Raw genomic sequence first — 72089 nt, 5'->3', positions numbered from 1 at the left:
TATCTTTAAGCACAGTCCTAAACACAGTCTAACAATAGAGGCTCAGATGGACCAAATGAACAAAATCACTTTAGGGCCATTAGTGACAAGGAATAACATGATTTTTTTTCAAAGATATTATGAACAAGTTATAAAAATAATGCATGTTCCCTGTAGAAAATATATAAGGTTTAGAAAATTACAAGAAAGCAGAGAAAAGTAATTACAACCCCACCACTTGAAAAATGAAACAAAATTAACAGTTTCTTCCAATATTGGTTCAGTATGTGTTTTTCATGATGTAGAAACTGTGCAGGATATACACTTTTGCTTTTTATGGGAAACTCTTTGTTAATCATAAGTTTAAATAGAGCCAGAACACTCCAATATGCATTAGCTTTTCTGTCACTGGCACAAAATACCAGACACCCCCAATTCAAGGCGAGAGGTTTAATTTGGTTTAAAGATTTGGGAGATTCAGTCCATAGTTACCTGGCCCCAAGGCAGAACTAGCATGGTGGAAGAGCTCGGGGGAGGACCAGCAGGAAGCAGAGAAAGAAGGGAGGAGCTAGGGAGGGAGATGTGCCCTCCAAAGGCACACCCCCCACTAGACTCCTTTTCCAACATGGCTCCCACCTCCGAAGAGCACATTTGCCATGAAATCATCAATGGATCAGTCCACTGATGAATATTGTGCCACCATGGTCCAATCACTTTCCCCAAAGCCCCACTGCTGAACACATGGGACTTTGGAAGGGATATCTAGGTCTAAAACATAACACCCTGTATGGCTATTACCTAATTATTCCGCTACTATGGAACATGAAGTTTAATACGTATAAGTTTTGACCTGTATGGTTTCCAAGATTTTCTAAAATCTAAAGAAAATGTTGACATATAGAAGATAGGCTGCAGGGTCCTCCTGCTGTCTCTATGGGACACCTCAATTCATTGACAGCCCATGTTCCCAGGTGTCAGACCTACCCAGATGGGTGCCCCTCAGGTCCTGCCCCATAACTCTTAGCCTCTTGACCCTCCACCTTCTATTTCTCCCCAAGTGACAAGCACCGTTGACACCTTGCCCTCTTGTCCTCAGTGCCCAGCATTCGTGTACCAGCCAACAGCATCTTACTGTGAGCACCTTGGCTTGTCTGCCTAAGGAGTTTCTCTGGCTGCCTGAATGTGCTCAGTTACAGGTGGGGCAGGGTGAGAGTGCACAGTGCGAATGTTCTGGGAACAACTTTCAACCAATGATAAATGGGAGTTAATGAATATATAGCCGCAGTCCCTCCTCTTGTAGGAGTAGCAATTCAGACATAGGTTCTGTACGGAGCTTTCCATAGGGCTGAGTTCCAGAGTTGGGCAGCAACTCATTAACACACCTGTGTCAGCTTCCTCCCCTCCACCATCTCCTCTCCACATTCTCCTACTGCTTTTCCTGGAATCACCTCAAAAGCCCTTTGGTCAAATCCTTGTTTTAGTATTTCTTATGGGGGACTAATCTAAGATCCTCCACCTTACCTTCTGTTCCTAATTATGAGTTCTGGGACTCTCTAGTTTAGACTTTCCCTCTTCATTTTAACTAAAGTAGAAGTGGCGAAGTCTGAATGATCCAACATACATTTTAAAGAATAGAGTAAAAATGCAAAATCATGCCAAACTGCTGACTCCTTTTTCATCAGAACTTCTGATAGGAATGCTCCCAAGAGGGAATAAATTATACAGCGACTCTGGTGTCTTTGATGGTGACTTTGAATTGTTCTCTTTCTCCTTTCTATTGTCCTCTCTCATTTTTCTCCTAATTTCCTTCCTCTGCAGCAGAAGGCATCCTCAGAGGAGCTATTTTTGTTACCAACCCTAATTAGTTTTCCATACACACCCACAGGCATGGGTGTAATGCTAGGCAGGTTATAAAGCAAGTTTATATTCATTACATTGTTACTACTGCTTGCTAAAAGCTGAATACAGGCTGAGCACTACCAGGATCTTCAGGACAATCTTCAGGGGTCATTGAGACACTGTCCTTAGAGTGAAGATGACACCCATTACACAGCTAGACTCAGAGAGAGTCAATGTCAGCTGAGGGATGCACATAGACTAAAACACAAGACTTCGGAGTTCAAAGGGAGTAGTGGCTCTTCTGGATGAATTCTGAGAACATTTCATGGCAGAGGGTTAGAATGGTAGATGGATTGGATTTTAGTAAGTTAAACAGGAGGGTTTAGTCAAACTTCTTCCATTTCAGTTCCTAGGAAACTTCTACTTGATGTTAAAGAATAACACTGCTACTTTTATTGCCTCCCCTACCCCTAGAATCCCTAGAGTTTCTTTCTGTTTCAACTTCCCCAGTATCTAATAAGAAAACTATCATCTTTCTGATGAAAAGGACATGGCTGGGTTAGACCTAAGTTCAACTGTAAAATAGGCATATCAGAGAGGAATTCATTTAAATTCTGGTATCAGAATATCCACCTTGCAGGAACTTAAACACAACATACACTAATTCTATTTCAAATTTGAAAAAAAGACCAGAGACAGGCATTTGTAGTTGTTGATTCAGCTACTCAGCAATGTCATTAAAGACCCAGGTTTTCCTATCTTCCTTCTCTGACTTCCTTAAGCTGCTGGGTTTTCAGCCACTTACTGATTGCCTCCTGGGTACAGGTAGCTGCCTCAGGTACAGACAACAGGCAGTTCCTATAAGGCACCAGGGGAGAAGGGCATTAATAGCTATCTCTTTTCTTCTCCTGACATCAGCAGTTTCCCAGGTGCTCCCCGTGTGAGTATACTTATATATTAGGGTCTAGAACTGAGTTATAGGGCCACCTCTTACCATAAAAACAATTCTAAGAAATTGAGCATTTCACTTTGTAGATTATATAATTTCAGAAAAGAAGGTGGACAATGGTTGTGAGGAAGTTCCCACAAAGGCTGCCTTCTCTTACAAGAAGCTTCACTTGTTGTGGACAAGACGCACAAAACCTTATTTCCTCTCAGTTAGCAGTTTGTGTATTAATAAATGGCCACTACATTAACACTGAGCAATAAATTACCTCATATCTCTGTGGATATAAGAACAAACGTTTATTATCAAACTCACATGTTTGCCACTTGGCGAAGGTAGCTCTGTCCTATATGTCTTTCAGAAACAAAATGTATGCATGTATGTATGTTTGTATGTTTGTACGCATGTATGGAGCAAAACAAAAGGGAAGCAAGCAGAAATGTGCTGGGCATTTTAAATGTGGGCTTAGAGCTGGCACCTTCCCACTCTGTCCATATACCACTGGCCAAAGCAAGCGGCATGGGCCAACCTATTCTTTCTCATGGGAAAAACTGCTAAGTTATTAGGTAAGCATGTAGGTATAAAGAAGGTGAGGGATAGGAAACAGTCCCAGAATCCAGCTGTGTAATTTAATAACATTATCTGTGTGGACCTGATGATGGGATCCTAATGTGTTTTCCTTCAAGTAGCAAAATCCCCAAGTAGAGGCAATGCCCAGTCTGAGAAGTGACTGGAGACTTGTCCTCATAGGAAAGTAGAATGTACTGTACCTTGAACTGTACCTTGTACTGTACCTTGTACTGTACCCATCTTTCATAAGGGACTGTTTCCTTTTATTGAATGTGTCCAACAAAACAGAGATTATGAGTCTCAGCTTCACACCTTATATCAACCTGGCATTTTTCAGGAGCAGACAGTTCTCATTCTGTCTCTCTGAGTGTCTGGGAGTCTTTGTACCCTAACTAGCAGATGAATTTTGCCTTTCCTGCAGAGGCACCTGGAGATGTGATCTCCATTTCTCATGCAGTCCTTCTTTAGCTATAACCTACTGGCTCTAATTACCATCTAAGGTAACTTAATTCAGCCAAATGTGGTGACAAAAAGAATAGAAAGCAGAAGTAAGTGATTCCTCATCATGGTCAGAATACCCAGTTTGTTCCTCAACATCATTCCATTAGTCAAAGCCTCCATGACAGGATGCCGTGCTGGTGTTAGTTTAGTAACATCCTGATGTATGTGCACAGAGGGAAATTGCAATGCAGGCAAACCATTTCTAAGGATGTAAGTGTCTCTCTGAAAGCAGTATGTGCATCCTTTACTTAGAAAATGAAATTTATTTATTCAATAAACATGTCAGTGGCTTGTCATATCTCTGGAGGCTACCTTGACAAGAAGCAGCATATGTGAAATCATTACTGGGAAAATATATGCTACATTTTTGCATATTTATTTAGTGAATTTTTAAACACCTATCATCTGTCAGACTCTAAGGGCTTCACAAATATTAACTTATTTTACTTTTATTGCAAATGTATGAAGTAGATCCTGTAATTATTCTTGTTTTACAGATGGAAAATCTGAAGGCCAGCAAGGTTAAACAACTTTCTCAAGGTTAAGTAGTTTTTAAAAGAATATTCGTGTGATTAGTGGAGTAAGGATCTGGGGCATTTAGCGGATGATACAATTTTCCTCATGAAGTGCATAAACTCTGAGTTAACATAATAATTTTGGGAGGATCCAACTAGCCTTTCTATTGCCAAGAGTTTCAATTTGACAGATGAGGGATTTCCCCCACCTCACATCTGTTTTTTCTCCCCTTAGCTTTAGCATCCCTGATTTCCCCTCAGGAGAACTGCTCTTCTTCATCTGGTTCTTTTTATCTGAATGGAAAGGTCCTACCATTCATCTTCAAGGTTGGGAAACCCATCTGGTCTGGGGATTAATTGAGGAATAATCATGTGACCCTCTATGGTTTGGATATGGTTTGATTCCCCAAAGGCTTGAGGTTGAAATACAACTTGTGAGGGATTAAGGGACTGGAAACTTAGTCTGGCTATGGTGTTTAGAGGTAGGGCCTTTGGGAAGTAATTAGGATTAGAGAAAGTCATGGGGGAAGGGAGTCCCATGATTGTTCTTTTTGTGTATAAGAGACATAATTTCATTTGGCTCACATTTCTTGAGGCTGAGGATTTAATTCTGGTGGCTTAAAAGAAGACAAGAGAACACATATGCAAGCATACACTTTCTCTTGCCTTGTGATCAGCTGCAGTGCCTCAGGACTCTGGCAACAAAATATATCACCACCAGATAGAGGCCCTTGACCTTGGACCTCTGAATCCCTGAACCAAAATAAATCTCTTTCCTTTATAAAGTAGATTGCCTCAGGTATTTCATTATAGTAATACAAAACAGACCAAGACATGACTCAAGCACAGACCAGTGAGCACCAGTCAGCTCTTAGACTTTGGCTAGGTCCTTTGGGAAAAAAAAACTAACATTCTTTCTGATAGAGTTGGGACAATCAGGATGAAAGACTCAGATAGCTGATGATCGCCTTTCCACTGTTACAGAAACTCTACAATTTAAAGCACACAGGAGTCACTGATACTGAGAGGTTAAGAAAGGTGAATTCCTAATGATATTATTTGAGCTCCTGATTTAGCTATGCCTGAGCTGCTCCTGTAGAATCTTGTATTGTTTGAACCAGTAGAGAAGTTTTATTGTCAAAGCCAGTTTGAACCATGTGTCTGCCACTTGTAATACAGATTCCTACCTGAAAGTGCCTGGGAAAGGATCCACTTTGCTTCCCAGGGCCTCCATCTTTCCATGCAACAGATCTTGGAGAGTTAATTCTGATTTCTTTTCTCTGAAGCTCCCACCAACATCCTCCATTCTTTCCTGGAGTGTCTCTCCTTTTCCAATCTTCATGTCCTCATACTGACACCAATGACAAGAATATGGATACTTTTTGTTTAAATGCTTGTAATTTAGCATTATGAAGAAATATCAAGCCACATAGAAGATCAGCATAGAAAAACTATGAGGATGAAAAGAATCTTGTACATTCCAATAGCATGTTCTCTACTGTGGTGCTTTCAGTATGGTAGCAATGAGCGCCAGTTGTCTCCTGAAGACCTAGAATGTGGCTATTTTGATAGTGAAATTGAATGCTTAACTTAATTTAATTTTACTTAAAGTTAAATGAAAAATTGATACTTGATTCAGTTTTTGGGAGACCTTTTTATGTGTTCTTGGAACAACATCAGCATGTGAATCTTCCTTCTGTAAATTTTATGAAATCTAAGAACAGATCAAGTACTTTTGATAAATTTAATATCTGAATTGAAACATGGTATAAGCAGAAACCTGCACATCACCTATCAAAGATTAGATTTGAAAAGGTAAAATATTTTTTACTTTTTATACTGATGACATGTTAAAATGACAACATATTTGATATGTTAAATTAAGTAAAAATATACAGGCTGAATATCCCTTATTCAAAATACCTGCAACCAGATATGCTTCATAATTCATATTTTGGAATATTTGTGTACACATAATAAGGTAGTTTAGAAATGTGTTTCAAGTCTAAACAGTTATTTATTTATTTATTTGGTGCTGGTGATGAAACCCAAGGCCTTTGCACTAAGCTACATCCCCAGCGCTTCTTTATTATTCATTATTATTTTGTGACAGGATCTCACTGCATCAGTTAAATTGTCCGGGCTGGCCTTAAATTTGCAATCCTCCTGCTTTAACCTTCTAGGGTATTGAGATTATAGATGTGCACTCCTACATCTGACTTATGTTTTATAGCTACTTTACGCTCATAGCTGAAGTTAATTTTATACAACACTTTAGTGCTCTTGTGTTTTGACTGTAACCTTTTACATGAGGTTAAGTGTGGAATTCCCACTTATGGCATCAGAATGGCATTCAAAAAGTTTTGTATTTCAGAGGATCTTGGCATTTGAGAGTAAAAATGCTCAACCTATATTCTTAGAATTAATTTCATCTCTTTCCTTTTCCTTTTTGGACATGACTTGTGATATTGAGTTGTCCTATTGAACAGCCCTATCTAATCTGTGAGCTACAGCCTTCCTGTACTCTGGTGGATGGAATTCACCACATTTAAGATCACGGTCTCTTATCCTTAGGTGTTTAGGATTGGGATTTTCATTCTGGAAACATAATAAAGGAATGTACCAGCAACCTTCTGTTAAAGTTTTCCTTGTAAAAGTCGGGAACAATCTATTTGAGCACTTTTCATTATTTTTCATATCATTATTTAGTATTTGAACAATCCTTCTGTTTAGTATTTGAACAATCCCTTGTTCTATACAGTGCTTTCTTAGCTCAAGGTTATGAAACATGGGTTTCTAAAAACATAAACAAGAAAATGTCATTTTATTTAATGCAAAAGGACAGAATGTTGCCTTAAATCTTCCTATATTGCATTTGTTTCATTGCTAGTTTGTCAAATTTTTTATTACTCATGAGTATCTGATATTTGTATGAAATAATCTGACAGTCTTGGAAATGCTCCAAAGCATTCCTTCTCACATTTTCCAAAGATCGTGGTTCTTCTTCCATTGCAATCTTTCTCCCCACTCAGAAGACTAAAGACAGTTACAGCAGTGACAAGTGACAGAATCCACCCCTATACTCAAGCCTAAATGTATTTCCTAACTGGAGGCTCTGATTCCAATGGGTCCTCCTTGCCCATGCTAGGGATAGCCTTCAGATTTTTATTTCAAGCCTTTAAGGTCCTTTGCCACAACCAAATAACACAACAAAACAGAAAGATGAAATCATCCTGGGAAGCTGAACTCCGCAAAGTTTTTTAAGTGCCTTCACTGTAAAGTCAGGATGCACTCTGAGAAGCCTGTGCCCCTCATTTGCCCATTTGCCCTCAGGTCCATTTTCCACATCCACCTCCCTCCACTCTTCTGCACTGCAGAATGATGATCCTGCAATATACTCTTCCCAGATACCCAGCCATTTGGAATGTGGCAGGATTTAGGATTCATGAAATACAAGGACAGATGAGAGAGATCAAAAAGAGAACAGGAAGAAGCCAGGGTATTTATTGTCTCCATTTCTCTCTTAGGATGAATCTTTATTGGTGTCTCTTCTATTTTCCAGCTCATGTCAAGCAACTTTTCATTCTAACATTCTATCTAAGAATTGTAGAAAGTATGCATAAAGTGACACATAAATTGATTATGCATTTGCATGTAATATTTTAAATGGATTATAAGAATACATGATAAAACATGATCACAGCAGATGGAATGTGTTAGAGGAATGCAACTGGGAGCATGTGGCTAAAGGTGTTCTTGTGCTCACACACGATGAGCATTTCACTGTTTTCCAAAACAGAATGAAAGTCATAGGGTAAAGTGGAAATAGATGTAAATTTTGGATGATTGTATAGGGAAGAAAAGAAGAAAAAAGGCAAGCATACCCTTGGAGGTTAATTGGAGAAGAAATAATCTTTGCCATGATACTTTTATTTTTTTCTTATTAATAAATCTTTTACTGGAATATTTAAATATCATAACTGTATTAGTTGTTATTGCTGCTGTAACAGATTGCTATAAACTTAGTGGCTTAAAATGAAACAGTTTTATGATCATGTGGTTCTGGAGATCAGAGTCTGACACAGATCTTGCTGGTTTAAGATCAGGATGTCAGCAGGATAGAAGTCTTGTCTGGAGGTTCTAGAGAAAAATCTGTCTTCTTTCCTTTGCCACCTTCTGGAAATCATCTATATCCCTTGGCTTTTGGGATCTTCTGGCATTTTAAAAGCCAACAACATAGCCTATCTTTGATCATTTTTCCATAGTGGCATACTCTTCTGACCACAGCTAAAAAAGTCTTCTCAATTTGAATGTTCCTTGTGATCAAATTAGGCTGAGTTTACCTAGATAACCCAGGATAATTTCTACACCTCAAGACCCTCAATGTAATCACTTCTGCAAAGATCCTTTTGCCATGAAAGGTAACATATTCACAGATTCCAGGTAAGGGATCCATACATTTTTGGGGGGACATTATTCTGCCTACTACAATAACTTACAGTAGGAAGGCACTTTACATCTATAAACTGAAGACTTGTAAAGTTCTCATTCATCTAGCATGCTATTTTTCTGAGACAACAAAGTTTTTGTTTAAATTCAAGATCATAGCAATGAGAATTCATCTTCTGATTATGCATAGCTGAGCAGGAAATTTGATGTATGTTTTTACAATAGAAGACAATGAAAAATTTACATTTTCATTAAGATAGTTTTCATCAGAATAAGAGGCAGATCTCAAATTAAAGTTGCAACAGAACTTCCTTTTGGATCTCCCCCAATGAAGAGATGAGTATCATTTGCTCTAATTGCTGCTCTGCTATAGCAAATTCTTTTGGCTATAATGACAAGTTAACACTGCTCTATGAGATATTACATCTTGCACTGGTTCCACTGCTTCTGTTGAAAACAGATCAGTTTCTTGTGAACCAGGATTTTGCTGAAACCAAGGCTCAGAACCACTTGTAAGAAGATATTAATATTCACTGACCTATGATGAGTAAGTCTTCCTTCCCAAGTAGATTAACTTTTCTTTAAGGAAAGAGCTCATGAAGTTGAGAAATTGCAAAGAGACCAAAGTGAACATTTGAGAAGCAAGTAGTTAAAGCAAAACTTTGGCATACAACCATTGTCTTAGTTATTTTTCTTATTGCTGAGACAATATACCCAATGCTCAAGGTTAAAGAGGAAAGGTTTATTTAGTTTGCAGTTTGTAGAGGTTTCAGTCATAATTGGTTGGCTCCAAGGCAGGGTGGTATGATGGGCAAGCATCAAAGAGGAAAAATAGTTGATGGTAGGGAGAAGGTAGCAAAGCAAGCAAAGGACAAGGCAAGTCTTTTTCAGTCTCTTACATTATATCTAGGCTACTGGGATTAGGGTAGTGGTAAACTAATCAGTGGATTGATTTGGTGATCACCCACCCTTAATTCTAGTGCTCTCAGTCTTAGCATTGCACCATGAATCAATCACACACTGAAGATTCAGTCACCTCTGAAAAAGACCCACCTATGATTGCCTGAGGCTTTGGGGGAACATCTAGACACATACCCTAACAACCATGGATGCAATACTTGTCAACTCTCTTCATATTTCATTGAGCAGTTACAGTTCTCCAGTAATGAAAAGAATAATGCGCTAAATGTTCAAGAACTGGAATTATGCAATCAACCAGCGAAAATCTCAAGCTTCTCTTTCAGTTGATCACTGGGCAACGGTTTTCTTCCATCATCCTCCAAGTATAGGTATGGCTTTTGTTTGTTTCACTCTTGAACCAAGTAGACTTTGCTACACAATTTAAGACATTAAAAAGTGTCACTTCTCTGGTTTCATAGCCCCATCAAATCTTTCTTTCTAAAGTTAGGTAAATTGATAGTTGTCATTATCTTTCCTGATTTCTTCCTCCAGTTTGGATTAATGAAAACCAACACAAATGGGGTTGTGACTCCTGGGCTACCATGATAGATCTGGCCCCTCTCAAAATGGACCAGGACACTGTGGGCAGCTGTGTTGTCAGCACCTGCCTTGTCTGGGCCCAGTTTGGTGCAGTGAAATTCATAGCTACTCACCAGGAGATCCTGCTTTGTGTTTTGAAATGGTCTCCATGCAAGTGGATGCTTCCATTTTGGAGGTATAGGCTGGGAGCATAAGAATTGAGCCCTATATCTTCCTTGTTTTAAGAAACCTAACCTTACCCTTGGGGGCCTTCTCTGCCAATGAGAGGAGAAGTGAAAATAACCTATTCATTCATTCATTCATTCATTCATTCATTCATTCATTCATTCATTCATTCATTCTCTAAGTGTTTCATTGAATATTGTCTTAGTTCTGAATCAAATGTAAGCAATGTATTTGGGAGGCAGTTGCAGGAAGCACTGGGAAGGAAGTACAGAATTGACACAGGAAGGAAGAAAGCCATGTGGAGTGCATTACCAGGTAAGTTAACACTGGAGAAGCTGGAGGTCAGTCTTGCTGAGAAATAGTGGGACCCTGTGCAAAAACACTCAGAGCTGACTGTGAGGAGTAAGGAAGTGCGCTTATTTCCACTAGCTCCCGAGGACAACCAGTTGAATACTTCCTGTGGTTATTTTTCCAGAGCATTCAATTTACTGTTGCTGAGGTCAGAGAGACTATCAGCTGCTTGGGAGAAAGGCCTTTGGCAAAGAGAAGCAGAACAGTTGGAAACAGAGCAAGCTCACATTGTGGTGGGAAAGCCTGAGGGGAAGTTATACAAAAGGTCTCTTATACACCTCCACGAGGGAGGCACAGAGTCAGGTGCAGCAGAAAAGCTTAATAGACTTCCATCAGTCAGCCAGGCAAAAGCTGATATATTTTGCTGTGTGCTTGGTATTGTGCTGAGTACTGTAGGGGAAGCAGTAGAAATAGCAGACATGATCTCTCCTTGATGGGGAGGGTTTGCTGTCTAAGCAAAACGACTTTGACTCTTCCATACAACAAATGGACAAAATACAATGGTGATGTATTCACTAGTATAGGATTGGAATTCTTGGAGAAGGCTTCATGAATGAGATAGCAAATGAAGGAAGGATGGTGTTTGCATTTGGTCTGGGTAGAATGAAGAGTTTAACTTATGTTGGAAGGCGGTAGGTACACCCCTGTAGGAATGGAGTTGATGAAATCACTTCAAAAGGAGTGCAAATCTACACAGGTGAGTGTTAGGGCAGGGCCAGCATTGAGAGGTTGAAAGACAAAACAAAAAAATCTAGGCTTAGCATTGTCCTAGAGATGTTAGTCACTGCCATGACTCTAAAATTGCTTTTGAAAAAGCCCACCCCTGCTCACTGTTTGGAGCAGTTGATAATGTGGCACTGTCACAGCAGATGACCCTGCTTCCCCTGCCATATCCAGGTGGGTGAGGTAAACACTAGACCTCAGATAGGCCCCTCAGGTTTGGTTTGGTTTGGTTTTCCAGCATTTGGACTTAGGGCACTAAGGGATTGAACACACTGACGCACTATAAACCAAGGGCAAGAGTTTCTTTCCCATAGCAAGCATCAGCTGTGTGTAAACATGACGTTAGAATAAAACATCACTGGGAATATTGAACCACAGCAAAAAAGATGAGTCCAAGAGACTGTGAGAAGAGAGAGAACATGATTCTGACAAGATAGAGATGGCTTTCTAATTTGTTCAAGGTCATAGTGTACACAGAATGATCAAAATATATGGTGAATATTTAAATTTAAAAAGTATTAAAAGACACATTGTCATTAATCTCTCTCAAAATATTTCTCCTTGCTTTGTCCACACTTAAGCTCATCATTCTTGCCACTTTCTGAAGCACTTCTGGATGTCCTCTTTCATGTTTTCAGGAGCTGTGATAAAAAATATGGTGAATGGTGTTACCACGTGCCCCCTGATGCAAAGGCAGGTTAAATATAGTATTACAGCCTGTCCTCATCAACCTTATTCAGCAGATCTGATACTATGTAACTTCTGGCTCTTTCCCAAAGTCAAGTGACCCTGGAAAGTAAATGATTTGGATAAATTTGGGACACGAAGGCAGGCATGACAGCTAAACTAAAGGTTTCCAGAACAGTTTCAGAGGTGGCAAGAATGCTAAGCGTGTCTGCAGTGAGGGGATGTATTTTGAGGGGAACTAGTGGAAATACGTCTTTTACTGTAATAAATTTTAGAAATGTAAACATGCAGTGTATTTTTCAATCACACTTCACATTTCTGTTCTTGTTTAAATTTCCCAGACATGTAAAGGAAATGTCCATCCCAGTTGGGTAGGGGTGATAGTTCAAAGAACAACTTAGACAAGTCCAGCTTGGTGAGTAACTGAGTTTATTAGAGGGTACTACAGAGCAGTGAACTACTTGGAGCCTCCTGCACCACTGAAGTTATCAACTCCTCTTTGGGAAGATACTGGTCTCTGGCAGCACTCATTAAAACACCCAAAGCAGGATCCAAAGCAGGAAGGATCCTCAGGAAAATCTGTGTGTCCTGGGGGGCTCCACTGGACAGCTAAACTATGGCCCACTATAAGAGGATGTTACTTTGGCTTCAGTTGGGAGGACAATTCTCATTACATCAGCAACCTTGCCAGTCAAGCTAATTTCAGTGGAAATCAAGTGTCTTTCATGAAGACAACACAGCAGCCGTTATTAATTGATGTATTTCTTACTTTGCTTCCAGTGTTCTGGTTTTCAGTCCCAGAGGTTAATGTCAAAGCTGGCAATCTCAAGTAAACTTTGAGATGAGAGTCATGTGCAGGTGATCCCAGGAAGACAGGAAAGGAACGAAGGAAGTGTTGTAGGCAACTGAGTTAGACAGAAATATTATAGGCAGTGAGACAGGCCTGGGCCCTCCAAGGAGTCAGTGTGGAAGATGAAATACCAACTGTGAGAGAGACAGACATCTCCAGCTGTGGGCCAGACCTCAAGACAAAAGATACAACAAATGCATGCACATACCTCCCTAGGGATGGACATGGGGAATTGGTATTCTAAATAGGTCTCTATCATCCTGAGGAAGCCAGGAAGAGTCACTAACTCAATCCCCTACAGGAAAAGCCTCTGTTCTGTATTCATGCCCGCTTGCTATGTGACTTGCTTCCCTTTTGATCCTGATTTAATCAATGTTATCTGAGCAATTCTGCTTGAAATCTTATTGGCTGACGATAGTGTTGTCCCACCCCACGCCCACCTTGCGATTTCCTGTTTTCCACCTTGTATCCACCCAACCTCATAGATTTGCTCTATAAAAGTCCCTAGAAAAGGCAGAGTCTTTGGCAACCCATTTGGAACCCCTTTTTTCTCTCTGTCTGTCTGTCTGTCTGTCTGTCTCTCTCTCTTTCTCTGAAGGAAGCTTTCTTTCTCTTAATAAATATATTCTGGGCCAGGGATAGAGCTCAGTGGCACTAGTACCTGCCTGTCAAGCGCAAAGTCCTAAATTCAATTCCCGGTATCAAAAAAAAATTATATATATATTCTGCTCTTAATCTCCCTTGTTCCTAAAATTTATTCTTTGATTTTAGAGAACATGAACTCATAGCAGGTATCTAGCAGGTTAGGAGTTTCTTTCCTCTATATCAAAAGCAGAACAGAAAAGGTGAAGCCAAGAAGATGGTGAATTCAGAGCAAAGCAAACATCCTGAGTTGGAGGGAGTCCTGCCTCCTTACCTTTGGGACAGGGCTTGCATGCTCACATGCTGGCTTTTTAACCTTCACTGTTCCAGGTAAGCAGAGGTAAGTTATTTGCTCTTCCACTCCTATACAGTCTAGTTGTGGAAGACAAACTTGCAATCACAGGGAACTAGGAAACAGACTTGTGGGTGGAGGACAATAAGAAAAACTCCACCCACAGTAAGTTTGCTGCCAATGGTGAATGATTTAACATCCATGTGTTAACAAGAGTGTGGCCCGTTTCCTCCCATGAACTATTTTCTTATCTGTTTCAGAATACAGAACTTTCTCAAAAATGACTGTGGAAGAAACATAAGAACCTGGCAGAAGCCCAGCTTGTACTCAGCAGATTTGACCCAAGAAAGAAAAGTAAATATCAAACCCAAGGTCAGTAAAACTATTATGTACTTTTCTTTTTCTATTTCCCCTAAAAGCATGTTTGCTCTCTTAAGAGTGGAAACTTATTGTTTAAAGTTTTTTTGGTGCAAGGGTCCAGCTGCCAAGAAAGCAGTGGGCATTTGCTTACAGTAGTTGTGCTTTTACACAATGTCTGTGATCTCTATTTAGTGCAGGAATACAGTGTGGTCCAACCTCCACAAGGCTCTCAGGAGTCTTCAGGGAACAATCTTATAAAATGCTGAGAGTTTTTCTTTGTTGGGAAATGATATGCCACTTGATTACCATTTTGTTTTTTAAATATATTACCAACTTACTTTGCAATGGTAGGAATTTAGGAATGGTAGGAATGGTAGGAATTAGGAAGTTGTAAAATTTGTGCAGTTGATATAACACAACATTGGAGTTTATGGAGAACAGTCCTTCAGAACTCTGCTGAAAGTTAGCTTCCACTAAATATTTCACAGCCTTGCAAAACGACAGCTGCTGCCCTCCTGTCTGCACACAGGCAGACCATGTGACTTCGCACTGGGGGGGTGATGGACTGTTTGATCAGTGCTGTTATCTACAGTGTTTAATTGTAGCTATTCTACTGCTTAATCATCAGTCATTGTTCATTCAAGCTCATCTTAATCTATTTTCTTTTGTGTTTGGTTAATTTCCCTTTGTGAGAAAATGCTGTTTGAGTTTGGGCTTCTCTAGATAAGGATGGTGTGCAAGCTGTTTATTTGGAAGGTGATCCCAGGAGGTATAGGAAGCGGAGTGGGGATGTAAGACAGGGAAGAGAGAAGAATCAATAAAGGAGTGTGCTAATGTGCAACAGTGACTGCTGGGGGCCACTGGCAGTCAGGCCCTTGAGAATCCTGGGGAAACTTTGTAGACTAGGCTTCAGTGTTGTTCCACTCAACAGGTGAGCAGTGGGTGTATGTTTCCAACATTTTCCATCTGACGTTTGTTGAGGGCTGCTTCTAGGGGCATCAACTGTAGACAATGCTAGGTGACCCTACAGCCTGGAGAATGTTCCAGAATGACAGAGAAAGCCTTTAGGGAGAGTCTTGGCGCTGGTGAGAGGCTGGCGGGGACAGGAATCAGAAAAGCTAATGGAAGATGGACAGCACATACCTGCCCTGATAGCAGCTGGTGCGGGAGAGTATTCCCATGCAGTGTTCAAGAGTCACAGTCTCTAATCCCTTGCTTTTGAAACAGCATGTGTTGCATTTCAATGTCCTATAAAAGCCAGAATTGCTAAGTAGTAAAAAAAACCTTCGGAAAAAAAATGTGATCTTAAAATTGAAACCTGTATGATGGGAAGAAGCCACCCACATGAAGAGCGAAGGGAGAGTGGTTTAAAGTCTCCTGCATCACGTCGCCTATTTAAATTCTGAATCTGCAGTAAGGAAATTTGAATCTTGCATTGCTTGAAGACAGACTGTTGGCAATCACATTCTCATTCAGAATAGAACTATTTTAGCCATCTTCTGCAGTATAAACTTTCCCGTATCCTCTCTGGGGCCATGTTAATGTTCACGCCTCTCTCCTGTCAGTTTGCCTCTGCTGACCCATTAGTCAAATTTCCTAACCCCACTTCCACCAAACACTGTTTGACAGTTCCCGTTTACCCCGCTAGGTGGCTCTGGTCTGCCAACAAATTACAAGGGAACTCAAAAGAGAAAATCTCATCTGGGACCCAGAAAACCTCAGTTCACTGTACAGATGGTGAGGAGGACCGTATGGATTCCACAGTCCAGACTTTCTCGAGCTTTTCTCATTACTGACTTCCCCCATTTTGTCTACGAGCCTTGAAGGCAAAAGAAAATTCCATCTCTCAGATCCTAGTCCTAACGTTTCCTTGACTCTCAATGTTCTCTGAGTAATTATATGATATCAAGAAGAAATTTTGACCCCCAATTTTGGGGAGCCATCTGCTAAGAAAGAGATCGCCCAAAAGGATATTTTTTTCCATTTGGTGTCGTGAAGTCAAACATGAAACCCAAGGTCAAACACCAACAGCACAAGTTTATTCAGTAACTAAAGAATGGAAAATCAGGGGTGTGTTCACAAATCAATTGCTCAGCTCTTTGGGGTGGGGAAGTCATAGCTGCACTGTAAAAGCAATTATGGGGCAGTATAGACGAACAAAAGGAAGCAATATTCATTTTTTTAATAGGTAGAGATTTTTCAGGAATTCTGTAGTTGTTTCTTTCCTTTTTTTTTTTTTTTTTTTTTTTTTTTTTTTTTTTTTTTTTTTTTTCCTGGCCATTGTAGTGGCAATTTCCAACTCTCCTGCCATGATGTTGGGGTTGTATCATTTATCATGTAGATGGGATTATAATGGAATCGGAGTCTACTGGAGGTTGCTTAGGGAGCTTTTGATGATCTAGTTGGTTTCAACCGGTGTGTTCACAGAGGCTTCTCCATTATAAACATTCTACCTTCAAAGATGAGTAAGATTAGAGCAGGTAGAAATTCAGCCATGTCTCACATAGCTGGTACACTGGCTGACAAAATTAGATGAGGTTCTGAAAGTGTATCTTCCCCAAAAGGCCCAAGTTGTAGACTTGTTGTTGTATTTCTTTGTCATGGAGTCCATATCACAATTGCCTGAGTCACTCATTTCTTCTTTTCAAATTCTCAGAGGATAAGAAACATCACCTTTGAGCAAGTTTGGTATGCAGAGAGAAAGCTACATTTTAAAACAATTATGAAGCCAGCTCATGTCTTACTTTTTCTAAGGTTTCCTGAAATTACACACGTGGAAGCAGCATTTCTTCCTATTGCACAAATCCGATGTACTTCTTCATCACTTTCCTCGCCTATGACATCTCCCTCCCTGGGGCTTCTCTGGATATTTCTGAGTTTTGAAAGAATCATTTTCTTCTGTCTATAATTTGAGTTGTTATTTTCTTCAGACATGATTGTTTTCCATGTCCTAGAGATATTCTTCACAATTTCAATTCCTCTGATGGAGACCTTCATCTTTTTATACATGCTATAGTTTATTTTCATCAACTTTGTTTTCTTTGTGAAAACTTTATAGTAACAGTATACCCTTGGATTTGCTTTGTAATGTGACACAATTGCCTTTTATATGTACTTTATTTTTTTGCATATTCAGCAACACAAGTTTGGCTCTTAATAAGGCTGAATGAACAAAATGCTTAAATTCTTACTTTTTAAAATCTAACCTAGTGAATCCACAAGCAATCTGGGAATGTTTGCTAAAAGAACTCTAGGTATCAGATTTTCTGGCCTTGTTTCTAAAGTCTTATATGAATTTAGTTGAATTTCATATGGTAATAGGTAGCAGAGGGGAAAAGAAGTGATATATAAACATGTCTGCACAGAGCTGCAAAAGGAAAAAAAAAAAGGACAAGAAAAAACCAGAGCTTTAAACCAGTATTTTAATCTGTGTATGATTCCTGCCTACAGCCTCTCATTTAGTGGTTTTCCAGCCTTTGTTGAATATCTCCAAAGTCAGCAGACTCATGATTCCCACAGAAGGCAATTTAAATCAGTTTCAGAAAGCCCTAGCTGTTAAAAAAAAATTCAGGAACCAAATTATGAATTACAGATAGTTTTAAATGTTGAGCTAAAAAGTTGGATAGCTTCCTGTGTCAGTCATCTAGAGAACTCTGCATATACACCATGTTAGCAATCAAAATGGAAAAAGAAAACTATTAACATTGAACTTCAGGTTCCCCCGGTGTTTGTGAAGTCCTAATCCTATATCCAGCACATTTTTTTACCAAGCCCTGTGGATTTACTTGGGTAACTGTCTCATTGATATACCATAAGTAACTATAATTTAGTAACAGTATTGTTCAGAATACATTTATTCTCTCTGTGGTTTGTAGCTCTGATAAATCATCATGGCTTAAAGAACTATTTTTCTAGTGCCTTTGTAATGACCAAGCTGACCAATAAGAGGTCTTCCAGGTAATCATCCTGAGCCATCTGTTCTGTGAATATGAAGCAGTGTAGGTCCCTGTGACTTTTATTACATTTCAGATTCTTATCCAGGTCTCTTCCAGGGATTGCTTTGGAATAGGGCATAAACTATATTTTGTTTTGCCTTAATGTCACATCATAAGACTGCAAAGAGATCATCAAGGCAAGTCTTGAGATACTGTCTTACTAATAATTTGGCAAGTGTGATCACCGTCTAAGTTTAATAATCCTCAAATGCATGTTGAGGGATAAAGAATATTCTCAATCTCCTTGACATCCTGAGTATTCACCATGTCATCCTCCATTCCTATAGGCTTTCCACTGCTAACCTGCATGGTGGTTCTAGTTTCTCTCTAGCTTCATCCCTATCACATATCTCCCTCCTTCCCTCCTACAGTCAGAATGCTCTTTCTCAAATGCACACTTGATTATGACACCTGCTGCTTAATTGCCTCATTGCCTTCTGCATACAATTCATGTTCCTTACTATAAAGTTCTAAGCCTGCCTCCTGTTCCCCAACTCCATCTCTTTTCATTATCTTTTCATCTTCCACCTGTGAAAGTCTGCATCTGCTCCCTGGTGGCTTTCTCCCTTGCAATCTTGGCTGCACCATCCCTGAGAGCTAATCCATACTGCAGAGGTGCCAAGAAGCACACGTTCTCCCTAAATCTGTCTCCTTTACTAAGATATCTTTGTCTCACACTGTTCATTGCAGCCTGAGTTTATCTCAAACCCTAGTGCTAAGGGCTTTGTTGTAATTGTTTTCTAGTCTACATCCTCCCAAAGTTTAGAACTTTTGGAGAAAACAGTTTGAGTCTTTAATACCTATAACACCAGGCTGCAAAATATTGTGGTTGCTCCATACTGAAAATGCGTGATGAATGCAGAGTGCTCTGGCTCAGAAGTGAATAATGTTTGGTACACTGGAAAATGCTAATTGTGCTGCTCGGGACTACTCTACAGAATATATCTTTTGAGTGGATGCTAAAGTAGCCAGGTAAGGTGGTTAGCAAAAGCACTAATATATGAATAACGACAATCTCTGGATTTTCCCTTGGTTATATTTCTGTGCTAATAATATTTTATAGTCTCAAAATTTACTGTAGGGAGACATGTTTTCATTATAATCAGAAACAAAGGTCAAAAATCTGTAAATATTACTTTGTATTTTCATAGTACCTTTATGGCAAATGTTTGAAAAGTAAAAGGATGGAAGTGAGTTAAGTTTTCATGTGGTTAACATTGATTTTCTGTAGGGTTGGAGTGATGGATGAGTTTTTTCTCCTTCCTTTTAATTCTTAGGATTTTTTCCTATGTGATTTTTCCTTTTTATTAGAAAAAATTTTGTTGAAATATTTTAAAAATAAGTAAATCACATAGTTTTTAAAATTTTGTATAATCATCTAATGAAACCACCCCATCAAGAATTTAATCAAATCTCACACATTGAGAGATCATTTAAGATATTATTTTAAAGGCACATGAGAAACATTATAAATATTGTTGCATATTGCTTAAAATGGAGAAAAATATGACTCTGGAAATTACAAAACTGGAAAATTTGTCTTAGACCTTCTGGAAGCCAAGTGTACCACCACTGGTATGACAGCAGAATTTGGGACCCATTGTAAATTATGGAGTTGGTTTTTAATGGAATGTAACTATCTATTTTTGCTGCCAAATCTATCATCCTTTGCTGCATAACACACTGGAGATTAAGAGCCCACATATTCAGTGCAAGATTTTCTGTGAAGCAGTAAAAACAGATTTGGTCCTAATGTGCATACCTGTCCATATTTATAGGTAGAGTATGTTTGGAAAAAAATGACAGAGAAAGGAAGAAACCAGTATTATTTCAGCATTTTATTTCTTTTGATTTTCCTCTTTAAATCCATATGCTTTGGATTTATTACAAGTTAAGATTAAATACTTCTTCAATATTTATAAACAGCTAAGATTTCCCTGAACAGCATTTGGCAAGAACTGAGCTAATCATTTTCATATATTTGTCTATTGAGAAGAATATTAGGTATGTTAGCCATTATGAATTTACTTTGTGAACATGGTAATGTGAAGTTCTTAGAGATTCTTGCATATCATAAACTACATGAACTAAAAATATGATTTATAAAGTTGATGATCAATAATTTTAGTATGTAATTAAGAGTTGGAAGAGGTACTTCTAAAGATAACTTGTCTTGTTCAACTGTATACTGGACAATTAAGTCCGAAAACTGGATAAATGCTAATATTTGAATACTAGGGATCTATAACAGTTTTCTGAAATATGAAATATGTAGGTAGTTAGCACTTTATAGTGTGACAGATAATACAGCAATTGCCTAGTGTATATTTCCCATGATATTCTTGCCACAACTCTATAAGCAGAATTTGTTAGGAAGGACAGTCAACAGCCTGAAGTTTCAGAGCTTATAACCTGCTATGTCCATATCCATCCTTTACTAAATAAACTTGTGAACCATGCTGTGCATCTCTGAAGCTGGTAGTGCAGCTAGCAGCAGAGGGGCTGAGGGTTTAGACTCTCTCTCCTGCAATTAAAAGCTCCAGCCTGGAGGGCAAAAATCACTTCCACTCACAACTCATTGGTCAGAACTCATGCATCATTTGCTGCTTACAGAATGTCTTAAAAAATACAGATGTTTGTGTTCCATCTGTAAAAATTTTGATTTAATTATGGGTAGGTACAGAATTATGGGAAGTGTCTGAATTTTGAAGTCTTCTCAGTGACTCTACTAAGTTTAGAATCAGTTGCTTTAATGGACTCAGCAGTGTGGAAGTATATGTGGACCTTAGAAAGAGCCATGTTGGGTCTGGGATATAGCTCAGGGGCACAGTGACTGCCTGGTAAGTGCAAAGTGGTGAGTTCAATTCTGGAAATGAAAGAAAGAAAGAAAGAAAGAAAGAAAGAAAGAAAGAAAGAAAGAAAGAAAGAAAGAAAACAAGAAAGAAAGAGCCACGTGGAGGAGTTGTGAGTACAGAAGTCATGTTGAGTAGCTTAAATAGTCAAATATATAGCAACTTACCTTTCTTTATTCTTTTTGATAGAGTAATGTTAGTACCCTCCCATGTTCTTTATCTACTAAACAGAAGTACTTATAATAACCTTGTCTTCAAAAACTTTATTTCCAATGTCTGTGATCTCAACCCAGGCTACTATTTGAACTATCTAGGGAGATATGCAAAACTGTTTATACCTTGACCTTTTATACTGGTCCATTAAATCAGATCTTAACAGTGGGGTCAGAATAAGGAGAGATTTTTTTTTAACAAAAGCATTCCAAAGGGGCTGGGGATTTAGCTCAATGGCACAGAACCTGCCTGGCAAGTGTAAGGTCATGAGTTCGATTCCTGGTAGCAGGAAAAAAAAAAGCATTCCAGGATATTAATGTACAGCCAGAGTACAGACCATTTCTTGGACACCATGCGGAAGTGATGTCAATTTGTCTACTTGGTGCTGAAAAATCAAGGAACTGGAGATGCTTCAGTACCTAGGGACAAGTGCTGGACATCCGTAGGTGCAAGTACTGGGAGGAAATGACAGTGCAGAACTTCTATTGGTCAAAACTTTCAACGAGGGCTACAAAATACTTAGACTCCTGAAGACTACTGAAAATATATTCCTTCCCAATACCTACTCATAAGGAGTGGGATACTGTTAATGAAAAGTGCTGACAGTGGCTGATATTTGCTCCTGAGGAGAAAGGGTGTTTTATGTGTTTTTTGTTTTGTTCAGTGCATTACACAACTCCAAGAGGCCCCCATCAACACAAAACACTACAGGAATGGTGCCCCTTGGAATTGTGCAAAATGATAGTCTTGTCTATATTTCATCTTAATGAAAAATGCATGCCTTTGAGGCAAGTTGGATAGATACTATTGCATCTTTTGAGGAGCTTTTGACTTGACTTTGCTAATATCTTTTTTCTTCCAACTCCTTTAATCACTTTTTCTCCCTCTGTTCTCATGTGCCAGTGTCTCTTATTTTGATTTCTAACATTACAGAAATCTTTAGACTTTAGCTCTTGAGGCAGAATCATCTTACTTTCATTGCTGTAATTTATTCCTATGACTCTAAATACCATCATTAAGTTCAAACTCCTACATTTCTGTTGCTAGCCCAGATTTGTCTCTTGAGCTTGTTCATCCACTTGGTTGTTTTTAGGCATCCTTAACTAAACAGTTCTCAAACTGAACTCTTGACCTCAGATGCCTTCCTTGATACCTTCCTCCCATTCATTATATTGTGCAATGTTTCCAGTTGTACAAGCCTGAAACCTGGGAGATATTCTCCATAATGCCCCCCTTAGACCTCATCCACAAACCCAGGTCCTCATTAAGTCCACTTCTAAAGTATCTTTGAAGTCTATTGTCTTCTGTATCCTCTACCACTAAACTGGCCATCTCTTGCTTCATTACACTTTGTTGTAAGCTTAATACCTTAAAGCAATGAATGTTTTCTATTTCATATAGTTTCTGTGGATCAAGACTATAGCAGGGATGTATTAGCTGGATGGTTCTGACAAAGGGTCCTTCATAAGATTGCAGTCAAGATGCTGACCAGGGCGGCAGTCACTAGAAATCTCACACAGAGTGGGAAGATTTACTTCCAGTGTGGCTCATGCACACCAGTGGAGACTCAGAGTGGGTTGTTGGTGGGAGGCCTCAGTTCCTCTTCATGTAGATCTCCCCAGAGGGCTCCAGTGTCCACACACTGTGGCAGCTGGCTAACCCACAAGGAGTTATCCAAGAGAAAGGACTGCAGATGGTGTGTTTGGAAGTCACACACCATTGTTTTTGTGTGATCTTGTTAGTTACCTAGGTCAATTCACATGAGAAACACAATACCAGAATGTGAAAACCTGGAGAAAGGGATCTTGTTAGGGCTACTTTGGAGACTGGCCAGCCCACTAGCAAACACTATGAACTATGCCACAATCATTTCCTACTTGGAATGCGCCCACACTCTTACTCATGGTGTCAGTTCTGCATTCTCATCTTAGTCTTCTCCTCAAAACAAACAGCAAAAGATGTTTCAACAAAGTGAATTGAACTGTGTCTCTTGTCAGCTTAACTTCTTTATGCCATTTCAGTGAATTTAGAAACTTCATGCCCCTCACTCCTCCCTGCAAGGGCCTCACAGTCTGACTCCAGTGCTCCTTACCATGGGTCATCCAAGCTGTCTGCCCCATGCTGTCATCTTTGCTGAAGCCATTCTGGTCTTTTTCCTTCCTTCCCTGAGGCAGGCTGTTGGTTTCTCACCTCAGAGCCTCTGCAGGCACCACCCCCTTGTACATAAACTGCTTCTTCCTCTCTCCCCACAACTAAGTTTCTCCTACTCATTTTGTTTTTTGTGTTTTTTAGTCTTCAGTACTGGAAATTGAATCATGCACCTTCACATTGATCTCCATCTCCAGCACTTTTTGTTTTGATACAGGGTTCTGCTAAGTTGCCCATAATGGGCTCAAACTTGTAGTCCTCTGTCAAAATATGTGACTGTGGATGGACAAAAGATGAAAAAGATTACTTGGAGACAGGACTTATCTTAATCACCAAGAACTCAGAGAGGCTGCTTTTTAGCATATGAAAGCCTCAGGCAAAACAATCAGAGCTGAAACCTGTGTGGTTATTTATTTGTAACTCAAGGACATGACAACAAAGACATAAAAGAAAAGCATTTGCAAATTATTGTGTAGGAGTTTTGGTTAGGGGATGGGACCATATGGGATGGTTTTTTATGTGACACATGTCGACCAGTTTAAGCAATCTTATTAGGGCAGAGGGATGTAATGGTCAAATATCTGTGAGAACAAGCTGCTTTTAATTCTGCTATTGTCCAGCAAATTCTGCTGTAAACTTTAACCACGAATTCCACAGGCCCAGGGAATATTGCACCAAGATCCCTTCAGGTTTATGCATGCACTTCAATTACTCTTTTGGCCAGAGTCTCCCCACAGATCTCCTCCCTGTCTCCTAGAGTGCTGGGATTACATGCACAGAACAACATGCAAAATTCTTCTTGTTCTTTAGCTCTCAGATGAGATATTTTGTCAGAGAAGGCTTCCCTAATCCACAACCTAAACTCCACAGTACTTTTCTTATCGGGTTAATATCCCTTAGTTATTGTGGGCTGATCAGGTCCCCAATCTCCCAAACAAGTGTATGGTGAAGGCTAAATAAAAAGAGGCACATGGAAAGATTTCAGGGCTCCAGGAGGATCAAAGCTCTGTCAAAGAATTTGAGATTCTCTCAGGGCTAAGACCAAGACCTGCTCTGGGTGGCCTGCATTTATTTAGTTATTAGAAGAAAGGAGGGTAGTACTCAAGAAGGGCAGAACCCCTCAACGACTTCTCCAAGTAAGGTATTAAATTGATCCTTAATGAAGATTAAGTTAATCCACCTAAGACTGAGATGCCTGAGGCTATAGTCTTTAGTTTAGATCAGATCCAGGTGTTCTTGGCTGTGATCTTGTCTTATGCTTTGAGGCTTTCCAACTTTACCATTACAGGCCTTATTAGGGATTAGTGACTCACAGAGGTTCACTCACTATGAGTCCACCATCCATGTCCAGACAAGGAGACTAGGCCTTGGAGTAAACTTCCCACTCATGAGTAAACAAACTCATGAGTAAACATGAAAAGCCAATTGGTTAATTTAAGTCTGGCTCAGGGCTGCTTTGTAGTAGTCTCCATAACTTTTCTGTTGTGATATTCTTCAAACTTTATGATGAATTTGTATTTATTTAACTACCCATATGGTCAAGGATGCTAACTGGAAAGTAGTAGAGGTGTAGTATTTGTTGCATGACACAAATGAATAGACTTTCAGTTTTAGGAGAAAATTTCAAGTGAACTTCTGACCTTTGAATTGATGTTTCTCTTCTTTTAAACAATGGCAACAGTTACAATGCTAGAAGTGATAAGCTAGAGATGGGAAAACCAGAAGTAACCAGAGAAGTTTAAATAAAAGTGAAAAATTTTTTTCTCTATTCTGGTAATTTTTTTTTTAGACCAAAAGCCTGAAAAGATTTCACCTTTCAGGACTATTGATTTTAGAATGAGGTATAAAAGTACATTTTGCTCCATTCCAGATGATTTTTTTTTTTTACATAAAAACGATGGTATAGAAAACCACCAAACCAATTACCACTTCAGTTGGAATCAATAAAAGCAATCAACAATCTTTTTTTGACAGATATTTTTTACCAAATAGCTTTGATAATATCATCTGTTCACTTTTTTTGTACATTCCAATTCACACATCTCAAATGAAGAAGAGCCTTAGGAAATACTGGAAAGACTTTTGTTGTCAACTAGTTGGTGTACCAGCAATTCTGTGTGTCCACAACATAGAGAAAAATGTAAAGCAAGCAATAGGCCATTATTTGCCTCAAGAAGCACATGGCACCTTTAGGGATGAGTATCAAGGGGTAATTTTAATGCCACTGAACACGTTTATCTGCTGATATGTGATTCAGAAATATAGTATTTTTACTTCCTCAGTTCTCTCTTGAATCTTATCTTCCAAACAAGATAAAACCCTTGCAAAATTGCTTTCAAAAGATAACTAAAATTATCTTCTCCTTGCTTATTCTCAGTCCCTTATGTCTTCAGAATGGCTAGTAATTTTTACATCTATGAAGCCTAAGGTAGATTTGAGACTGAAATAGGAGGTCAGTGGAGTAAGAAAGACCCCATCCAAGTGGGCAGTGATTATAAGCAGTCATTTAGAAGGCAACTTGGGGAGTTATAAAGAGATATGTTGCCACTTACAAAACTATTTGAGTCCAGAAGAGAACAGCAAGGATCCATTATCAGGAACCGATGCAGGAACTCCTAAGTATAATAACAGGGATAAACTCATGTAAAAAGAAACTTCTCTCTTCACCTGAGAAGGTACATATGGGATTTTTAGTGCACATTACCATTAAAATAATCTGTTTAGATTGTTGTTATGGTTTAGATGTAAAATGTTCTCCAAAAGTCTTACACGCTTAGCAAAACCCTGCCCCCACCAAGGATACATTAAAAAGAGCTGGTAGAGAGCCCAGTGGTAGAGCAACCCTGGGGTTGAGAATAAGAATTCTTTCTTATTCTGGGTTCCTCCCACAGAATAAGAAAGAAAGAAAAAAAAAAGGGAAGAGAAGAATAAGATTTTAGAACTTGATGATTTTCTAGCCTGAAGATGGTTCAGAATGCCCCATACCACCACATCTGTAGATTGTTAATAGCCAGAAAGGAGGAAATGACACACACAAACAACGTGATTGACTACAGTTGGCATTTGCCTTGTATGGTCAATTTTCTGTTATTTATTTGTTTGGGATTTGGAGACAGCTTTCAGGTTCTGATTGGCTAGAGATCAGCTGCTATGATCAACTGAGATACTTATTTAGTCATAAGGGTATATTATAAAGTTAGGCTATAATTTATTTACATATCAATCAAGATATGATTCACTATAGATGAGAGTTTCTTTGGGCCAAACTTTATCACCAAATTATGGGACAGGTTTAAGTCAAACTTACTTCAGTTTAACAGGTCTTATGAGGAATCTAATCTTTGAAAAAGAGTCTATCCTCTGATATACAAGATAATGAGAATTAACTAGGTAAAAGATTCTTGTGTAGGAAAGAACAGATTCCAAACTGTGTGTATGTTTTACACACAATTCAGTGAAAGGTGAGAGCAAGGTGCAGATTACAACAGACTGCTTATAGCAGACCACTTAAGGGGTTAATATGAGGGAGTGTTAAAGTTTAGGTCTAAAATGTTCTGAAAGTTTCATGTGTTCAGAGGGGGGCTTTTGGAAGGTGACTGGGTCATGGTGCACTATACTCATCAGCAGATTAATTCACTGATGAGTTTATAGCTAAACATGCTGGTAGGAGTGGGGCTCTGGCTGAAGGAGGTGGGTTACTGGGGGTGTGACCTGGAAAGGTGTGTTTGCTTCCCTGGATCCTCCCTCTTTTCCCTCTCTTCAGGGAGAGCAGCTTTCCTTTGTCTTGTCCTTCCACTTTACCATTTTTACCTTGGAGCCAGCCAACCTTGGACTGAACCTACTAAAATCTTCAGCCAAATAAACCTCTCCTCTTTTAAATTGTGGGTGTAAGCTTTGTGCAGCAATGGGGGGATGACTAATTCAGGGAGGAAGCTGGTAGAATAAATGGTGGTCAGGCCTCTGAAGGTGTTAGGGGTCATTTTCATGTGCATTGCCTTATATTAAGAACATGAGAATTTCCCAAGTGTTTGAACTGGCTGGTGCGTACAGTGCCAAAATAATTGGTTTTACTTTTGAAAAAGTTTTCTCTGAGAGCAGTGCATAGATAGATAATCTAGAGGTATATAGTCTTCCTGGTTACTCTACTTTTGGGATAATGCCTTCTGGTTGTTGCTTTCTTTAGTAACACAGAATGTTGCTTAAGCTTGAGCTCTGGTTTGACCTTGCAAAAATAGTTTTTGCTCATTTTGTTCTTTATGCATTGATTTCATTATTTAATTTTCATGAGGATATAGTTATTTATTTCATTTCCTTTTTCCCTAGAGGGGGAACCTCATAATGGAAGTCAATAACAAAGGCCGCAGTAGTGTCAGACTTAGAGAAATATATGGATATTTCAAATCATCTTATAAAAAGTCACTAAGCCTATGGAAAACAAAGCAGCTTTTCATATTCATTGTTCTTCAATGTCTTACTAAAAATAAAAGCAAAATATCATTATTACTAATCCTGAATAAACACACACACAAAAACACTCAGCTATTTATCTAGGATAAAAGAGATCTCCAATGAGATATAGAGTGCCAACAGAATAGTTAGTTCTCCCGTATTACCCAGATAAAATTCATGATGCAGAAATAACTAACTACCTAAGGATCTGATAATGTTAGCAGGAGCTTGTTTGCTTTACACAAATACCTCACTTTCAGTTGAAAATTTCCCTTAGGATCCACTGTTAAAGAAACATGAATCCATAAAAAATACACATTCTGTACAAATAGTTAAAATGACATTATAGTTTAGATGGCTATTTACTTCAAATTTATACCTCTGTGTAGAAGGCATCTGAGTTTTCTCTTTTTACATCACCCTCCTTAAATCCTAGGTGCTGGCTGAATGGCTCCTTTGACACGCTTTGTGGATTCATCATGAATTTCCTAAATTACAAACTCAGTGAAAGTTGCTAACCTAACTTCACTGATTCATTGGTACCAATTAGACACGATCTTATCCTGAACATGGGGATAACTGTCCCTTTCTGTCTCTCACGCTGATAATTTTCAGTGATTAGTAATATGCAAGTCAAGTTTGAAGAAACAGAAACCGCCAGTGGGTTTGTGAATTGCTTTTTCCTTCTAAGTAGCTAGTGAGTCAATTTTCCTTGCTCTTCTTGCTCATTTTTCATCTTTCTTCTTAAGAATGAAATAGGCACATTTGGAGATTTGTAAAAGTCATATTCTGTAAGAAAAGAAAGCGTGTGATGCAAAAGGATCTCAAGGAATCAGACCTTCTAAACTTTTTCACTGAAAATTTGCACACAAAAGCATGTCCCTTGTAGCAGATGCTATTGGTGGGATACCCAGATACCCCTGGCCAGCTGGCCCACACCCTGCTCAGCTGTGTGGTTGGTGGCTCGCAGCTATCTCCTTCTCTGCAAGATTGCCCTTGAATGATCAGAACCGCCTTATAAATCAGCCAGGCAACCCATATGATGTTTCTTTCTCTATAGCGAGCTGATGTCTGTTCTGGGATGTAACTCCCTCTGGGCAGGAAAGCTTCTACAAACACTCCACCCTCCATAGCCCCAACATCATTAGATTGAGGCCAACTCCTTCTTGAGATCATATTTTTCCTTGTTCTCTTCCCTTCTTGATCACGCTTCCCTTCTCTTGACAAGTTACAGCTGGCATCATTCCCTCCAAAAATCACTAGCGCTAGAGACCCTGTCTTATCTTCTGTAGTGTTTCTACAGAGCTATTTTAATTATGTATTTAAGTTCTAGAGAAAATTACTTAGAGTTTGGAGGTAAAACAACACACACACACACACACACACACACACACACACACACACACGGAGTAAACCTTTGAGCCACTATCATTGAAATTAAATTGCCATTATTGGAATTAGTGCCAATTTCTCATAATTAATAGGCATGGTTTAGAAAGGAAATAAACTAGATAAACCTGTAGATAAAATGTCTTCATGATTAAATCACTTAAAATCACAGTTTAGACATGAATGGGCCTCAGCAAGCCTTCATACTTCCAGCTTTCTAGGTTTCGGTCCTCATCCCTCTATTTTCTTTTGGTTTTTCTTTCTGCTTGAGACTGAAAGATGGTTAAAAATAAGCAACTCATTGAGTACCAATTATGCATAGGTGCAGAATTAGTAGCCCCACAGATATTAACTGCTTGATTGACATAGGAATCCATCCAGGACTGTATAAATATTATACCTACTTTATAAATGATGAAACCGAGATTCAGTGACCACTTGGTACCTGATCCACAGACATCTCAGGAGTAAACGGCAGAATGGGAATGCAGATCTTAGTTCACTGGCTATAAAACCCACATTCTCATCCAGTTCTCCACAGTACTAAAGATAAGGACCTCTTGCTGTGCCATGCACCCATGGCCAGCTTCCATATAGTTCCCCACCAAAATCTTAGAAGAGTCACAGACTTGCCTTAGAGGAGTACAGCAGCCTCTCTAGTGCTCCACTGCCTGAAGCTATTAAATAACCTATATTGGAATCTAGAAGCTCAGCTCTTTTGCTCTGGCTCTAGAACCCCCAAAGATGACTATGAAGCAGGGACTACATCTGAAAGTCACTCTTCCTTGACTTCTTTTACCTCCTTGTCCTACTGCACTTTGACTCACCCAATACTGGTTTCCCCTGGGACCTCCCTTCCCAAATCACTTGCTCCTGAACTTGGCCCAGTCTCCTGCTGAGAAAATTTTCACCTAGAGAATACACAAAAAGGAATAAAAGAGACAAATACTAGCAAAATCACTTGCACCTTGGACTTCTGCATCAACTTAGATATTGTTTCTCTTTTAAAATGTTTATTGTTATTACAAAGTAATGCATGTTCATTGTAAAGAAAGAAAAATAAACAAAAATAAAATAATACAGATAAGGCAAAGTAAAACAGGTAAAACAACCTAAAACCAAAATTTTGTACAATACCTAAAATTCAGAACAACATTACTATTTATATGCCTGTTGCATATTTACAAGTTTGAGATTATTGTACATACTATTTATGATGTAATTTTTCTTTTAACCATGTTTACCATGTAACATTAGTAAGCTATCTTCCTATGCCAGTAAAATTTCCTCTACGAAATCTTTTTCTGCTTCTACAGACTTATGTGCTATCTTTTTTTGGGAGCTGAGATCAAATACCCAGGTGAGGCTCATGCTATATCCATGGGCCACTCTGAACAGCCCTGAAGTTCTTACTGACTGTGATGAGAACTTGGACTTTGCCCTGTTTGGTTTTAGTATTAAACACCAAATAAACTAAGTCACTCAAATATCCCCTCATGCAATTCCCACTCAAAGATATTTTCAAGTCACTGAAATGACTATAAATAATATATAGAGAGACAATTCATAGACATGACATTCACATTTCCTTCCAATTTATGTCTGCAAAGGGATGAAGGTGGCCACAGTACACCACCATATATTAAACTGACACTCAGAAGTTAAACTCAACTGGGGTGAAGCCAGGAAGTGAACAGCTTCTGAAAATCTGCTGCTGCAGATTCCTTTCCGCACCGAATGAAGCCACGAGTAGTCGTTTTCTCTCACATTCAAGACATAAAGCATCTTCTACTCATTTCCAAAAAAAAAAAAAAAAAGTCTTCTTATCAGGAGCCAACTTGAAGGGGTTTCCATTGGCCAAATCAAGAACAACTTTGGTATCAAAATAAATAACCGTAAATAATTATCTAAGAGTGGAAATTTTTTCTTCTACCCTCTGATATTCACGACTTGGGCCCTGTGAATGAAACGATATAAAGAAGATAGATTAACAGGAGCAAAAATTATTTACATGTGCGCTATGTATGCATTCATGGTTCTAGAATGGTGTGTATGCAACTCAAAGGAGAAGATAGGATTTGGGGCTTATACATTATCGTCGAATTGTACCCCACAAATATATATAATTAAAATAATAAAATTAGACAAATTTAAAACTAGGTAAAGGGAAGGTGGAAAAGATGCTAATGTGCAAACCAATGACTTTTTCGGGGAAAGATAAATGGATTTTCAGGAGAACAAACAGAGATTAGAAAGTTTGTGATAATGTCTATCTATACCAGTGGTATTTCCATCACTTTCAGGGCCATAGGCCTCTCTTGGAGAAGGGATTTGGAGTAAGTTTGTGTTCTCTCTTCTGGAAATAGATCAGTCTTGAAGAGGAATTTATGGCAGCCTATTTCCCAGTAGTTACTGCTTTTAGTCGGTGTCTTGGTTACTTTTCTCTCATTGCTGAGATAAAATACCCAGTGCCCCAAGTTAGGAAAGAAAGGTTTATTTAGCTCACAGCTTGTGAAGGTTTCAGTTCATAATTAACTGGCTCCAAAACAGGTGGCATGGCACAGGGGCAACACTTCAAGGCGGCAAAAGACAGTAAACGCAGTGAGATGATAAAAAGGGGGCAAACAAGCCCTCTTTGCCTGCCTTATAAGCAGGGTAACCTCCCCGCTAGGGCAGGTGGGATACTTATACCATCTCTGTGCTCTCCTCTTGCACAGGATGAGGATGTTTACAAAGTGAAGACCCTGGGCCCCTGCTGAGTTAAACTTCTAAACTCCTCAAGTTGACACAGTGTATCAGCCATGACAGTCAGACAAGTGAAAAACAAATTTTGAGCAGGTTCCCACAATTATAACCCATAAAATAAAAAGCAATGTGCATGAGTGCTTACTACTTTAAATACATGAATTAAGGACAAAGAAGAGAAAACTCTTCCTAACAGCAAATGACAACAAAGAAATGGAAATAATGACATGAGAAAATTTTCTTATGGCCTTTGTCACTGTACTAGCTATCCTAGGTATGAACCATACATAGACAATAAAATTAGTGGGTGAAATTTATGGGAGTAAAAGAAAACTTACATAATTTCAGAGATCTAACAAAAATATACTAAAACTGATTAAAATTCACAAAGTTTACATCATATATCAATATCATGCACCTCCTGATATGATGAAAAGCATCTATGGTATTGAGCCTGAAATGGACTTCTTAAGGAATTATAAGACAAACCAAAATTGTGGGACAGTTTACAAAACAACTGGCCTGAATTATTCTCATGTGTTTAAAACCACCATCACCACAACAAAGACTGTAGAAAGCTAAACAAGATTGAAGACAAGTGAGAACAGTGTACTCCGTGATCAGGGATTTTCTTTTTTCCATAAAGGACCTTATTGGGACAAATAGCAAAATCTGAATAAATATTGTAGCTTAAGTAGTTCCTTTCTTGATTTTGACAATTATAGTGTTGTATAAATGAATGTTCTTGCTTTTAGGAAAAATACACTGAAGCATTAAGGGGTAAGTGTTCAGCTGACACTCAAAAGTTTGAGTTGAAAAGTTTAGGGAAAAGATACACACCTATATATGTGGAGAGAAAGAAATAAAGCAAATGTGGTAGATCTATGGTTAATATTTGGGTGAAGAGTACACAGAAATTATTTGTAAAATTCTTGTAACTTGTCTACAAATATAAAATCAAAGCCAAGAGAGAAAGGGGAAATATCCAAATCCAAATATCTTTACATAAACATGAGTTAACCTTGAAGCACATCTCTGAGGTTCAAATGGCAAAGCTTATAAGCAGTCCCAGCTCAGGTTTATCTCCAGGGAACTGGTCTGGTTAGCAGCTCACTCTGATTCCTCTGTCCTTCTCCTAACTGGCTCAGTGTTAAAGGTCCCTCCATGGTCAGACAGAGAGGAAAGAGGTTAGTGGAAAGTGGTTTTGTCTGCAAATACCCAACAGAGTTGGGATAATAGATCACTGAAACTATGTAAATTTTCTTCTACTCCCATAGATTTTATCCTATAATTTTAACATATACATTTACTCATGCCTGAGATAAGTATTATAAGGGAACTTCAGGGGTCAGGAAGAGTGTGCCCTTTGGAATCTTCCCATCAGAGTGTAGGGGAACTGACTCCATCCAGTTACTGGCTGAGCGCTGTCTCCAGGGGATGTAAGCTCTCAGGCACTTCCACCCTCTGTTCAAGTTCAAGTGAAAGAAGCTGACCTCCTTTGGCATGTGGAGGTCAGGCATGGAAGCACTACAATCCCAGAGTGGAACGAAAGTGGGGGAGTGCACAATACTTCCAGAGGCAATGTAAGTTTAACCTAACCCAAAATATCCAAGACACATTTACAGTGTCAGGTGGGAAACAAACTCCTTCCTCACACAATTGCTCATGACTCCTCTTTCCTAATAGTAAATTGCTGTTTCATCAGTTTTCACTAGATAATCTTTAAATGAACCATAGTGTCCTTCTGGCCAATATTTTGACAATAAAGTTTATACCCGACTGTCAAATATTCTCCTCCAATCTTAATGAGGTTGGGGGATTTATCCCAAATAACGTATCATTCATTACAATATATCTTCACTATACAGTTTAGAATATAAATCGTTAAAGCAAAACCAAATATTTGGTAAGGAAGTTTTAATGAGTTTTGGCTTTGATGGAAATATTTGCTTTCTCCAAAATTTGGTCCCTGGGTTTCAAAGCATTTACCCCAAGAAACAACTGCTATGCTTTAGTTCTTCAAGGCAGCTTCCAAAGCTTCAGCTTTCTCTGTGATGTTCTTCTGGAAAGGCATCATGAAATCCTCAAAGTCCACTTCATAACTAAATCTTTCCCGCCGCAGTTCCCGTTTCCGGACCAGTTCTGCTGTTGTGGCTTCGGGACTCCAAACCTTAAATAAACAGCCAAATCCAGAGCAGTTATGAGTGTGATAACCAGTGAATAAGGTAGTATCCACATGTTTTAGTTTTAATTAATTAGTTTTAATTAAGTGTATGCTAGGTAAATGCTGGGCCACTGAGCTACACCCCCAGCCTAAGAAGCTTTTCAAGAATTTTAATCATCACATTTACTTCTACACCTATTTTAATGTTCTTCCCCTCTTGCATGACATCAGTGATTATGTGAGCATCACTGCTTCAGATAAGGACTAACGGGGAGCTGAGCTCAGCACTGTACTTCAGTTACTCATCTGGCCAGTTATCCCTGGGCCAGACGGGGGTCAATTTTAGGAGATCAAAATAAGAAAGCAAAAGGATTGGAAGATCATTGGGTTTACTACTTTGTGCTTTATGTGGAAGGGGAAATTAATTTAATAACAGAAAGTAGGAAGAGCTGCTCCTTCAGCATGATTTGATGGGCACAGAAAGGACAGCATCCTCCCAAAGATGTCTCTACCTCTTTAACTGCAGATCAGAATATCAGTCTTATCAGTATGAAAATCCCAAGTGAGGTTAAGATTGTGAAGAAGGAGATTGGGTCTGAGAAGCACCAAGATTAAGTATCTATAGAACCTGGTGAGTGAGGAGCTGTAGGGAATGCCACTGACTAAAGAAGACTTCAATCTTTTAAAAGAAAACTTAAATGTCCGTGGAGAAATAGGCACAAAGCAAACCAGATACTGGTAAGCAGTAGCTGGACTTACTGAGTAGAAAGTAACAGGACTGAGAAAAGGTGCTCCTGCAGATAGTGACTTGGAAGATAAACTTGGAATATTTGTTTGGATGATATACACAGGAAACATTTGAAAAATGGCATTATGAGCTCCACCATGCTATGGGGATCTGTCCAAAGCGCTTACCCTTCGTGGAAGAAATGTGATATCCATTTTCTTGGTATAACCACTGGTAATCAATGAATTGAGATAAACCACATTATCCTTACGCTTTTTCTTCTTTTCTGTTATAGTTGGTACAGCATAAAGTGATGAAAGTGTTTCCTGGAAACAGATTTTTAAAACTTAAAAATTGAAAAAGCAAGTACTCACTTCCTAATATTGTTTTTCAACATCTTATTCTGAAACCAAGGGGGAAAACTCCTACAAATACTACTACACAACTTGTAGTGTGAGATAGGATAGGATATTTTTATAGCCTTGGGTGAGGAGAAATAATTATTTATTTTGTTTAATTCTTCTTAATTAGTCATATCAGTCACAGATCAGGAAAACCTTCAAGACACCCATTTTTGACCTGTGGCTATTCATTAATCACAAGGATGGAACCCTCCGAAATGATCATGCTGGTTAGAGTAAGAGCTTTTGTTGATTGACCCTTCTTTACTCCTTGCCATATTAACTGTCATCCTCCATATTTACAACTCTCTTCTGTCTGCTTACAATCCCTTTGCGAATGTAGTTCCTACCAGCTGCATTCCCCAGTTTCCCTCAGTTGGATTGCAACTTTTTCTACCTTGACTCTCATTCTGTCCTCTCTCTTGGAGTGAGTTTGTTGTTTCCTTAAAAGAAGCTTCCAGCCTAGAAATGCACTAGGGCAGCCCTGTCAATGGCAATCGCTTGAGATCCCAGTGATTCCCGTGGGCAACAACCTGAACCCTCGGCTGGCAGTTCAGAGGTATGTAACCTACTCTAGATTACCAGAAGCAGTGGTGTGCGCTAAACCTTGTAGAGTTACTTTTCAAGATATCCAATTACAAGTGACTCTATATTACAGAGTTCATGGAATTTATTAAAATTTTTTGATGAGGAAGGGCAAAGTAGGCAATGATTATGAGAACAAAATGAAGGAAAATCATGCTTTACTTCATTCCTCATAAAGATTACCATTCTGTATAGTTCAAGATAAAATACATACACATTCAATACCAGTTTTTTTTTTCAACATTCTAATTATTTTTGGCTGAACAAATTTGGGTTTTGTGAAGAGTCTATTTGCAATGAGTATGTTTTAGAGTCTTCAGTTATATAAATTTTCTTGCTAGATATTTCTCTAAAAATACTATATCATGCTGCTGAAAGTATTCATTTGCCTATGTTATAATGATAATGTAAATATTTCTGTTTTCTATTCATCAACAGAATTCTAAGGAGTTACAGTTACTAATAGGTAGGCAAACTCTTTTTTTTTTTTTTTACCTCTTCTTTCTTAATTTCAGGGCCTTCAGTCTTTGCTTTAGGGAGTGGCTTGGCTTTCAGTTTTTGAGTTTCTGCTGGTTTAGGCAAGTTATCTGTCTTTTCTTTAATCAGATCAATTATTCTATAATCAGCATATGCCTTTGCAATATCCATGGCAGTGTGCCCTGTTTAAAACATAAATTCAGAGTTAGGATAAACAGATTTTGTGATAACCATGTAGAAAAAGTTCAGGATATTAGTTCTAAGCATATGGTAGGGTGGTTATTATAGCCAATGATATATGTAAATTCAGAGGTAGGCATTTCCTACTACAGACCCAGCTCCAAGTCCTATGACTTAGAATGCATTTGCTAGCATAAAAGTTGTTTTTCTTAATTTTTGAACCACATTTCTCAAAAAGGGAATGGGAAACAACAGACTACATTTTAAATTTCCCATTCATGGTGCTTTCCCAATGGTATACACGTTTACTTTTGCGTGATAATTTTACCCTATCTTCCACTTTCCAGGAAGTGGGAAGGCAAACTCCAAAAGGCCTGAAGAGGCAATGCAAAGAGTTCTTTCTTCAAGTGCCTGAGTATTATGTTCTCTATAACACTGGGTAGGTCTCAGTGTTGTATTCCACGTAACATCATCTGGCAGGCCTGGTGCAATATTACCTGTGACCAGGGGCAGCATGAAGTGGAAGAGGTTTGAAAACGAGCAATGGGCTCTAATTAAAGAAATATCTTTAAAGAAAGAGCTCAAATATTCTTCAATGCTCTTCTTATTCTTCCTATATGGTATTTATGACATTTGGTAAGTCGCCTGTTTATTTCCTAGAGGCAGAGAAGCCTCACTTCAAGAATTATTTTGTCCAGATTTAAAAGGTGTGTAAAGTTTACAGAGTTGCTCAATGGCCAATTATTAGGAATTAAAAGTTGTAACAATGATAACTCTAGATGTGAACTTCAAACTGGTACAAGTCCACAAACTAATTAACATTTACTGATCCACAAAGACATTACTACAGAAATTAAGTGGTTAGAAATTGTTAATGATTTAATAGAATGATTTAATAGACTGATTTTTTATTTGAAAATTCATTAAATTTGAATCTCTTGATCAAAAAGAACTTTGAGCTTGTATTTTGTGTTTGTTTCCATTTCACTTTGTAATAAATAATTTCTCATTGTGCTCTATAAAAGTACCAGTGCATGACAGACAGCAAAGAACAGGCTCTTTACAGTACCAGGTATCAGACACAATGTCTGTAACATTGCACTAAAGTTGTATTGGCACGAGTAGCCCAGGGAGAAGAGAATTGGAATCTAAAGTCTTGAAAGAAAATTGGAATCTAAAATAAACTCACTTTTTCTAACACTACCCATCAGAAATATGAACACATACCTTTTCTATTTTCCAGTTGAAATTTAGCACCAGTATCAAGTAGGTATTTGACAGTATCCATTCTACAGCTTTCAATAGCTCGACTCAAAGGAGTGGAGTTGTTGATTGAAAGTGCATCTATTGCAGCACCAGACTTAACAAGAAGCTCAACAATGTCTTGCTGGCCTGCATGGCATGCAAAATGAAGTGGAGTCCACAGAAAATTATCGGTTGCATTAACATTTGCTCTGTAAGACAAGATAGATGCGCAAACTGAAAACTTTAGTGGTTCCAAGCAATGGAAAGTAAAAAGGCAAAGTGAGATTTCACCTACAGCTTATCAAGTTTTAAATTATTAACCAGAAGATCTCTGAGTCAAGTGTGTCCTAAGTTTTCTCACAACCTCTTTGTTCTACATTATTTGATAGTCTTAACTTTCTTTGTGTGTAGATATACCTTTTGTTTAGCTTTGGAACGCATTTAGATCCTAGAGATTACAAGTTTGCAAAGTTTAAAATAAAGGAAAACCATAAAACAATCCAGTGGAGATGCAAACTGACAGAAACATGTTTTATTATTCCACTGTGTGTCTATTTCTCTGCATGTTGTGAATTTTTAAATAAACTTTCAGTATTAAAAATATAAGCATGATATTATTTAAAATTTTAGTCCTTGTTAGAATGACACTGTCCAAAAGTTCAAGTTTTCTTTAGTTGCTTTATATAGCTTTTGATAATACAGAAATTTGAGTCAACACTAGATATTATAGTAATAACAACATTAATATCTTCTTTTAAATATACAGTCACTGTGCCAGATTGCTGTATGTACTTTAATGCCTTTAACTGTTAACAAATTCTGAGATGATTCATTCATTACATGAGAAAACGAAGACATGGAAATGTTAAAAAATATACCCAGGTTATGCAACTACAGTAGAAGAAATTAGACATGACCACTTTAAAAAAAATGAAATTAAATGAAAATGTCATGTTTTATGAACCAAGTGAACCAAGGAAAGGCTTGTTCTCTTTGAGGTAGATGCTGGGTGATAGAGTGACCAAAGTGTGTCCTTATTCATTGCAGCCACCATCCCATTTGTTTAAATTTATTGAGATCCTCACAAAGAACAGGCAGATTAAAAGGTGACTGCACATCATCCAGGCAGGACAGAGGTCAAATTGAGTTGTCCTGTCCCTGACAGGAAGTCAGCAATACCCAATCAGACAATCCTATACCCCCACAGTGAGAACTTGTGGGTCTTCACTTTATGCATAATTGTTACTGGCAAGCTATCTTTGTGCACACACAATCTTATGTTCCTGTTAGCTTGAATTGTCATATCAGATTTATTTACTGTAGAATTCACTAATAAAATACCTTCTTATGCTACAAAAATTCTGGAACTGAATTTTTTTTATGACTTCTTTTGCTTCCTTAAAAAGTGAAGACTCATACAAATTTAAAACTCACTTAACCAAAAACATACCCTCTTTCAAGAAGAAACTTGACCACATCTATGTTTCCACTTGCACATGCCATCATTAGTGGTGTCTTGTAATATTTATCCTTCATATCCACAGGTATTCCTGATTCGAAAGCCTTTTTCAGAGATGCCAGGTCTCCTGCCTTGGTGATGAAATTAATATTTGAAAATACCCTCCCCGGATCATCGATGTACCAGGCAGAATCATCCTGTATGGGATGTTCCGGTGGGTGATCTTGGTTAAACCGGCTGCAGTCAGTTACATTCTGATAGGTTTCTATCATGTAATAGGGAGGCCCACCATCTGACCGGTGTGGAAATGCATCTTCAGGAATGACGCAGACTGGGAGAGGTATAACAAGCTTGCCCTTCCTTGCCTTTTTGCCTGCCCCCTTTTTCTTTTTCTTAGTCCCATAAGACCCCAAGACAAAAGACTTATTTAGGTACTTAGTTCCTTTAAAAAACTCATTAATGTTGACCCCTCCTCCCCGGAACTTTTCGTGAATTTGAGCTATTGAAAACAGCTGTTCAGAGTTGGCATGCTCTTGCCTCTCCTCCAGGGTCATCACAAAGTCGTCTTTGGAGACTGACCCATCGCCCCTGTCCACAAATGAAAAGAGTTCCCGAAGAAAAGTCTCATGTTCTACAGACCAGTCATGTAACCTCAGGGCCCACAGTGGATTAGGATTTTTGGCTCCTGGTTTGGCCAGTTTATTGGCAATTCGCTCTGCTCGACGAATTTCTTTGCTAGCTACTTTGAAGCCACCTTCTTTTGCCAAAGCCCTGGGTGTTTTGTGGTCTAAATTCTTCCATTTCAGGTCACATCCTAAAACAGGAAGCACTGGCATTAGAAGTGGTATTATGGCATCTGCATGACTCTACACATGACCCTCATACAATTGTTTTATTAAACTTGAGGATTCATCAGAAGTTCAGCCTAAAATCTTACACATAGAAGTGCAAATTTAGCTATCCTAACTATACACTTAAATTGTCATTTCTTTTTTTGTGGGCTTCACTTTGGTGAGTTCTGAGAGGGATAAGTTTATGATCTTTGCTCACTCACAAAGGAGTAAGATATTTATCCCTCTATATAAATAGATCTTTTGGATAAAAATGTAAATATGTATAACAAATATCAGCTACAGTTTTGGTGAGGAAACTTTATGCCAACAGAAAAACAGAGAGGATACACCAGCATTTGGGAAGAAGAATCTAGATTCAGACCACTCAGATAGGTCTTTATGGGCCCAGAATGCTGAAAGACTTACTTCTACTTGAATCATTTAGATTATAGATCTGAGCATCATCTTCAATAATATTTTTATGTTTTGTCCACTGGCATAAGGCAATTTATACCAATATAATATTTTGCGGGAAGATCATGTGAACAACTTGAACAAAGGAAAACTTAATTTGTTGGTCAAATCCTAGAAGTCTAGCTTTTTATCTTTGTACAAGTTATACATCAAAATTCATTTTGTTTTTGAGTCTCTAATGTAAAATGACAAGACCAACATTATTTGTAAATATCCTCCAAGCAACTAAACTTTTCTGAATGCATCAGAGAATCTAGGTGCTACCAAGAAGGCTGTGTTATCTATAATGGGTCTTGAGACATTAAAAATCCATTTATGTATAGAAATAGGTCATTTTTATGAAATAGCTCTTTCTGGTATTTTTGGTGTAGAAGAAGGCTTATCCATTGTTTTGCCAACATCACATAACCAAAAAGGATTGATATCTAAGTACTAATGCTAGCAATCAAATATATACAGGTAACTGTATGCAGAAATAGAACATGCTTCTCCAGCACTTTCTAATAATATTCCTTGTCAAACAGATCCTTGCCTTGATGGATAGAGTAGGGATCATGACACAGTTCTACTTCTGTGTGTTTGACAGAGGAAAATGGACCCCCAAAACTAAAGAGAGAGGGAAGAAAAAAAAAGAAAAGGAAAGAGATCACCAATGTTTTTCAAGATAGTGAGGATTATAAAAGTTTTATAGACAGTTTTAAGAACAGTGACTTAGCCAGGTGTGGTGGTGCATGCCTGTAATCCCAGCACTCAGGAGGCTGAGTCAGGAGGATCGTTGCTAGTTCAAGCCCTGCCTGGGCTACAAAGTGAGCTCAGGGCCAGCCTGAACTGCATAGTGAGACTGTGTCTCAAAAAGACAAAAAAAAAAAAAAAAATTCAAAAACAAAGAATAGTGACTTACTGGAAAGGGGACCCTGAGAATGGTCTCAAAAGTAGAAATTCATAGAACATTAATTCCATAATGCAGTTTCTTAGTAATCCCAATACTACTGTTTTTCACTCAGCTCTTTTGCTTATTCAGCATGTGTGGGGTTTGGTCTCTCTATTCTCAAGACACTCATTTATATTCACTGAAGCTCCAAGGGTTGAGAATTATTTAACTCCTTATGGGCTGATGGTTTCCTCTTAGTTAAGAATCTTCATGTGGATAAAACCCCCTAACATCCAGCTGGTCTGCAAGACCTGAGGGCAGTTTGCCCTGTCAGAGTTGGGACTTTCTGCCTCCTACTTTTTTTATTATTATAGTAGATCTTCCTTATTTATAACATCTACACCCAGAAATCCAACCAGGGGCTGGGGATTTAGCTCAGCGGCACAGCGCCTGCCTGGCAAGCACAAGGTCGTGAGTTTGATTCCTGGTACTGGAAAAAAAAAAACAAAAAAGAAAAAAACAGAAATCCAACCAATTGATGATGCATAATATTAGGGAAAATTACATCTATTGAAGTGTATAGCTGCTTTTCCACATGAATGACAGTATGACAATTATTTACATATCATTACACTGCATTGATTTAAAATATTCAAAAGGATATAAGTAGGCTGCATGCACTATCCCATGCTGTATAAGCAATTTGGACACCCTTGGCATTTAGTATCCTACGAGTCCTACAGCCAATTCCCTACTGCTATGGTAAAGATCCTTTCATTCTCTCAATGATTTAGTTTCCTCCATAGTAAAGATGCTCAGCTTTCTGCTGGCTAGTGCTGTATAACATAGGAAGCTAAAGTCCCTGAAGAAGGGAAACTTTCTTGAGACACCTGGGAGACTCCCCAAACTGCCCTGCTGTGCCTTGGGTGTGGCTCTCACTTTGCTCACAGGCAGCTGTAAATTATTCCAACAGTAGAACCAGGTGTCAAAAGAAGAAGATACTGAGCAAGAGCTTTTCATGTAGGAAAAAATCCAGCCAGAACAATTGTTTTACATTTAAGCAAAGAAGAAACTAAATCTAGGGCATTTAAGCAGACATGAGTATTTCAATGCTGGTTGTTTCTGGCTATTCTGATAGCCTTAGATCTGAGTCTAATGATGGAAATGTAGTGGGTACAAATCTGTATGGAATTGGTCACCCATATAGGAGCTGATGATGGTTTGGTACTTACAAACACACTACAGATCTCAAAACATTTTCAGACATTTACTTTAAAAATAGTCTCATGAGTCTTCCAGGAAGACAGATATTTTCTGCCTCATTGGTCAAGGGTTTTATGCATGAACCAGGTTCTGGCCCTTTGCTTTTCCATGTGTTTTTTTTTGTGTTTTTATCCCAAGAATACATAAAAGTTTGAGTACACGTGTAGTGATATTTGTTCAAGTACAAAAAATTATTAGACAATTTACCTCTCTGAGCTATATATTTACAGCAATCAGCAAAACCACCCATAGCAGCGTAATGAAGTGGTGTGTTCCCATTCATTGCGATTATCCCCAAGTCTCCACCGTATGAAAAGAGAAGCTTCAGTATCTGCAAAATAAACAGTGGACACCGTAGAGGACTTGGAGTGGCTATTTACTGAAAGAAGAACAGTGTCCAGACCTACACTATCTAGCATATTGTCTATTAACCACATGTGACTGTTGAAAGCTCAAATTGAAATGAAATAAATTTAAAACAATTGAAACTTATTTCCTTAGTTTTATCAGCCACATTTAAAGTGCTCAAAAGCCACATGTGGTTACTATATTGTGCAACTCAGATATAGGACATTTCATCATGCCTCAACATTCTATCAAACAGCTTTGATTTAAAGAATAGAAAGCTATACTCATCTGAGAGACTCTCATTATGGAAAATGGAGGAAACTTCAGAAAGTAGAATATGGCAAACATCATCAGGGGAGCAAATTATTTACTTAATATGACCTGTATTACTATGCCTTTATTGCCTAAAAGAATTCATGACAAAAACAAAGGTAACTGTGTTAAACCTCAAGGAAAACTGAGTGAAGACAGACGAAATTCAGAATTTTTTAAAAAAGGTTAATGTTAATTTTTATTTTGTTTCTGTGATATCATTGTATCTATGAAATATTCTTTGCTAAAGTATCAGGCAATTTAGAGTATAAATTAGAATTAAAATTCAGGTATATCTTAGATGCACACAAATACCAGAGAGATGAGAGTGTAGTGGCTTTGTTCTATGCACTTAGACTACATTTTGACAATTCTAACACATAACAAAGACATAAAGTAGCATAGCCTCAGGTGGCAGAAATTTTAACCATCATAGTCAAATGTACAGAAAAATATTATTAGCAATATTTAGTCAATTGAGTAGCAAATAGATAAAACTGAATAAAAATCTGGAAGATGTTGTGAAAGCTAAATTTTGGACTTGGGGGAATTGAAAGCAAAAACAAAATAGACCTCTTAGGCAAAAGTTCTTTCTCAGTAGAATCTACACGATACATACAAATTTTGAGAGAAAAGAGGCCAAATTTTAGGAATGCAATTAAAAGCAAAGAGCAGATCATTACATCAAAATAGCCTCCTTTGGCAGCAAAATGAGCAGCGTGATGTCTATCATTGTCAAACGTATTCACGACACCTCCTCTTTCCAATATTCCCCGGACTATTTCTGTCACTCCTTCTCTTGATGCCTCCATTAAAGCTGTGCGACCTGTGGACTGGAGAGGAAGCAGGTCAAGGGTGTTTATGTGGTACCTATCACATTAAATAACATATTCAACGTAAATACGGTTTCAATTCATTTGACCTTCACCTTATACTGACAGGTTTAGCTCTTTGCATTTTCATTAGTCTCATATAATGAAGAATAAGCATTAATCAAATGCAATGGGTTAATTTCTAACATGTAGAATAGTCAAGCTTACCCTGACTGTCAGAAAGGTCAACATGCTTAAAAATGCATTTCTTTCATAGAAAGCAGAGCAAAAAAGGAACACTGAGGGTAGAATATGTGCTAAATTAGGTCACAGATGTTTTCTAATGAGAAAATTTACTTTTCTTGTGTATCAGGAAATGACAGTGATAAAAAAGTAAACAATAAAATTAGCCAGTTGAGGAAAAGAAACAAAATACCTATGAGAAACAACAGAGTTACATATTTTTGTTCCAAGAAGATCAGTTTTTACTAGGCATCAGCTATACAGTTTCTACTACTTCCTTTAATGATATTAAGACATTATTCATAATAAGTATAAATTTTCCCAACATAATTAGGAAATAGGCTGCAAAATTGTGGCAATATAAAGATAATAAAAGTATATTATTTTCAAGCATTTTGAGTCAAACTGAAAAATGTATATGCTAACAGGGTAATTTTCCTATATTTAAATGCAAAAATTGTACTATGATACTGTTAGAATAAAGAAGTATTTGTAATCACAGGAATAGTCATACTGAGTTGATAGCATTTGGATCAGCTCCTCTTTCCAAAAATGTCAAGCACATCTCTTTAACATCATGGGCTTCTTCACAAGCTTTAAGGAACACTGGTTTTCCATCATAGGTAGCATTGTTGACATCCGCACCATGTTCAAGGGCAATCAAAGCACAGCGATAATGCCGCTTAGTAGGTAAAATGCAGTAAAATAAAATGCCTGAAGAAAAGCAAAATTTCCAAAGAATACTTAGTTAACAATCTATGTGCATGTTTGAACCTGAAAGGAAAAAAAGGACAACTTCAAATCTATATTTAACTCAAGATAGCAGAGCACAGACATACCTGACTTGGTTTCCCCTCTAAAATCAGCTAAAACACTAAGACAGAAAAATAAAGAGGAAATCTTTGATAAAGTTAGAAAATAGTTACCAAGTGTTACAGGACGTGTTCAGAGAAGAGTTGGAGTGTTGACATGGGAGCCTTTGTCATCCTGGGATGTGGCATTTTATATTCTATACCCAAGTGTCCCCTAGAATTGCAGAGCTGTATGTGACAGAAGGCTTGAACCCACATTTGTAAGGAGCTGACTCTGAATATAATAGAAGTGAGATGAAAATGAGAAGATAATTGTTTTGGCCATTTTGGCAAATCATTTTGTTTTACCAAAAAGAGAAAAATGCTAAATCCCTCCATTAAAACCTATACCATACGGGCCTTCAATATAATCCATGTTAAAAATGCACTACATATCAGAAGTACTGGTTATAATCCCAAAGGAGAGTGTTGTTAAAGTACTGTGTAAACAACCAGACTCTAACTGACTTTCTCATAATCTCACTCAAAAAAGAAGCTTCAAAAAGGAAAAATAACTAAAAAAAAATCAGCATGTGATCTATGAAAAAGCCACTATCAGAAAGGTAAGCAACTGATAATGAAATTCATGTACAAAATATACTCTAGAAAAATTACACTAAGGAAAATTATTGACTGCTTCTGTCTGTAAGCAACTGATAATAAAATTCATGTATAAAGTATGCTCTAGAAAAATTACACTAAGGAAAATTATTGACTGCTTCTGTCTGTGTTTACAAAGAAATTAAATAGAAGAGCAAAGATAGACCAAGACCAAAAAGGACTGAAGAAAACAGAAGATGAATAGAAAGAAAAGACCTACAGAGACAAAGACAAAGAAGACAGAGACAAAGAGGGTTCAACACTTATGTAATTGGCTTCCCATAGTAAAAGACCAAAGGGAACTGAAAAAATAGACAGAGGTATAATAAAAGACTTTCTTAAAGTGAAAAATCTGAATCTGAAGATTCAAAGGGTCTTAGGAAAAATTGATTAAGAACAAATAATAAGATAAATGGAGGAAAATTCTGGTAAAGAAAAGTTTTCTGTGAGCATCCGGGCAAAAATCTGGCTTATGTCTAACATAGAAAAGTCAGGCTAGCCACAGCAGCGTTCTACACTAGAGGAAAACTGAAGAATCTCTACAATGTTACTGGTGAAAATAGGGAATTTTTATACTCAGTCAAGTTGCTGGTCATATATAAAATCACCAGCAGACATTTAGAAAATTAAGGATGCATGAAATCATAGGCATAAGCCCTAAAGAGTGGACCAAAGTACTTTGATGGCAAAAGTGAGTCTACCAAGAGATCAATTGAGAATATATGACTAAAATAATTCCCTCAACATAAAATCAACTCACCTTAGGAATTCTAGATACAAAAAAGAACACTGTAATGCATTATAATGCAGAAATCATGCAATTCAACAAAAATTTGGAGGGAAAATCTAATCTAAACATTAGATTTTAAAAAAAAATTTAGTGTTGGAGACTGACTATAAGGAGATGAAGCTAGGAGAAAGTATTATCTAAAAATATAAAAGGAATCATTGAAATAAATAAGTGATTATAAATGACCATAAACTTGGGTGGTAGGGGGAGGCACACAAAGTGAAAGTTTATTGTACCATCTCAACTTTCAGTGTTAAGTGCAATAAATCAGATAAACAAGTTTAGTTTTGCTTTTTTTTTGTCTTTTTGACACAGGGTCTCGCAATGCAGTTCAGGCTGGCCTTGAGCTCACTTTGTAGCCCAGGCTGGCTTTGCACTCCCAATAATCCTCCTGTCTCAGCCTCCCCAGTGCTGGGATTACAGGCATGCACCATCACACCTGATTCAGAAAAACAAGTTTAATATTACATCTTTTCTCTAATCCAAGAAGCCCAAAATATAAATAAAGAGCAAAAAACAAGGATAAATTATAAGAAGTAGGCAGATCTTTTTCAAAGGGGAAGGGGAACAAGAAATGGAAGGGAGCAAAGGAAGGGAAAAAGGACTGAAAAAGAGATAATGGAAGAAAACAATGGAAGTACGTAGAGCTTTTTCAAATGAGAGGGGATCAAGAGGTGAAGGGAGCAGGGAAGGCTAGGAGGGGAAGGAGACAAAAAGGAATTAAGAAATGTTATGCACTTGGACAAATTCCCCAGGATAAATGTAATCATTATATACTGCAGACATGTACTGATAAAAACTACATTAAAAAAGGAATCAACAAATCCAGATGATGGTAATAACTCAAAACATATTGAAGGGAATAGAGAGGTATCAAGTTAACCATCAGAAGAACTAAAAACAGAAAGTGCAACTAGAAGTAAAATACATAGAGCAAAATTTTAAAAATATATGGGCATATAAAATGCCTTTATAAATATCTTCATATACTAAATACATTGCATCTTCATACTATGAAATGAATGACAGTTCTGAAGCCAACCTGATGGGACATCTAGATAAATTTAAAGTGGATAAATTTTACCATTAAAATTAAAAATGTAACATATGAAATAAAAACCTACATGTATTACATATAAACAGATGCACTTAAAATCAGTTATTTAGAACAAAGAAAGATGGGCCTGAAGATATAGCTCAGTGTTAGAACATTTGCCCAAGATCCATAAGGCCCTGGGTTTTGTCCCTAGCATCCCCATTCCCACCAAGAAAAATGACAATGGAAGACATAGTTCAAAATAGAAAGCAAAGGGGAAGGCATAGCAAGACTGACCGAAGCAACTACAACATAACAACAATAAATACAAACTGAGAACACCAAACAGGGCTAAATTTCTTTAAAAAGGTCTTCCTTAAGGCACTTATGAAATGGGTATTTTGTAATGATGACATACACAATTCTGTTAGTCTATGTGGGCCCAGTTTAGGCTTACAGCATATCTCATATCCTTTAAAAGATCCATTTAACCAGTTCAGTGTTTGCTTATCCTTTAGAAAAAAATGTGCAGAGTGTCAAACATCTGTCACCAGGAAATAATATGCTAGTGGCGGTGTGATTACTGCAGGATGAGCAAAGCGGTTAGTAAGTGGTTGCCAGTCAAAGATGTGCAAAGTGAGTCAGGCTCAGGAATGGGAGGAGAAAGACCAGGGTCACAGGTGAACCACGAACCACCCAGCACTGACTAACAAGGCTATGAGTGAAATAAGATTTTACATTTGTTTCAAGTTTCATTTTATACTTTCATTTTTTTCCTGTATGATTTGTCTAATTGCTTTCTTCACAATATTTATTTTCCAGAATCTGAAGTATTGGTTAATCTGAAATATTGGGTTAATATTGGTTTGAACAAGCATAAGCGTTAACTATATGACTGTCGCCTTTGCTACAAATATTTAGGTGAGCTCGTTTTTCATTTTCATTTGACTTTTAAAAATTTTATAATTTTGATCTCTTTGTGGTATAAAATTTCTCAACATTTTTTGGTGACTTATATCTGTACTCCAGTACAGTATTTCTCAAAGCTGACTTTTCAAAACTCCAAGTATACTTGAAGCCATATTAAAAAAAAACTATTTCATGGGTACATAAATATGGAAAATGTTACCATCTTTAGTCTGAAACAAAGAAACATGCCTGAATTTATTTTATTCAGTGATTCTCTAATGAATTCAACAGTGGAACCAGCTCTGCAGGTAGTGTTTCTTAACATCCCAGCGATTCCATGGTCCATGGAGCATACTTTGGGAAATGGTACTCTATAAAACTTTCAGAGCCTCCTGTTGTTCCAAGATTAAATCTTTTGAAGCACACTTGACTTCTAAATGCATCTGAAATTTATTTTGCTATGTGGTCCTGTTAAATAACTTTTCCTTTTCTTTGCTCTTCACCCTTGTTTTAAACAAGTCATCTATCAAATATCAAGTCTGGAGAGAATTACAAAAGTAGACTTTGCTTCTGTCAGAAAACATTAACATTATAAAGTGGGATTCATTTCTCCAGTGCCAGGCTGACATTAATGGCTTTGCACTTGTAGCAATTCTCTTGGACAACTGACTAAGTCTACTAATTTATATTAAGCCTGGTGTGAATTATCATGGTGTTTTCCTTGAGGCTGGGTCAAATCTTGCCTGAACCTCAAGTTATTCAGGAAAGAAACTCCAGACCGTGGTCTTGACATGGGGCTAAGGAAAATAGAGGGTGTGGAAGTACAGCTCTTGTCAATTGAATCATCCTCCAAATGCCATATCTAACATTCTAAGTCATATCCAACTATTTTAAAAATCGATCCTAGAAGCCTACTTGGCTACTTGGGAGGATGATGGAGAAAGGTCACAAATTCAAGACCAGCCCAGGCAACTTAGGGAGATCCTGTCTCACAATAATAAATAAAAAAGTGCTGGAGATGTAGTTCAGTGATAGAGCACCCCTAAGTTCAACTCCCCAGTTTGAGTAAAACAACTGATCCTAGAAAGTTAGAGTTTATGCCAGAACCCACCTTAGTTCTCTTGAATTCTAAAATGCAAGTCCTTCTTATATCAGATTGCTATTGAGAAGGGATAAAATTTGTTTGCAGACCTACGTCTAGTACTACTCAAGTTTCTAATAGATAAAGAAGCTTTTCTGCTAACAAGAGTTTATATTTTTAAACAGGTGATTATGATTATGGTAATATCAGTCAATTATGTGTAATGTTGAAAATTTTTCTCATTTAAAAGAAGCCACCAAATACAGATTAGTCCGATTTGAATTTTCTTTTTAAATGATCAAGCTCTCAGAACTGTTTTCTCTAAGATACACCTAAACTGTTTTCAAATAACGAGAAGTCAATATCCTTAGGTACAAGAATGAGAACAGAGCCTTCGACTTAAAACCACAAGTAATTTACCTCTAAATTTGGAAAACAGAACAAAAAACCCCTCATAAATCCTTTTTATTGCTATTGGCTACACAGTGAGTTGCAGTCAGCCAGATAAAACGTTGAGATATTTTACCTTTTCCTTCATTATCAACTATCGTCATATCAGCCTTTGCTTTGGCCAGTATTTCCATTGACAGCTCATGGCCCAGTTCAGCAGCCCTCATTGTTGGAGTACAGCCCTTATGGTCTTGCACATCAGGGTGAGCTCCGAGTTCAAGGAGAAAGGTGACCATATCTACATCATTGGAAACTGAGGCTAAGTGTAGAGCACTAAGTCCATCCACGGGGTCTGTGAAGTTGATCAGTTGAGGGTATCCAAGCCTGGTCAGCTTCTCTATCTGCTTCTTGTTTTTGTTCCGAACACACTGAAGAACTTTGTAGATCTGTAAGTTCTCAAGTCTCTTATCTGCTAAAGCCATGCTTGATCAGCTTCCAAAAGATGCTTGTTTTCCAGACTAAAACAAAAACTACAGCAGCTAAAAAAAAAAAAAAAAAAAAAGAAAGGAAGAAAGCAAAGAAAAAATGAAAATCATTATTACAGGGCTAATTTTATCTTTATTTTTATTAATTAAAAATATTTTAAAGCATATGTCCCTTGGAAGAGCAGCTGTTTCTTAGGAAACAATGTTCTCAGTTTATTGCAACTGATTTCAGAAAATAGGAATTACATATAAATTTAAAAATAGTATAAAGTTTAAGTATTTTAAAAATCATAATCAATACTAGTTTGCAAGGTATTTTTTTTTTATCCCCTCTAACCTCCCCTCTTTAAAATAGCTTTCTCATTCTACCCAGAAGGTGAGGTTAACGAAAGTAAATGCTTTCGATCGTTTACTCTCAAGTTTATACAGACATTGCTGACTCTGCCCAGAGTTCAAAAGTTATATATTTAGCCAGGTGTGGTGATGTATTCTTGTAAGCCTAGCTACTTGGGAGGCTGAGGCAAAAGGATCATAAGATCAAGGACAATCTGGGCAATTTAGCACAACCTAGTTTCAAAATAAAACTAAAAAGAGCACACTTTGGAAAGATGGAGAGGAACTGAGACTGTGGCATCAGCTGTACCCTGGGTCCCACTCACTGTGCCAGAAGTCACACTCCACATTACATTAAAGGGCTGCACGAGTAGCAGCTGAGTTCCCAACATTTACAGTGGAAAGATTCTATCTCACTATCGCATCTGCCAGCACAAACCTGTTCTCTCACCTAATTCTCCATGGCAGTGCACTGTAGACCACTTGCTCCTTTTTTAGAGATGTTTCTCTGGGCAACCAGACAGTCTCCATGGCTGTTTCTAGTCTACACCACCACCTACTCTTCCTGAGGCTCCACTGCTGGCTGCCCTTCTTCTGTCAGATGACTCACTGTCGCTGTGCCTGGTGCCAGGTGACCAGAACTCTGTCTGATCTTCAGCAACTCCCTTGGTGGTTTGTCCCATCTCCTGACCTTCAGCCCAATTTCCAGCTTTCGATCGTTTACTCTCAAGTTTATACAGGCATTGCTGACTCTGCCCAGAGTTCAAGAGTTATATATTTAGCCAGGTGTGGTGGTGCATTCTTGTAATCCCAGCTACTTGGGAGGCTGATGCAAGAGGATCATAAGATCAAGGACAATCTGGGAAATTTAGCAAGACCTAGTTTCAAAATAAAACTAAAAAGGGGTTAGAGATATAGCTTAACATTCCCTGAGTTCAATATTTAGTATCACCCAAAGCTGTATATTCACTGTTCTTCATTCTAGTATGGTTTTTTGTTTTTGTTTTTGGTTTTTCTTTTCCAGTACTGGGAATCGAACTCACAACCTTGCGCTTGCCAGGCAGGCACTGTGCCACTGAGCTAAATCTCCAGCCCCTCATTCTAGTATGGATGTCAAATGTAGCATGCCCAGAGTAGAACTTTTTTTGTTTGTTTTTTTTTTTGTTTTCCCAAGTAGTACATTTGAACCCAGGGAGTGCTATGCTACATTCCCAGCTCCCTTTGTTTTCAGTATTGGGGATTGAATCTAAGGCCTTTGTACCAAGCTACATCCTAAGCATTTTAAAAAAAATTTTGTTTCAAAGACGGGGTCTTGCTAAGTTTCCCAGGCTCATCTTGCATTTGCAACCTTCCTGTGCTAACCTCCTGAGTAGCTGGGGTAGCAGAAAGTGCCACTGTGCCGGCTGGAGCAGAACCCTTGCTGTCATCCTGCTTTTCTCCATTTCTCCCAATTTCTGATAATGGCATCAACATCCACTTACTTACTCAGATTAAACACTAGCGTTACCCTCCATTTTTCTTTCCCTCATCTCTAAATTCATCAGGAAATCATATTCAGAAAAATCACATCTGCTTGTCTCCAAGATACATCCTAACAGCCACCTGTGCTACTATCCTAGACCAAAGCATCACCACAGTCGTCTAATCTGTCTCACTGCTTCCACAGTAACCCCACATAGTACTTCTCTAAACTGAAAAATATTTTTAAAGTGTAGATTAGATAAGATCCAACAGGATTCAGTTCCAACATTTTAGTATAAATATTTTTAAACATGAAGGGTGGTTGAAAACCTATGTATCCACCACTGAGACCTTACCAATAATGTTTGGCTGGCTTTAACGCCTATCTATATATCCCTCGATTCATTAATCCAGCTCTTTCTTTTGGATTGATTGCTCAATAAACTGCAGACATATTCCCACTTACACATATTTAACAGGAGTTCAATAATATATTTATGCTTCTTTCTTCATATTTCGAATATTTAATAAAATGCACAAATTTTAAATGTGTTATTCCATTTGTTTGAAAAATGCATACACTTGTGTAGCTGAAACTCTCATCAAGATGTTGAATGTTACCTTCCCATCCAAAAATGCTCTAAAAGTACTTGAAAAGTTTTCAGCTGTAGTCAGACCAAATCCAAATGTTATGATCTGGTAAGAACTTTGCCCTACTCTCTGACCTTACTTCACCCTATTCCCCCCTGATTTAGTGATCATCAGCCACACTAGCTTTCTTCCTGTTTATGAACAAAAGCTCCTTCCTTCCCTGGAAGTTTGAGCTTCCTGTAGCTTCTTGGGAATGCTCTTTGCTTTGGGTTCTGTTGTTAAATCTCAGCCACTGTGTTACTTCTTCACCTTATTTTCTCCAAAGCACTTATTGTCTGAAACTATCTTAGATAGATTGTCAACTTGTGCATTGTATGTCTCAATCAGTGGGTCTGTCTTCAGGGAACAGAAACTTTAGTTTGTAAATATTACCATTACTTCTCTGTAACCTAAAGCCTGATCCATGTGAGGCATCCCATCAATAACATTCCATAAATATTTCTTTCAGTAAATTATGACCAAAAGTTAACATCTTTGAAAAGAAGGAACCAAAGAAAATTCTCCCATTCCTTGTTTGAACTACTACATACTTGTGTCTGAGACAGGGTGTTCCTGAAGGGTTGTTCATTGCTCAGGTTAGTGTAGACAGTTAATTTTGAGGTGGCTGAGTTAGAATCCACAGGCCAGTACAAGTCAGGAACTCAGGAGAGAGGGCTGATCCTAGTCTATGGGAGAGTTTTGTGGAGTTGTTCAGCAGTGGCTGGGCAGCTGAGACAGTGAAGTCAGGACAGCAAATGACAAAGTCAAACACGCTGCGGTCTCATCCTTTTTTCTCCTCGCTCTCTGTCTTTTTCTTTGTATTCCCCATTGCTGTGGGGAGACCAGTGATGATCATATGGCTTATGGCTTCCGTGTCCTACTTGCTGTCACTGCTCTATTCCCTTCTTATCTCCTTATAATGTATGATGGATATGAAGCCAGACAGGGCAGCTTATTAGGCCACTGTATAAACAGGTTCTGTGCAAAGCCTTGAGGCTGCCTGAGTCATCCTCTTAGCCCTTGCTGCATGTCTTGGTGACGTTTATTTCAGCTGCTGTTTATGGCAGTGACCTACTGCATTTGTACATATGTCACCTGTGGATATGATAAGATACTCTGAAATAGCTTATTGATTGTACTGAATCAATGCCACCTCATTTGTGAGGACAAGGACTTCCTAATAAGAGATTTCAGTGTTGTCTCTGACATCATTCATCCCAAAGCATTGGCAGCATGTGACACTGTGAAGTCAAGTGACAATGATGAAACCAGCAGTCTGGGGGTTGGTTTATGATGGATTACACCTCTCCCTGCTAATGCAAGGGAAGAGCAGCATTCAGTGCCACCCTTCACTCTCAGCTACTAAGACTCAAACCTAGAGCTTCCCGGAACCCGGAGGTACAAAGAAAGCTCCCGACCTCCAGCTCTGGGTTCCAAGCTTTTCCTTAGCAAGACCCTGGGCCTCCTAGGTGTGCATGGACTAACCGTCTATACCGAATCTCAGTGGAAAGAATAGAATGTCTTAACTTGAGGTCCGTGTTTGGATTGGAAAACTCTGTAATTACATGAAAGCCTGTGAGAATGTGTAAACATAGATGTATTTTTCCTCTGTGAAGAGAGACTGGTAGAGCTCATCAAATTCTCAAGGCAGTCTGAGACATGGTAGGTTCATCAGCAAAAGAAATGCCGGAGGACAACAGAGCTACAGGTTTGAGTGCAGGTTTAAGGGGAGAATCTGCTGTCATCCACTCTCCTCTACATCGGTATTCATACCAACTAGCTGTATGTACCTGGACAGGTAAGCCGCCTAGTCCGCACCTCACTTGCTTCATCTGTGAACTGAGGGTCATGATAGTACCTATTTCATGGGGGGGATGAAAAGGAAATGAGACGACTCTTGCAAAGTAGTATTTAGCAAAGTCCCACGGTACAGGGTGGTTATGAATAAATTAAAACTTCTGTGGGTTTCTGCTCACCCATTAGGCACAGCTTACATTCTGGAGGTTCTCTACTGTGCCTTTCAGTTTTGTCAGAAAAACCTGGAGGGGAGACATTTAATTTCAAAGGCTGAGCGGTAAGACCAACGTGCAGATCTCACCTCTTAACCTTGGGGGCGATCGAGAGCCGCGGATCTCAGGGCAGCAAAGCCTCTGGGCCCGCAAGGGCGTCTCCCACGGTCTGGCTCGTTCTCTTTCGATTGTCGCCGCCGTTCTCAGCCCTGACCTTGGGCTCCGGGAGTCCCCTTGGGCACCGAGAATTGACAGGTTTCTCTCGGAGCAGAGCTGGCCAGCGGGCGCGTGCGCAGCAGGGAAGGGCGCGCGTGTCCATGGGTCCCGGGCAGCGCTGGGAGAGAGTAAGGCCAGGCCAGTGCAGGGGCGGGGCGGGGACCCCGAGGCCAGGGCAATTGTGAGCTTCAGCCACGCCAGGCCCAGTTGCCAGGCAACCGCCCAGGTGAGCAGCCGGGCGGGGCTCCCCCGAGTGGCCGGGCGCTCAGGACGCTCCCAGGAGAGAGAGAAAGATGCGGTCTCCAGGACTGTGGCCTTCTTCCATCCTTTTCTCCCACGGCCTGCCCTATATCAAAACATAACTTAATTAGAAAAGTAAAGCTACATATGACAACAAGAACCCTTTCCAAAACAAACAAAAATAAAACATACAATAAAATTGTTTCAAAAGTAAAATTAAATGAAAAATGCAATAAAAAGTACAATAAAAGAAAGTGAATCTTCCTTCAACTGCTGTAGATTTTGAAACTCTTCCCAGAATGTCGTCTCCGTGCTTTAGAATTTATAATACTGTATAGTTATACACAAATAAGAACGAATATATCATAAAAATAATTTTATTTCGCAGTCAACAAATGCACCATAACTTTGCTCTCCCGCTATATGCACTGTCTTAGCGGTAAATTTTGGGCAGCTTTTGTTTTGCTTATGTGAATGCAAAACGTGTATGCTATTTACTTATGTATTTATCTCCTTATTTATTTTTTCAGTGCATGATCCCTGAGCTACATCCTTTCTATTTTTGACTTTGAGACAGTGTCCTGGTAGATTGGTAAACTGCCCTGGCTGGCCTTGAACTTGCCATCCTCATGTCTCCACCTCCTGATTACAAGGGTGCTTCGCCACCCCTGGTCTATTTATTTGTTCTGAGAGACAGTGTCTCTCCACGTTGCTCAAACTGACCTTGAACTCCTGGGCTCAAGTATCCTCCTGATCCTCCTGCCTCAGCTTTCCAAGTAAGTGGGCCTACCCGTGTTTGCCTCTGCTCCTGGCTTGTTTTTTTTTAAAAGTGTAGGTAATTGCTTCTAATTAAAAGTGATAGTTCCTTAAACCAACCTATCCTGCCTTCTACTCAGAGAGGTTTAAACGTGTCAGGGCCATTCACACACATACACACAGTACATAATATGCAATGTGCAATGAGCACAAAGCATATTATGACTAAAGCAAAAGAAGGGTTAAAATCAAAATAGAAAAAAGGAAAGGAGAGAAGGCAGAAAGGGAAGAAGAAGGGGACAGCGGGAAGGAGGGACAGAGGGACGGATGAACCTCCCTCAGTTACTTGGGTCCCTCATTTATTTGTGTCTCAGCTTGTAAATTCACAGTAATGACTGCCCTTATAAGACATGCACGAAGCAGGCATAACCATCAAAGGGGCTTCATCTTGCCTCTGGTGACAAATGTGGCTGATTCTTGGGGAGAGGGTGTTTCTATGAATGAACAATTTGAATCTGACTTACAGGTTGTAGCTGAATCTTTGTAATGATAATTTTTCACATTTTGGAGACAGAGTTGATGTCAATAGTAGCCTTGTTTAATTCTAAAGAAAGTTCTTAAAATTATTTGACCATCTGGTAGATTTGGAAGGCAATGAATATGTTTCAAAGACTGAAAGGAGTTGATTAGTAGTGTGTATAGTACTCTTACATTAGACCAATTGGTGTGTATGTTTTGGATGAAAGTCAGATAAAAATTGTTGGGTGATTGAGGACTTTGAGATAGCAATGTGAGAAACTTCTTTCCTGAAAGAGAAAGTCTTCTGAAATTGAACTTTACCATTTTTGCCTTAAGCCATTTGGTAGTACAGTTGTCAGAACTCCGATGACAAACAGAAAATATAGGGGACAATGGTATTAAAAATTTCTCCTGCATAAAACAAATCTATACAGGAGGTGGCAGAAAAGCAGCATAAATTCTGATATAGACTAGTGCATTGGCCAAATTCTCTACTGCTACCTAACTTCTATCTTTATCTGATATTAAATGAGATTTTATTTTCATAATGCAACTGTTCAAAGGAGCTATAAATTTAATACTTCTTCCATGGTGCCAAGCTTTCTTGGTAAAATGGAAGTGAGTCTATTGAATTCCCTCACACATCTTTATAAAACTTGTGATGCAAATCCAGATAAACTGCTTTAGTCACCAGAAGGTTTTAAATTCTTATTTACTGGCTTGAAAGGCAAGCCCTCCAGTAGCTCTTACACAGCACCAATATATTCATTAGTTTAAATTAGAAGAAAATTGAAATGTGAATTAGTATGGCATGCCAACTGGGGTGCTGGTCTATTTAACTGGAAATAAAATGTGTTAGTTTTTATGAACTGCTTCATAAGATTGAGATAAACCTACTAAAGTTGTGTTACTGCTATTGTCTTGTTTTTAAAATTATTTACAAATTAATATCTTATAAAGCCCATCTATGTTTTAATGTTATTTCTCTCTAAAAATTAAATTGCTCAAGGTGACTTTGTGTGATGAAGAAGGTTATCATGGTTTATACTCTGCGTGGTAAGTTAAGCCTGTGTTGTCTGTCCAAGGAGACCATATACTGATAACAGATATCTTTTTCTTTATGAAAAAGAGGGAAATGTGTCAGATAATTTTCAAATGAGAAATAAACTAGTTGAAAACATAGAGCTTTATTTAATACTTCCATTAGGAATTCACTTTGACTTTTTCATGTTGAAGCGATTGTAAAACATCTCTTGAATGAGTGACTACTGAACAACCATGCCTTTAAAATATGAACAAGTGAATAAATACATTCTTATCAGCTTCTGCACTTTTCTTTGGCTTATAAGAAAGCTCCTCCCAAATTACATGCGGGAAATTTTGTGACTCTGAAATAAATACCTCAGAAAACTTCTTGTTCCTGAGTGACTTTTCATTATTGAAAGGGGAGTCCTGGTTCTTCTTGATTCTCTAATTTGTTCCTAAGAATTTTCCTGCTTGTCTTCTCTGTGACTTGGAATATTTAGAAGAACAGGTGGATTAATGATTCTTTAAGAATGGAAGGAAGAGAGCTATGAAATTTTCTGACCTGCTTTTCTAAAGATACATTGTAAATCATAATTCTTACCTAAATATTGATCTCTTCATGCTTTCTATTTCAGAAAAAGATCAATTTTGATAATTGATCAATTGATATGTCATCTTCTGTGTCCTCTGTTTTCAAATTTATTGCCCTTTAACTTCATTTGGTTAATTTGTAATTCCTTGAAACTTCTCCATGGGGTTTTATCTCCTTATTCTTAATCACACACAATGCACACATTTGCTTTTCCTCTAACATAAATCATGAAGGATTTTCTGTTTCATAAATTCTTTCTAAGAAGCCACTTTGTTGATATACTTACTGTGTTTTCCATTTCAGTAAATGAAGCCATTTTCTTCATTATTTATCTCCTAGTGGCATTTTTAATTTTATTTGTTCTTGTTTTAATTTCTTAGAATAAAAACTAAGTTTTTTTTTTTCCTGATAATGCTTCTTTGCTGTAGGCATTGAAGTTTATAAAACTTTTCCTGCATCCAGTTTCGTTTGTGTCTCTTAAATTTGGTATTGTATTCCTTTAAATGCTTCCTGGAGGATTAGTCATACTAGTTGTGATTCTCTCTTTGATAGAATTATAAAGGATTTTTCTTAATTTCCAATACTTGAACTACTGACCAGTTTTTAAATCATTTATCTGCAGTATACTATGATCAGATACTGTTACTATTGATTTTAAGAAGTATTTCATGGACATAAAAGTATATTATCTGGGAAATGAATATTTAATAAACTTTGTGGAATTTCCTATTTTCCTATGTACTTAGTTTTTAAATTTACTGCATCAGTCTAATTCATAGTATATAATTATGTATATCTTACTGAACTCTTATATTTCCATTAATTTTAATTTTATTTACCTGCCATACTGTTTGCATATAGATTTATGACAAAATCAATTCCTGACTTTCACCTTTTATTATTACATAACACCTGTCTTTTTTGAGATAGCATTCTTGGCTATGAGCTTGGTGCTCAAAACAGACTACCTATGGACCATGTAAACTTGATGAAATAGAATAACATTATTATGTTAATTTAAAATGTCTACACATCCATTGATCCTCATTCAAAACCCCACAGCTTCTTTCTTTTTCAACCATGTTGGATATACTTTTATTTCTAATAAATAGACGAAAGTGGAGGTGACAGTGACAATGGGTGACATCTAAAAAAAGTAACATCATGAAAAACACTGTGCATTCTACATGTTTCTCTTAGAATGTTCATTGAGTGGCAGCCAGCCACCGTGTTATAAGGACCCAGCTGTCCTAGACAGAGTTCCATGTGCCGAGGGTCCAAGTACTCCAGCCAAGGGACGGACCATCCAGGTAGCAGATCCTGCAGCTACAGCCCAGCCATCTGATACCTCCAACCCCAACTGACATCTGACTTCAACCTTGTGAGAGACTGGAAGCAAAACTGCTCCCTACTTTGGTTACTTTTCTTTCATTGCTGAGACAAAATACCCAATGCCCAAAATGAAGGAAAGAAAGGTTTATTTAGCTCACAGTTCGTGGAGGTTTCACTCCATACTCAGCTGGCTCCAAGGTAGAGTGGCACGTGGCAGAGGGCTACAGTTCATGGCAGGAGCAGATAGCAGAAGCAGCAAAAGCAAAAGGGAGGAGAGGTGGCAAGCAACCTCTTTCTCTCCCTTACAAATGTAAACTATCCACCCTGGGGCAGATGTAGCCCTCAAACTCATAATCCCAACGTTGGATCTTAGATCAATCATAAACTCTAGAAGCCTGCCCCATGACTGCATGAGGCTTTAGGGGAACATGCAGACACAAACAATAACACTCCTGGATTTGTGACTCACAGAAATCAGGACAGAATGTTTCTTGTTTAAAGTTAGTATGTTTTGGGCTGAAGAAAATATACCACTTCCCAGGATTATAATGAGAAATTAATGATAATACATATAAAGAACTTTGCTTTAATTTGAGTTCTGATCCAACAATTTATGAGAAACTTCTTTGCTCACCACTTAAAAAAAAAATCTTGCTATGTTTCCCAAGGCTAGCCTTGAACTCTTGGGCTCAAGTAAATCTCCTGCCTCAGTCTCTCCAGTAACTGAGACTACAGGTACATGCCACCATGCCCAGCTCCTCTTCCTTCGTGTTGTCTACCTACCATCATATTTCTGTCTGGAATCATTTGATTTTACTTAGAGTTTTGTCTTCAGGATTTTCCTCAGCTTGATACATGAAGGCTAAATTCTCTGAATCCTTGCATATACACAACTACCTTTATTTCTCCATGACAAGTGCATGATGTCTTAGCTGTGTACTGAATTGCTGCAGTAAGTTCCATTTCCTTAGCATCTGCAGTTTCCACTACTTTCTACCTTTTCCCAATTTCGCTGTAGTACATGGTTATTCTGTCCTTCTGTAGGACATTATAAGCCTGTCACTGGATAGTTTTTCCTTTCTGCATCGTATATAAATTTTTATTTCTTTTTAAAAAAATTTGTAGGATTTTCTCCTTCATTTTTTAAGCATTGGAATATAACTAGGATATATTTAGGTTGGTATTTTACAATTCTGCCTGGAAGCCAGGAACTTCTTTCAATATATGTGAGTTTTCAGCTCAGAATGCATCTGATTTTTATCACTTTTTAATTGTACAACTGTAATTAGTTTCTCTGGGGACTTATTGCTCAAAAGCTGGTAAGAACATGCTTCTAAAACTTTAAAAAGGAAATGCATCACTTAGGGATCTTAGTGAAAGGGCAAATTCTGACTTAGAGTACCTGGAAGGTGAGTACCTGTCAATAAGGGTGTAAAAGGAGGCCTAATAGAGAAGTGTACTTTGCCTCAACAAGACAAGATAGTAAGAAAAATATATGTGCTTAATGTTATTTATGATACTGGAGATGTCAGGATCTTTTCTGTCAAGATCATCCTCCAGCACAGAAGACCCACGTGTAGGCTCCATGAGGACTTTGCCATCAATGTTTGATTTGTGGCTAGTATAGCTCTAATCATGCCACAGGAAGGATAAACAGGAGATGGTGAAGATAGAGACTTGTACGCTGGAGGAGGCAGAGTCTGGAAAAGTTAAAGTTAAACTCACATGGGTCACACAGAGCGTACATAAAACTTTTCAAGTTGACATCTATTCCAAGTCATAGGAATGGTGTCTTCTCCTCTGGAGACTTCTGAAGACAACGAGCTCTGTGAGAGCTGAGCCAATGAGACATGGTGGGTAGGCAGAGTCACTGCCCCTCTTCATTCCCCTATGTCAGCAGTGGTACACCTATGGTATATGTGCCAAAGCGGGCTATTTGTATCATTGAAAGCTCTAAAAGGTTTACCATGTCTGCCTTAAGTTCTCAGAGGGTAGCAAATAGTGATACAGGAAAATAAAACTCCCAACCTGAATGATATCTAGGTTCTCTAAAATCGAAGAATGAATTTTAGGAACAACAGAGGTTAAGAGCAGAATATATTTATTGAGGGAAAGAAAGCTTATGTCCAAGAGAGAGACAGAAGGGGGCCCGAGTGGGTTGCCAAGGACCCTGTCCCTCCCAGGGACTTTATAGAGCAAAACCCTGAGGTGATGCGGGTCCAAGATATGGGGAAAATGGGAATTACAATATGGGCATGAGGTGGGACAAAACTATGGTCAGCCAATAAGATTACAAGTATAATAGTTCAGGTAAAATTGAGTAAGCTGGGATCAAATGGGGAAGCAAGTCACAAGTAGACATGAACACAGAACAGGGGCTTTTCCTGTAGGGGGTTGGGCTAGTGACTCTTTCTAGCTTTCTGAAGGTTCTTGTTACTTATTTAGAATATCACTCCCTGATGTTCACACCTAGGGAGGTATGTGGGTTCGTTAGTCCTTTCGTCTTGAGGTCTGGCCCACGGGTATCTTGTCTTTCGCTTTGGCTCCTTGGAGGGCCTGGCCCTGTCTGACTGCCTATAATAATTCTGTCTAACTCAGCTGCCTATAACAATAGGACCCCAAAAATCTCAGATTTCTTGGGGAAATCTCTGAGAATAACAGAGGGCTAGAGTTGTGAGCTGGCCTAGCAATGGTACAATGGAACAATGGGGATCCCTGAAGAAAAAGATTTATAGGCTCCAAAAGAAAATACTGCTGAGCTAAGGGTAAACATTGTCAAGGAAAACATGTCCACCAGTTCAATAATTCTTAAAAATTAAAATCTGACTCTTCTTATCTGTCAAGTACCTGGGTGGAACCAGGCACTGATGGAGCCATTGGAAGAAGCCAGTATGGTCCAGCTCTTTCCTCTAGGAAACCCTTACCCCGTATGACTGGTCTAAAGAGAGCCTTTCTTCTCCCTTTCTTCCACACTCTCTCTCAGGGGAAACAAATACCAGGTGATGGCTTACATGCTGACAGCTGTAATAATTGAATTTTACTAATTGGGTGTGACTGCTATTTTGATGACAAGATTAGAGAGAAAATTATAGATTGAGCTAGATTACTGTAAAAGAAAATGTTAATTTTTTCTTAACCATTGTGAAGAATGAGGCCTGTGTAAAGGAAGCTAAGATTGGTTGTGGAAAAGGTGACCACTGTCAACAGTTTATCTGGCATAACCTGGTTTCTCTGTTTGATATTCAGGCTACATTGTTAAGAAGTCCTGCCACCATCTTCTGGCCAGAAAAGGACAATAACAAGCCAACTAAATTTATCAAAATAAATTTCAAGAACTTGGGACTCTGTTGAACTGGAAGTGACTTCCATCAGCCCTGCCTTTAATGTCATACTAAGTGAGAAATAATTCCCCATATTTTCAAATAAATCTTATATAGCCAAGAAGATCCTGGAACAGTCTCCTTTTGATGTTCTAGAAAATAGTAATCAACATTTAGCACATATATTTGAATAAGTCATCTGATAGTTATCTCTTTCCTGTAATGTAAATATGATCTGAATATCCATCTGGAAATTACAGTTGATCTATATTAATCCATAGCTACTCTTTTTTCAATTTTATTTTACTAATACACATACATATATATTTTTATTTTATATTTTTATATATTGTATATTTTATGTACATATATTATTTTGTATATTTTTAATATATTTTAATTTTAAATTTCATATTGTATATATTTTATTCTATTTTTATGTATGCAGAGTAAATTTAAAACATTATGCAAATTAGACAAAAACAGTATTGAAATGAGAGAGTTAAGGCTCACTGTATACGCAACACAATTACAAAATAGCTAAAACATTTTTGTCTTATTTGGACTGCCCTAGAAAACTAGTTGAAGTAACCTGGTATAATTTTAAAATTATTTGTATTGAACAAAGTAAAATATGAGAATATACCTACAAAAATGTAAACAAAAGCTCTCAAAATATTAGATCTTCATCAAAAACCAAATGAAATAGTTGACCAACTTCAAGCTGATTAGATTATTTTATTAAATGTATCCTTAGCCAGTGCTGCTTTTTATAGCTATAATAATTAAAATATAATAAAGATTCAAATTAGTAATTAGATTTAAAAGAACATGTTCAGCTCAGTGAAGACTTTTGAATAAATTACATTCAAGCACCATACATTCTTATTTCATGACTCTTACCTCATCGTAATTTAATTTTTGTCATTTCTTATACTGTACCAAGATTTTATTTTATGTTTTCCCAAGAAGTATGTTTGGGTCAGAGGCTGCATCTAGAGGTACCCATGAATTAGACTTTACTTATATGTTTGTTCACTTCTTTCCTTTCTCACAAAGAAAGATATGCCAAATTGGCAAATAGCTAAACTTGAGATATAAAATACCCTAGAGACACAGTCTGATTAGTTTTGCATACTTTTAATTATTTGTCCCATTACTCTGTCCAACTTTGCCAGTTAAATCCATGGCTTTATTTCCATTCATACTACCAAGCAAGTACAATGATTATTGTACAAAGAATATATTTTTCTGTACTAAATTCCTATAAATTAAAAATAAACTCATATTCAAACCAGTGGTGATTTCCTCTTATAGAACTGAAAAGAAAGCATGCAAAAATTTTGCTCTTCTCACATATTTTAATTATTTGAAACTATCAACCAGACATTTTAAAATATTCTTTTAGGGAAAAATACAAGTAATAAGTCTATATTGTGTTGAACCGTGAACATTTTTCACTTAAATTACTTTTGAAATTGGCTTTATTCACCTGATAATACCAACAGATAAATCCAGCAGAGTAATGTAACAGGGCAATCTGAATTCGTGTTCTAGTTTTCATTACTTTCATCTTTGTTCAAATGGCATTTAGAAGATATCCAACCAGGGCACAAAGCCAAGATAGTAGATAAGGCTGGTGGTTCACGCTTATAAGACATCGATGTTTGTCTTCATTTATTTATTCTTTAACGTTCATCGACATCACAGAAATTCATCCCTTACTGGGAGGTTTGAATAATTGATATCTTAAATGCTATCTCCTAAGCAAAAATATATTTATTCAATGATTCATTCATTTAGCAAATCATCATTTATCCACTGTTGGGCCCTGTTGTGGACACTGGGGTTAAAGCAGTGAACAAAAGAAAGAAAGTCACTATTCTCATGGAATTTATATACTAGCAGGGGAGAAAAGAAACATATATATATATATATATATATATATATATATATGTAATAATTCAGGTTTGAGTAGGTGCTGTGAAGCAGAGCAAACTGTGGCAAGGTTTACATAGAATGTAGGATGTATTCATTTATACAGGTTGGCCAGAGAAGTCCTCCTCGAAGAGGTAACCTTTGAGAAGAACTGAGAAAGTAGGCACAGTGAGTCATGAGCAAAGAGGAGGCCAGAGATCCTGAGTGACTCATGCCCCATTAGCAGGTCAGTAGCACAGGAGGAGGTTGCTGTGGCTGGAACTCTTGCATGCAGGGGCAGTGTGGGCGGTGAGGCAGGAGGAGAAGGCATTTTCATGTATATTCTTGAACATGAAGGTCTTGAAAATCCCTGACTTCTCCTCTGAGATAGGAGGTCACTGGACAGGGCTGAGCGGAGGACTGACAAACATTTTTCTTAGTATTTGTAAGGACTGTTCTGACTGACATGTGGCAATTAGGTTTGTAGAGCAGCGACACTGGAAAGATGTTAGGTGATTTGAAAGGTCCAGGAGAGAGTTGATGTTTCAGGACAGGGTGAGATGCAGATTGATTTCGCTTGATGACCTCAACAAATGGCCTCGCTGTTTCTTCTTCCTTGGGCCTGGCTTGCCTGCTGAAAGATGAAAAACCGTGTGAAACAGAGACTGTCATCCCAGCAAACGTCAACCTTCATCAGCCAATTGGTATGTGCTAAACATGAGAGTGATTCCCCAGCGAGGCCGGAGGAGAAGCCCAGCTAATCCCAACCAAGACCGGCATGACCTCAGCTCAGAAACTCACACAGGGTAGCTGTGACACAGAATTATCATTATATTGTATGCATTGCACATATCGTCTTGCATGATGCAGAAGGCAGTCATAAAAATAGTGAAAAGTCAGCAGTTGGAAGAATGAACATGGATGAAAATGGATAATGAATGCAAAATGAATGTTTGGTCAGTATGTTGTGACTCACTCCAATGAAATAAAATCTGTCTCCCAGAAATAAGTTTTACAAAGTTGTTCTTCCCTTTGTGAAGGAAAAATCAAACATCAGCATGGCTTTGGCCAGAGATCTGAACAAATAAAAACTCATTTAAAAGCTTGACTCTTTTTAGTCACTCTGTTAAAGAAATGTATCAGTCTGATAGCCATTTAAAAAAACAAAAACAAGAACAAAAACAAAAACAAAAACAGGTCCAGGGGTGAAGTTCTGTGTGAAGGACCTAGTTCAGTCCCTAGTGCTGCCAAAAATATCATTATAATCCTATTGTTATTATTATTATTTTGAGATGAGGGTCTTGGTATGTTGCCCCAGCTGACCTCTCACTCCTGAACTCAAGCAGTCTTCCTCCCTCAGCTCCTATAGGAACATACCACCCACCCTGGCAGCTCAGTACCTTCTTAAAGTAATTTCATTAACTATTCCTCTGTCGTTTGTGGAGTTGGACCCTAGTAGATGCTAGATGTTTACCCAACCAACACGTCCTCCCTCAACCCCTGTGCACTGCTGCTAATGGCTCACAATTGCCCATTCTCCTGAGCACTGCCTTCAGCCCATCTATCAGAGACTCCTGGGAAGTTCTAGTGAGTCACCACTCATCACCAAATGAATGGCGTAGGGGAACCAGTGGCCAGCCCCTGGACTCCAGGTGGAACAATTCTGTGTGCTGTTCGCACTCCAAACTGAGGGTAGATTTCACTTGAATCCCTGTTGCTGCTTGGCCTCTTCCCCACCATTCTCTTGCTTCCCTCCATTGCTTACAAGGTTCCTGTGAGACTACCCCCTAAGTAAACTTCTGAGCAAGATCTTCTCTCTCAAGTTATGGTTCTAGGAACCCTGAAGTGAGAGTAAACATGAGTCAAATTGCCAACTTATTTCTAAGGGAGTGATGCCATAGTGTGGGAATTCAGCTTACAGCTGTCTTGACTTGTAATCATCACAACCCCAGCATACACTAAATCAACAAAATCATTAGCCTGAGTGGTATGTGGAGCTTTAGGACATGGACCTGGGCACTGTCAGGACCAAGAATGAACCCCATGTCTTTGATAAAAGCTTAAAATGAATGAACATTTGGGCTTGTAGTCATTTACTGTTGACCCAAGTGGTGAGGATCCATGGATCTTGCAGCTGTTCAGCGCAATGCTTCGATCAGTGAGTCCCCGCATACATTGTATTGTTCTCTGGTCTCATGGCAACTTGGGAGCAGTTCCCAAACGCTGGGACACCTGTTTTTTTCAGAATACAGAGGGTGATGAGCACTGCCAAAGGCTTCCAGTTTGGTCGCTTTTTACTGAAATGTTCACTTCATCTTTGGAAGAATCATATTAGCAACCTTTTGTGCCAGTGCAGTAACTGACACATTGATTTTCATGAAAGTGCTAGTGTACGAGAGGGGGAAGGGGAGAGTATTAAATATACAGAACAGGGTTAATTTTGAGATAACTTACATCCAGATACCCTTTCAATTAACTTCAAGGAATTCTCCATTTGTTTAATTTTTTCATTGACTACTGTTTCTTAGAACTACAAGTGAAGCGAATATATTTTGTATGACTATAAATGGTGCAATGGGGGCTGGGGATTTAGCTCAGCGGCAAAAACGCCTGCCTGGCAAGCGCAAGGTCGTGAGTTCAGTTCCCGGTACCGGAGAAAAACCAAAAAAAAAAAAAAAAATGGTGCAATGAATGTGGCCCCTATCTATAACTATGTATGAAAACATCAGACCTTATATATTTCATTCAGAATCATGCCTTAATTATGACTGACTCTGTAAGACATAGTTCATAAAATTAAGTGATAGGTTTTACAGGTAATTAATTTAGAATTACCATCTGACATAGAACCAAAGAGAGAAAAAGTGAGAGAGAGAGAAGAGAAATTTAGTCCAATTCCTTCAGTATTCAGTAGGAGAAACTATGATTTACAAACATTAAGTGATTAATTCCAAGTCATGAGGGTAATGGTATCATATTTGGAATCATAAAACAAAACAGGGTTTAAGGAATATTTATGCTGAGGTCCAACTTGTAATTATTGCTGTTATTGGAAAAAAGAATGAGACATTCATTGAAAATAAAACAGAGTTGACAATTATCCATATAATTTTTTCAAATGGATTATTTATCCACATAATTCAGGCAAAAGTCAGCACTGTAGTTTCCTTCTCAATTAAATGACTATTGAACACTATTTCCACTGCACAGAAATTAGAATGGAAAACCCTTGTTAGGTTATTTGGTTGCTTCCTTTTATTAAAACATATTTGATTCATAGAGCTGAGGAGTATCTTTGTTTCTGTTACTGTTTTCTATGACTGTGCTCATAGCCCTCACCTCTTGGAGAGCAAGGGCTTTATGGGACACAGTGTGGAGTGCTGTGTTGATGTTACTTGGGTTGAGTTTGTTAGTAGAGCAGCAATTCTCAAACCACTAACACGCTGAAGAATCCTTTGAAGCTCTTGCTGAAAATGAAGATTTTAAAATTCAAGGCCACATAAGAAATTAAAAGAATTCCACTTGCAATACCATCATAAAGAATAAATATTTGGTGGGGCCTGGTGTCACAAGCCTGTAATCCCAGCACTCTGGGAGACTGAGGCATGAGGATCTCACGTTTTGGCCCCTCCTGGGCAAATTAGAAACTTAGTGATACCCTGTGTAAAATAAAAAATAAAAAAGGGCTGGAGATGTAGCTCATTGTGAAGGCCTGGGGTTCAAGCCCCAGTATACCAATAGATGAATAAATGAATACTTAGGAAATATTTAACAAAAGAAGTACAAGACAGAACTGAAAGCTAAAGTTCATTGACAAATTCAAGAAGACCAAATCAATGGTGAGAAATCTAATTTTATAGATTAAAATAGATTGCTATAGTTTGAAAGACTCATTGTGAACATACTGATCTACAGATTTAACACCATGCTTATCAAAATCCCAGCTGTGCTTTTTATAGACATTAACAAGCTGATCCTAAAATAGGTACAGAAATGCAAGAGTTGTAAGGACCAAAGCTGCCTAATATCACAGGCATGAAGACAAATGCTGCTTATACTGTCGAATGGTATGGCTGCTTCAGAAAAGTTTGGCAATTTGTCAAAAACTTTAACATGGAGCTACCACATTACGCAGGAATTTCACTTCTCTGTAGATACCCAAGAAAACTGGAAAAAACAATAAGGCTTTCACAAAAACTTCTATAAGTGTGCATAGCAAAACTATTTAGAATAGCCAAAAGTAGAAACAACCCTCATACCTATCATCTGATGAATAGACAAAATGTGGCATATTCATAACATAGAATATTATTCAGTTATGAGAAAGTATAAAGTCTTGATAATATGCCATAATCTGGTAAAATATTGGAAATATTTTAAGTTAAAGAGGTGAGACACAAAAGTAAATATTACATGACTCCCTTTATATGAAATTTATTTATTTATTTAATAAATTCATAGAGTCTCACTATGTAGTGCAGGATGGCCTTAAACTCACTATGTAGCCTAGGCTGGCCTCGAACTTGCAGCAATCTTTCTACCTCAGCCTCCCAAATGCTGGTATTACAAGTATGCATCACTATGCCTGGCTCCTTTATATGAAATTTATATGAATTTATACTAAATGTCTAAAATAGGTAAGTCTATCTAGATGGTAGATTGGTGGTTGCCTAGGGCTTTCAAGAGGAAAAAGTGGAGAGTGATTTGCTGATGGTTGTAGGGTTTGGTTTTTTTGTTTGTTTGTTTTGGAGCAATGAAAATACCTTGGAATTAGTGGTGATACTTGCAAAATGTGAAAATATGAAAATCCTGCTGAATTGTATACTTTAAATAGCACAGATTTATGAATATGAATTTTATTTCAATTTTTTAAAAATAAAAGACCAGAGTGGGGCCCAGAATTCTGGCACTCAGCTGATGTTGATTTTCCTGTTCCACAGCCTATCCTTGGGGTAACAGGATTTAGAAAGCTATTCTAAGGTCTGCACAGGACATATAGCATTCTGCTTCTGAGCATGTCACCTGTGTGATTGTATATTTCTGGAAAGGAAGTCCTTCTTCTGCCTCCACAGTTAATGCGGTAATGCCAGCAAGCAGGTCTTGGATCCATGTGTGCTATTCATGTTTCACAACAGAATACAGACCTGATCCTCTATGATGCTGTGTGCCCCACAGCTTAGCACTGTGACCCCCTGCCATGAACATCATCTAATGAATGAACAAAATGTGGCATATTCATAAAACAGAATATTATTCACTATAAGAAAGTATAAAGAACAGAGATACTGCTTTAGGAACCTATGTTCATGTTATGTAAGCTTATGTGTATTTGTTAATAACTGTATCAGGCAGGTTCCTACTAGGCAAAGAGAAATCATTCCAAGAATTTAAGAACATGTTCCTGGGAACTGGTCACATGTCGTGGATGAACTGAGATACTAAGTAGGGTGGTGAAACAGCCCAGATTAGCAACAGGAAATTATTGTGGCCCTGGCTTGGATGGTCAAAGAGAAGCCCATGGGGCAGGCTATAGTTAGGAAACTGATAGCACAGCCTATCTGGCAGGAATTGGAGACAGACACAGCAGGAAGCACCATGAAGTCAAAGAAAGAGGGGAAGAAACACCCTGGCTTCTCCCTTTTTCCACCCTCCAGGTACCTGGATGGGCATCCCATTGGGTGAAGCTCTTTGGAAGACAGCTGTCTCATAAGTTGGGAAACACAGCCAATGAAAGTGAATCAGTTTTCTGAAATACACAGACCAGAGCCCGAGAAAGAGAATAAAGGATCAGAGGGAAAATGGGCAAAAGACTAGCATAAAGCTCTTAAGGGAAGTGTAAATTTATAGTGTACTATTACAAATGCCACAGAAAAACAAAATGAGAAGGCCTGGTTGAAAAGCTATTAGCTGCATGTTTTCCGATTTTATACCTTAGAATCACCCAGGAAGATTTTAACACCCGCTGCCCCCTGGCTCAGGCTGTGTCCCAGACCAATTATATTAGAATCTCTTGGTGTAGAACAGCGTTAATGTTTGTTAGAATTGCTCAGAAAATTGCAACCCGAAGCCATGATTAAGAACTACTACTGTAGGAAAATGGATTGGGCGGGTAATATTTTTTGTAGCTTACTATTTTTCTAGTAGGTACATTTTTCTAGTAGCCTTGCATGGTGATAGCAAAATACCTGCAGCAATGGAAGAATGGAAGGAAATAAAGACACATCACACATGAGATCATTTTTAAAGTGAATGTAGCACTTTGAAAAGACAAACCTAAAAGATGAGCAAATTACTGGCAAGCAGCGTTGAGCTGAGAGGGGAATGGGAGAGTCAGTGTGCTTAGAGGAAAGGAGAACATCAGTGTTAGCTCCTGGAAATAAGCAAAGTTAAGATAACAAATTGAAGTGAGTTTAGTCAAATCAGGTGGGTATTGCAGAGGACCACAAAACAGGAGGCAGAATTAGGAAATGGATTGTGTTCTTTTGACCAAGTGAGAGGATGCGAAATCATAACAAAAACTAGAAGCGGGATTGCAGTCAACAGGCACAGTGCGTGAGCTACTTCCGGTTGCCTAGGCAACCAGAGCCCTTTCCTTATGCTAATGACAGTATAATGAGGAAAGCTACTTAGAATGTCAATATGGTGAAGCATAACTAGAGGTGGAGTCACACCTGGTCCAGTGAGCATCCTTTAAGGAGTGCGAAGTAAGAATTTTATGGGAAAAAAAAATTTTAGGGGAGAGGCTAAGAAGGCATGAAGGACATCAACTTGATTCACACACAGGCAGGAAGCTGAGCTTTCTGTAGAATGTCTGCTAACAGAGGGTAAATCACGTGGCTCTCCCTCCATGTTATTTCTTGATGTGCTGGTAAAGCTCACCTGTGAATGGGGACTCCAGACAACTGGGGCTTGGCCAGCTCTCCACTCAGAAGGTAGAAACAGTGACTTTAGATGCAGAAGGAAAAGGTGCAATTTACAAAGATCACCCTGCCCTCCTTAAATTATGTAAATGCCATTTTCTTTTTTTATTCAGATGCTCTAC

The 72089-nt window shown here is 38.3% G+C and overlaps 1 protein-coding gene across 2 annotated transcripts; it reads right to left on the bottom strand.

Moving 5' to 3' along the window:
• Positions 1 to 34060: 34060 nt before the first annotated feature.
• Ankef1 (ankyrin repeat and EF-hand domain containing 1) lies at positions 34061 to 55552 on the bottom strand. 2 transcript variants are annotated; one of them, XM_005380869.2, is made up of 10 exons: positions 55219 to 55552; positions 50348 to 50750; positions 45069 to 45268; positions 44183 to 44332; positions 43047 to 43170; positions 39390 to 40212; positions 37922 to 38148; positions 36533 to 36696; positions 35240 to 35377; positions 34061 to 34330 (listed from the first exon to the last, which is right to left on the bottom strand). In XM_005380869.2, exons 2-10 carry the CDS (start codon positions 50691 to 50693, stop codon positions 34172 to 34174), a joined length of 2331 nt encoding a protein of 776 aa, XP_005380926.1. In that variant the 5' UTR covers positions 50694 to 50750; positions 55219 to 55552; the 3' UTR covers positions 34061 to 34171. The 2 variants fall into 2 exon arrangements, with proteins under 2 accessions (XP_005380926.1, XP_013367563.1); XM_013512109.1 differs by lacking the exons at positions 50348 to 50750; positions 55219 to 55552 and having other exon boundaries at positions 45055 to 45120.
• Positions 55553 to 72089: the final 16537 nt, after the last annotated feature.

Source organism: Chinchilla lanigera, unplaced genomic scaffold (assembly GCF_000276665.1).
Source record: "Chinchilla lanigera isolate Chin_1 unplaced genomic scaffold, ChiLan1.0 scaffold00014, whole genome shotgun sequence".
Lineage (NCBI taxonomy): Eukaryota > Metazoa > Chordata > Mammalia > Rodentia > Chinchillidae > Chinchilla > Chinchilla lanigera.
Note: the sequence above shows the minus strand (reverse complement) of the source record. Positions and strands in the feature narration are given on the sequence as shown.

Excerpts from the sequence above, each read along its gene's own strand:
- Ankef1 (XM_005380869.2), bottom strand. The coding sequence starts at position 50,693 with ATGGCTTTAGCAGATAAGAGACTTGAGAACTTACAGATCTACAAAGTT. Across the intron at positions 44,333-45,068 it reads ATCCAAATGCTATCAACTCA|TCCACAGGTCGCACAGCTTT; the intron begins GTATGACTATTC and ends CTTCCTCTCCAG. Across the intron at positions 35,378-36,532 it reads CTGAAATTAAGAAAGAAGAG|GAAACACTTTCATCACTTTA; the intron begins GTAAAAAAAAAA and ends ATCTGTTTCCAG.